The 61,299-nt window shown below is 44.7% G+C and overlaps 5 protein-coding genes and 1 long non-coding RNA gene across 15 annotated transcripts; 3 read left to right on the forward strand and 3 right to left on the reverse strand.

Moving 5' to 3' along the window:
* The first annotated feature begins 11,640 nt into the window (after nucleotides 1-11,640).
* On the forward strand, nucleotides 11,641-23,678 carry LOC120706435 (peroxidase 72-like). 2 transcript variants are annotated; one of them, XM_039991092.1, is made up of 4 exons: nucleotides 11,641-11,765; nucleotides 12,618-12,724; nucleotides 13,593-13,640; nucleotides 14,121-14,975. In XM_039991092.1, the coding sequence occupies exons 1-4, from the start codon at nucleotides 11,675-11,677 to the stop codon at nucleotides 14,844-14,846; spliced, it is 972 nt and encodes a 323-aa protein (XP_039847026.1). In that variant the 5' UTR covers nucleotides 11,641-11,674; the 3' UTR covers nucleotides 14,847-14,975. The 2 variants fall into 2 exon arrangements, with proteins under 2 accessions (XP_039847026.1, XP_039847027.1); XM_039991093.1 differs by lacking the exons at nucleotides 11,641-11,765; nucleotides 12,618-12,724; nucleotides 13,593-13,640 and adding an exon at nucleotides 22,889-23,678 and having other exon boundaries at nucleotides 14,031-14,213.
* Nucleotides 23,679-29,356: 5,678 nt separating this feature from the next.
* LOC120706437 lies at nucleotides 29,357-30,825 on the reverse strand. The gene is made up of 2 exons (XR_005688298.1): nucleotides 30,026-30,825; nucleotides 29,357-29,851 (listed from the first exon to the last, which is right to left on the reverse strand). It is a non-coding gene; the product is annotated as an uncharacterized LOC120706437 (long non-coding RNA).
* A 141-nt stretch (nucleotides 30,826-30,966) lies between these two features.
* On the forward strand, nucleotides 30,967-33,059 carry LOC120706434 (peroxidase 72-like). The gene is made up of 4 exons (XM_039991091.1): nucleotides 30,967-31,281; nucleotides 31,885-32,076; nucleotides 32,197-32,362; nucleotides 32,468-33,059. The coding sequence occupies exons 1-4, from the start codon at nucleotides 31,057-31,059 to the stop codon at nucleotides 32,884-32,886; spliced, it is 1,002 nt and encodes a 333-aa protein (XP_039847025.1). The 5' UTR covers nucleotides 30,967-31,056; the 3' UTR covers nucleotides 32,887-33,059.
* Nucleotides 31,113-37,489, reverse strand: LOC120706433 (pentatricopeptide repeat-containing protein At5g57250, mitochondrial-like). 9 transcript variants are annotated; one of them, XM_039991088.1, is made up of 5 exons: nucleotides 34,121-37,489; nucleotides 33,812-33,909; nucleotides 33,563-33,688; nucleotides 33,080-33,206; nucleotides 31,113-31,357 (listed from the first exon to the last, which is right to left on the reverse strand). In XM_039991088.1, the coding sequence occupies exon 1, from the start codon at nucleotides 37,472-37,474 to the stop codon at nucleotides 34,199-34,201; it is 3,276 nt and encodes a 1,091-aa protein (XP_039847022.1). In that variant the 5' UTR covers nucleotides 37,475-37,489; the 3' UTR covers nucleotides 31,113-31,357; nucleotides 33,080-33,206; nucleotides 33,563-33,688; nucleotides 33,812-33,909; nucleotides 34,121-34,198. The 9 variants fall into 9 exon arrangements, with proteins under 9 accessions (XP_039847022.1, XP_039847020.1, XP_039847019.1 ...); XM_039991086.1 differs by having other exon boundaries at nucleotides 33,782-33,909; XM_039991085.1 differs by having other exon boundaries at nucleotides 33,782-33,944.
* A 677-nt stretch (nucleotides 37,490-38,166) lies between these two features.
* LOC120706438 (mediator of RNA polymerase II transcription subunit 27-like) lies at nucleotides 38,167-42,495 on the forward strand. The gene is made up of 7 exons (XM_039991094.1): nucleotides 38,167-38,491; nucleotides 39,795-39,956; nucleotides 40,806-41,259; nucleotides 41,497-41,556; nucleotides 41,655-41,723; nucleotides 41,921-41,964; nucleotides 42,051-42,495. The coding sequence occupies exons 1-7, from the start codon at nucleotides 38,178-38,180 to the stop codon at nucleotides 42,190-42,192; spliced, it is 1,245 nt and encodes a 414-aa protein (XP_039847028.1). The 5' UTR covers nucleotides 38,167-38,177; the 3' UTR covers nucleotides 42,193-42,495.
* Nucleotides 42,496-42,694: 199 nt separating this feature from the next.
* On the reverse strand, nucleotides 42,695-46,178 carry LOC120706439 (cyclic dof factor 3-like). The gene is made up of 2 exons (XM_039991095.1): nucleotides 45,838-46,178; nucleotides 42,695-44,650 (listed from the first exon to the last, which is right to left on the reverse strand). Exons 1-2 carry the CDS (start codon nucleotides 45,991-45,993, stop codon nucleotides 43,055-43,057), a joined length of 1,752 nt encoding a protein of 583 aa, XP_039847029.1. The 5' UTR covers nucleotides 45,994-46,178; the 3' UTR covers nucleotides 42,695-43,054.
* Between the last annotated feature and the right edge of the window lie 15,121 nt (nucleotides 46,179-61,299).

Consider the following 61,299-nt stretch of genomic DNA (forward strand, 5'->3'; position numbering starts at 1 on the left):
TTCTGCTGGTGCTAGTGGGGGAACGTGTCGACCTCTGCCGGCATTGACTTGGGATTGCACCAGTTGCCTTATCAATTCCGTTTGCTCGTTGCGATCCGTGATAAGAGCCGCAACAGCTTGAGCCAAAGAGGGAGGTTGCTGGGGTAGTGCTTCGTGATTGTCATTGTCATGATTATCACCCATCTGCAAAATAATCATTCCCCTGGTTAGCCATTTCGCTATCAGGACTAATTCATGCAATTTAAAGAATGTGCATATATAATATGAACACACAGCATGAATCCTTCCCCTCGCAATATGGTTCGCCAAGGGAAGATAAACTAACTTGCTTTGGTTGAAACCGCCTAAACAAGATTTCAACATCAAAGACAACCAAAACACAGCTCATCGGTGAAATCTCATACCACCGGAATTAACAAACTAAGGCAGTAACCAGAAAGATCATTAACATAAGCAATTTATACTATGCATCCACACTGCTTGCTTTGAAACAAGGTTCAGTACAATACCAAGCCGTGCTACGGCAACAAACTAACATTGGAGAAGGGTTCACAAACGACCCGAGAACACACCACTACTAAAAGAAGGGTCTTGCACGACCCGGCTACACACCATACTAGCGAGGGGTTATCCTACATGACTCGAACTACCGAGCCACAAAAGAATTCTCAACCCAAGGTTAGCCTAGAGCACTATGTTGGTCATCCTACCCAACTATCCTACGGTTAGGCTACACTGCAAGAGGAGAATCAACACAATCCAGCTACATCCTCATGGAGTCCCAGGTCCCGACTCGACTCCAGACACTCCCTCGATCTCCTCAGGGTCCTCTTCTTCTTCTTCCTCTTCCTCTGGCTCCTCTACTGCATTAGCCTCCATCTCTGCTGCTGCCTGCACCTGAGCCTGGGCGTCCTCAATCCACTCCTGGGCCTGCTGAAGCTGCCCCTCAAGGTGCTGCACCATCTGAGTCCTGTTCTCCAGCTCCTCCTGCAACTCCTGAATCCTTATCTTCCTCGCTCTGGACTTGGCCTTCAGGGTCTTGATCTTGTCTTGAGTACCGATCATGTGCTGCTCATGGAGGTGAGCCTCTCGAGCCTTGCTCCTGCATATCGCATTTTCCTCGCGCAGCTGCTCATACATGTTGACCAAAGCTGAAGAGTAGCTGAACGAGAGGGCTGTCCTGACGTTGTAGTCGGGCATCATGTAGTTCATGTTACGGTTCACCCAATCTGCATAGGCCTGAGTGGTCTCATCCTTCAGAGGAAACACACTGTAAGGAGTATCTATGATCTCAGCACTGTGCTTCTCTGAGAACTCCTTAATGGCCTTCCTAGCTGCAATCTCCCAGGAGTCTGCCAGCTTCCTACCATAGACAGTGAGCTGCCACGAGTCCCATTCCAAGCGAGTGGGGCAAGCAGGAATCTTCACTATCATCTGACATCGCTCGGTGCCCAGCAAGCTAGACTTGTGTCCTAAGTACTGTGGGGCTCAGTGTAGTCAAACGCCCTGAGCATCTGCCACAACAGACGAGGAAAGTGGCCGGTGTGGAGGGCATTGGAGTGCGCCCAACCCTCAGCGTCCACGATCACGTGCGTGAAGCTAGCCATCTGTAAGAACACATAGCGCTAACGTAAGTGGCAGATTTTCAAAAGAACAGATTTAAACTGGCAACACAACACAAATAAATTTTCAAGAACACATAGTAAAAACATGGTGATCCGAATAAATTTTTGTGAAGCGTAACCGAAAGCAACAAAACAAACAACAACTCAGGAAAGCAAGATGCAAGATGCATGCACGTTCTAGCGTTTCTCACCCAAACAAATACCAAATATGGTATACGAGGACAATCGGTGGCACATTTACGTACTCTCCCTATATATATAGACTAGTCGTTCCTACGATCAAGGATTTTATAACGCGCTTACGTGGTTAGTTTCCTGCAGAAGAACACAGAGACAGATATATTATCCATTTCTGGACCCTTCGTGCCAGCACACACGAACGGCCCCATGTGTCCTATGCCACACGGGTAACGCATATGCAGTTTCCCACATATTCACATATACATTACCATCCACTATAGAGATGGCACCCAGACGCTCGACGCTGAATGGGCAGCGCTGCATACGTCATAACAACGTATTCACTTCCCGTACACTCGCCTTACGGGACATCAAAGGGTAGACGTGTCCCAAGGGTCACGGTCATGGCCAACCGCATGACAGGTTTACATCTCGTAACATTGCCTTACGAAATGGCCGTGATCACAATCACACGGCAAGAAATCCGCACTCCATATCAGGCGGCAGATAGCGACAGGCTCATTTGAATTAAGCCTTATCACCTCCTCGTATGCTCATCATACGGGACCCGCGCACGTATGAAACATGTGGGCTATTCTAAGGACTACCAGAATGCTTACCTTGCTTACCTCAGCGTAGGTGCGTCGGTACAGAAGTAAGGTTTAACAAAAAGTAAAAGCTGGAAGTGCTGGAATAAAATAGATACTTAGATGCCACCTAACTTATGTAACATATTTAGGGCATACGAACTATCTATTCTATTCCTTAGCGCATCTAGCGTCAACTTTTCGAAAAACCCGAAATCGTTGCAAGTTAATCACCCCAATGCAATTTAGAGCTCTGATGCCAGCTGTAGCAGCACCGTCCAAATTAAACCGGCTTAAATGCACTAACCATCATCTTAATACTTAACCCAGTTACTATGCACTTAAAACGGTGTAACCTGACAGGTTGTCGGGTAAAATCCCGATTAAACTACGGTACTCCAGGATCACAATTGCACTTAGACCCGTACGAAGACGAGCACAGGTGTTACCAGCATACATAAATCTTCAAATTAATTTACAACACAGGTTTTACATAAAAGTCTTAATACAAACGACAGAGTTTAAAACACAGCGGAAGTTTAAAACTGAGTTCGAAATACAATACGATAACTACGACGACGATAAAAGGTGAGCTCCACATCCTGCCCACCGATGTGACGCCAACCTGCCCAACCTTCACGGGGAAGACGGGGCCCACTCGACGGTCCAACCCGGAGGAAGCGGCTGTCCAATCCAGGACGCACAGACCTCCTCGAAGTCAGCGGGGACGCAACCTGCTAAAAAGGGTACAACAACAACCCTGAGTATACTAATACTCAGCAAGGCTTACCCGACTTTGGGTATACATAGCCCATTACCTAGACATGCAAAGCTTTTTGGCTCTGGAGTTCTTTTGCTGAAAGGCTGCTAGAAGTGAATCCTTACTTTCAATATTTTAGCTCCATTTAGTATACCAAGTATTAACTAAATTCGCCTAATCATCTAGAGCACACATAGTAGTTCAGATTAAAGTCTTCAAAACAACAGGTCCAACATTTCATCGCTACCTTCAATACTTATTCCACTTCTTACTACGATGTGACGCAGTGACCAAGGTTCTCTTAACCGAGAGAGACGGCGAATCGATCCGATTTAACCTTGCAAGGTGGACCTAACTCACACGACACATGTAAACCCCGTCGGGTCACGCGCGTCAACTGTTTCCATCATTACCACGGCATCTGAACTACGCCTGCTAAAACCCAGGTGATGGGCCCCTCGCGGTGAACTCCCGGAGAACCCGGAGGCGGCATCCTATCCAACACCCGCCAACTCCCACGCCCAGCGTAGCATGACGGAATTCAAATCACCGCTGTAAAGTGGTACACAGCTCACCGGTTTCGACTACCTCCTACTTCCGGTATGTGGTTAGTACTGTTCAAACTCGGTCATCAGGGCCAACAACGGTACGGTCCTCAATCGACAAAGGCGGAAGTTCATTTTATCATCTATTCCAACTCATTCCCGCCCAGTCTCCAATTCTTTTTACTCATCAACGCATTTCCAGGCCAAAGCTAAGGGATCAAGATCCTAAACTCGCGAGTGACAGCAATCACTCGACTTCTACTGAAATCCTATTTAGCAAAGCATTTCTATCGACACCTGCATACTAGTATAGACCCACGGTACCTAGGGAAAACATGCATACTATGGTTCCATTCAACTCCTAGAACATAAATGCACAATACTTAAATAAACATTGAATAATTTAAATTATGGTTATGCTCCGGGGCTTGCCTTGCAGGTCAGCGGGGTTAACGAAAACCTCTGGAGCGGGCTCAACGGCGTCCTTCTGCGGCTCTTCTGCTCGTGGCTCCTGGACCGGCTCAGCGATCAGCTCGTGGACAGCTTCATTCGTGGCGTCTACACGAATAAAAAAAATATGCCATGCACAATTAGAACACAGTGCAATGCATGAGCACCTAATGCGATGAAAAGATTAACTCAAATTAGCCTGAAGTGTTTCCTTCCAAGAACAACTACTAACAACTTTCTATAAAGAAAAGAGCATGGCTAGGGCAAACTATAAGCAAAACCCTAACTTGCATACACGATCTAGCAACACCAGGTACCAGCTCAACGTGAAAGCAATACGGCATGACACCCAAACCTTCCCAAAATTTAAAGCTGCTAACAAAACATTGAATTAGCCCTAGCAAGGTAAACGAAGTATAAATAGATCTACCCAAAAGTGCATAGCAACAGGTCATGAAACTTTTACAGTGGACTATACATGAAATGAGTAAGCCACTGCGAATTTTTCATAATTTTTAGAACCCTAGAACAACCGGTAATAAATAAACTAGGTTTAACGCAAACCGAATTTTCAGCAGAGCAAAATTGATAAAATGCATGCTTAAGGATTTTTCCTCTGAAGATCATGATTTCAGAAACCTAACAAAATTAGGTTTGAATTTTTAGGAATTTCCTGCGAATTTCTATAGATTTTCAAAGCTGCAGCCAAAATAAGAAAAAGGAAAAACATTAAAAGGGGGCTGACAGCCGGGCCCCACAAGTCAGGGAGCCAGGCCCGCCCCCTCCCCTGCTTTTGCCCGCACGCGATCGCCAGGGCGCCGGTCGGCGAGGCCGCGGCGCAGCCGCCAGCCCGCGGCTCGCCGGCAGCGGGGTCCAGCCCGGCCGCGGCCAGGGCATCCCGGCGGCGGGGCCGGCGCCGAGCGGAGCAAGGGTGGCGCAGGGGGCTAGAGCGGCGGCTCGCTGCGGCGCAAGCGGGCAGGAGCGGTGGCGCGGCGTCGGCGGCGGCGTTCCGCCGGTGCGGAGCCATTTGGCGGGGCCAGGCGCACGGGGCACGACCAGCGGAGGCCGGCGGCTGCGGGGCTCGCGGCGGTGGCCCACGAGCTGGCGCCTGGCAGCCCCGCGGCGTGCGCGCGGGGCGCGCAGGAAGTTCGCGGCGGCGCGGCAGCGAACGGCCGGCGGTGGCGTGGGATTCGGCCGGGGAAAGGGTCGGGAAGGGAGAGGAGAGCGAGGTGGAGCTCACCAAGGGCTCGATTTGGGCGGAGATGGGCCGGAGGTGAGGGCTCGACGGAGAGGGCGGAGGTCCAGGGAAAACGGCGATGGTGAGCGGTGGCGGGAGCTCAATTTCGGCCGGGTTTGGGCACGGCTGAGGTTGAGGAGAGGTTGAGGAGGGTCGGGGCGAGGTTGCGCAGCTCAGGACGTGAAGGGTTCGAGCGGGGTGGCGAGCTAGGGCCGGGAGGGCGAATGGCGGCGAGCTCTGCTCGAGCTCGGCGTGCACTGAGGAAGGAGAGGAACGGGATGGGACGGGAAGGTTCCAGGGTGCTCGCGACGATAAGGACGGCGCTCGGACGACGAGGATCGCCGGGGCGCGATCGCCGACGCATGGACGAGCTCGTCGATGGCCAGCACGTCGGTATAGGCATCGGCGCCCACACAGTGCTGAACAGGGCGAAACCGTAACGAAATCTAATGATTTGACTCGGTTTTGACCCTCCAATTCTCAAATTTTGATATAGGAACTTGAAATTTGGCCAAAGTAGAAGTTGTAGAGGAAGAGAAAATCTACAACTTTTATTTTGGGCGAAAGTTGATTCGAAGCTCCGATCAGGGGCAAAAACACGATCGAAAACGCTTAAAAGATGTTTACTAACGGACTCGATTATTGCTAATGACGGTGATTAGCCTTAATTGACAATTAAACACGCCATTAGCGTCAAAATAACACCAGGGTGTTACAAGAACCGCCCAAATTAAACCGGCTTAAGTGCACTAACTATCATCTTAATGGTTAATCAAGTTACCACACACTTAAAACGGTGTAATCTGGTCGTCTGTCGGGTTAAGGATCGAAAAAACACTAGAAGTCTCGTACGAAGATGAGCACAGATGATTACAAGCAGATAAAAGTTCTCAAATTTAATTTACAATGTGGAGTTTTACAAACAAGTTTATCTAAAATATCAGAGTTCAAAAATGCAGCGGAATTTAAATAGAAGTTTGATTTAAAAATCACGATATTATGAAGATGTGAGGATGTCACATCGAGCCCACTGGTGTGAATCCTGGTAGCTCCAACCAGCAACAAACTCCTGAAAACAGGATAACAACAAACCCTGAGTATACTAATACTCAGCAAGGCTTACCCGACTATGGGTATACTTAGCCCACTATCTAGACATACCCAGCTTTTTGGCTCTGGATTTTATTTTGCAGAAAAGGCTACTAACAATGGATCCTTACTTTCAAATTTTAGCTTAGATTTAGTATAAACCGTACCAACTAGGTTTGCCTGAATTTCTAGAGCACACATGGTAGAACAGAGAAATCCTCTGGTAACATCACAATCCAGTTCTCTTCATTCCATTCTCATTTCAAGTTCTTACTACGATGTGACAAAGAGATCAAGTCTCTCATAACCGCGAGTCACGGCGAATCGATCCGATTTAACCTTGCAAGGTGGACCTAACTCACACGACACATGCAAACCACGCCGGACCACACGTGTCAGCTGTTCCCATCATTACCACGACATCTGAACTACGCCTGCTAAAACCCAGGTGAAGGGCCTCTCACGGTGAACTCCCGGAGAACCCAGAGGCGACATCCAATCCAACACCCGCCATCATCCCACGCCCAGCGTAGCAGGACGGAATTCAAAGTATCGTCGTAAAGCGGTACACAGTTTACCGGTTTTGACTACCTCCTACTTCCGGTATGTGGTTAGTACTGTTCAATCCTCGATCAACACTGCCAACAATGGTACGGTCCTCAATCGACACAGGCGGAGGCTTACTTCCCATCCATTTCATATCTATAATCAATTTCGTCTCTACCTGATCTCCATTTCTCTTTCCTCATTGATTCATTCTCAAGCCACCTTGCCATAAGTAACAAGGTCCTATATCTCGCAAGTGATATGAATCACTCGATTTTTACCGAATCCTAATTAAGCATGGCAATACTAACGACCTACACATACTAGTAGATACTCATAGGTACCTAGGGTGAAACATGCATACTAGGGTTCCATACAACTCCTAGAAATATAAATGCACAAATACTTAAATAAACATTGAATACTCAAATTAGGGGTTATGCTCCGGGGCTTGCCTGGGATTAACACTAAGTCAGTGTTAGCATTAACAAGGCCTTGGGCCCTTCCGACCTTAGGCCGGGTCTTCGGTTGCTCCAGTTGGTCCTTCCTTCTTCGGGATGTGTTCACCAAACACCATCTTGTGGATCAGTCCCGTCAGCACGTGCTCCACGTCCACACGTTGTACGTCTAGCGTACCTAAATGATATGCAACGATGCGAGTGCATGAACATAAGGAAAACAACGCATGAGGCATTTAAAGGCATACATGGGAAGCATAGGGTCACATGAAAAGATACAAGCACCTAGAGTTGGCAAGCTAGACATCCCACAAGCGTACCATAAAAAGATAGCAAGCACATCAAGCATGGCACACAGATTCAATTGCTTAATCTACTACAAGACATTAAATTTTCAAGAACTAATTAGCTCAACACCCCACAGCCAGCAGGTGGCATATATAAATAAAGTATTTCATTTCCAAAAGCATTACTAAACTTATTTAGAAAAGCCAAGCAACGCTATAACGCAATAACTATTAACTAGAGACTTTGTTCAACTAGCAAGCAAGCATAAGCAAGTTAAATAAAAAAACGATATTCTAACCAGGTTAACATGATTTACATATGATCAACACAAATTGCTGAAATTAACCATGCAGAAAAGAACTATTTAGCAATAAACATAAAAGGAAAAGCTAGAGCTAGTAGCTAAACAAATGCAAAAACTAGACATGCATCTATAACCTGGTAGCTAAACTTTACCAGCAGGTTAAGGCATTGATAAATCATGCAACAGAAATTTACCAATATTTATTGATAACAGGAAGCATTTAATTTAGCCCTAGCAAGACAAATAGAACAAAAACAGATTTAAAAACATGCACATAGCTTCTGGGCACTAAATTTTTACAGTGAACTAAGCATGCAAAGAGTAAGCTACTGCATAAATTTCATGATTTTTGGACATCCAGAACTACAAAAAATTAAATAAACAAGCTAAAACAAGCATTAACCAGGATTAAATCAATACATCATAAAAATATTATACAAACAGTAGGTTCAATATTTTTCCTAAGTACTACATGTCAAAACAAGGATAACCAAACTAGTTTTATATTTTTCTCATACTCCTAACTCTATTTATGCATTTAACAAGCTAAAAAGGCATTTATCTAGCATAATTAAAACTGCACCCAAAATGTTGTCTATCTTATAAAGCATAAAAAGATGAATCTAATAAAATTAATTTTGCATTTTTAGCATTTTCCTACTATTTTCTACGGATTTTCAAAGTTTCAATCGATTTGGTCCTAAAACACTATTCCTATGAGTCTATGACATTGCAGAAAACCCCCTACACTTGCTTGAATTGTTGCACAAGGTCCTTCACGCGAATTTGGTGCACAGGAGGCGCTCAGGAGCTCGATTTTTGGCAAGAGAAAGCCATGCCGACTGCAGGGGTGTGGTGGGGAAGCACAAGGGGCTCACCTAGGACCGATTTGATGCAAGAGCTGGGGTCGGAGGTGGTCGGGAGGGTGCCGACGGCGGTGCAGCAGCTCGAGCCATGATGGCGAGCTCGTTCCTATGAGGGGGTGGCCAGTGAAGGTCGATGAATGGGCTAGGGAGGTCGAGGGGGATGTGGGGGAACTCACCATTATCTAAAAAAACTCTATGTTGCTTTCCCCCTCGTTAATTGGACTAGGAATGACAAAATTAAAGGATACAACTGTTACCACTTTCTGTCTAGCTACTATATACATTTCCATTTCCCTCAAATAAGTTCAGCATGACAAAGGCCGTGTTTAGTTCGAGCGCAAAAAAATTTTGCGTTCGAATCTTACTAATTTGAAGTACTAAATGAAGTCTATTTACAAAACTTTTTGCACAGATGGGTTGTAAATCGCGAGACGAATCTAATTATGCTAATTAATCCATGATTAATCAATAATTAGCGGATAGTTACTGTAGCACCACTGTTGCAAATCATGGATTCAGTAGGCTCATTAGATTGGTCTCGCGATTTACAGCCCATTTATGAAAAAGTTATATAAATAGACTTCATCTAGTACTCTATACATGTGTCGAAATATTCAATGTGACGGTTTTTTTGAAAGATCTAAACAGGGCCAAACTGCCTATGTGCAGATGCATGCACCTTTGAAGTCTTCTGACAGCAGCAACCGGTCAAGCGGGTCGGTTGTTTTCTTGAAGAAACGGCCACCGGTGCGCGTTCTCCGCTCTCCGGGGAGAGAGAGACTGCTCTCTACGAGTGCCAGTGTGGAAGCTTTCAAACAGTCGGTCGCTACTTCCAGGAACCTGGTTGTGATGACGGCATGAATGTAAGACAAGCAATCATCATGATCCGTTTGATCAGAGTTGGTACATCACACATCACCTTTGACCTGACAGGAAATCAGAAGTCCATGTCTGCCCAGTCAGTCCCCTGCTATTGGACCACAGAAGGCACAATTTCAAATCGACGTACATGTTCATATATACTGATCACTACATATTGGCGCAATTATAAGGCAGGATAATACGACAATGCTTGTCTAGAAAACATATCTTAGGCGTTGCCTTTTGTAATCTGAATGCGGGGGGGGGGGGGGGGGGGGCATGGCATGGCATGTACTGCAGCACAATACCACAGAGACCAGGATAATATCAATGTTACATGTATGATCACTGTCGAATGCCAAATTTGGCATTCAACGAGGCCGACCGGTCGGGCTGACCGGTCAGACCAGTCTAAGCTTGTAGTCCAAGTAGATTTAGAATTAGAGATAAAATTTCTTTTGTAAATCAACTCGTGAAGGGGTATGTCTTCCCCAGCCTATATATACGAAGACTAAGGCCGATTGAGGTTATTCCAAATCGAATCAAATACAATCGCATTACTTTTTTACCTCTCAAACCCAAGCTTCTTCCAAACCCTAACTTGTAGCCTGCTGATCTCAGAGCAACCCTAGTTCCACGACCTCTGACGGGTCCCTCCCGAGCTCACCGCTCTATAGGTCTACGCGAGGTCCCTACTTGCACCAGTCGGACTGCTCGGCACAACCAGTCAGACCGGTTCGGCCCAGCGTTTCGCTGGTGTTGATCGTTTCGACGGTCGTTGCGCGTTCTAGCGCATCCAAATGTGTTTGACGCGATTCTGTGTCAACAATCACCAACCATTAAAAATCAAAATAAAAACTCCACGGGGACACTCATCATGCGTATGGTCGTCACTCGTCATGAAAATTACAGTCCAACCTGTAATAACGACACTTCGCATGACAAAAGTATGTATATACATACATGTAGCTGGATTAATTGGTAAGCAAAACCATGCTTTTGACTATAATTAAGCTCGTGTGCGCTTTGGTTGCTTGGTTTCACACATTGTAGGAAACTAGGAATATATGCTTCTATTGTCATGTGCTAAGAGAGCTAAAATATGTCGTCAGGATGACTACATTGATGCTAGCTACATACAGTATTCATCATGCCCTCGTATATACATCTAGCCGGAAGAGGCTCGCAGATCCAGAAGAAAGTGTTGCACAATGCGATCAGTAATTCATTATTACACAAACACATTTTTCGATAAAGCTGAACTGTCGTTGTACTGTTTGAGTATGCTGTATCATGCGCATGCATGCCTATACTTCAGCAGCATAATCAGCCACTCATATAAATAATAGCATCTTGGTCTTCTCAGTTCAACACAGTCTGCTGCTCGGTAAAGAATGTCTTGCATCATAAAACACCTCTCCTTTTCAGAGAGCAAGGCAGCAACTGACACCAGTTTAATCTAGGACAATAGGTTCCGTCTCTCCTTGGAGCTTATTAATGTGAGGTGAAAGCCTGAAACTGAGGCCCCGAACAGAAACTGCGGCCTTTCACTCCCAATCCTAGCAGAATCACTGCATCAGTTGCCGCTGGACGCGCACCGTGCCGCGCTGACCTCGATCTCTCTCACTTCACCTGCACGCAACGCATCGCCCCCCACCCTGCCGCACACCCGATCCCACCGTCTCCTGCTTCGAACCACCCCGCTTTCTCCCCTTGCTTCCATGGACTTGCACCACCCACGCCACCACCTTCCTGCAGGCCGCAGCTACTATATATAGCACCCCCATTCATCCAACCATCCTGATCGATCGCAAGAAGAGATCGAGGCCGGAACAACTAATAAGGTTACACACCTGCATCGATCGGCACTGCTTTTCCATGGCGGCTTCTGCAATGGGCGGTCGCCTCGTCCTGCTCCCCTGCCTAGTCGTCGCCCCGCTCCTCCTCGCCGGCGCCGCCCGCGGGCACCGGGCGGCCTGTGTAACGACCCGGCTCGAGATAACGGTTAAGATCTATTTAACACTATGAGTAAACCACACCTGGGGCGACTTGTGTAACGAACCGGCCCGAGATAACGGTTAAGATCTACTCTATACTTTGAGTAAACCACACTTGCTAAATAACTCTTTTGCGCTTTCGTCCTCGCTTCGCGCAAAAGAATTGATCCGGAGTTATAGCTTCTCGCGACCGGCTATTTAACTTGGTCTGCCTCTCGTTCCGTTTCCGGTATGGGACTAACTGGGAAGTACTGTGCCGCTGCTACAGTACCCCCCCCCCCCCCGTTGAGGACTCGACATCCTCGTCGAGACATCGAACCAGTTTACCCATACGGGACAAAGGAGCAGGATCACCTCTCTTGGGCCACGTCCCATACGTCTAGTGCTAACGATCTCATGTGCCACGTCCGTGGGTTCACTGCCAGCAGCCCATGTGTGTCCGTCCACATGCTGTTGGCATCTGTGTTTCCACGCGCCGACGTGCTCATGTACGCGCACTTCTGCCCGTACGTGGCGTGAAACCGCGAGAGTATGGCTCTGATACCCCTGTAACGACCCGGCCCGAGATAACGGTTAAGATTTACTCTACACTTTGAGTAAACCACACCTGCTAAATAACTCTCTTGCGTTTTCGTCCTCTCTTCGCGCAAAATGATGATCCGGAGTTACTAACTTCTCGCGACCGGCTATTTAACTTGATCTGCCTCTCGTTCCGTTTTGGGTAAGAGACTAACTGGGAAGTACTGTGCCGCTGCTACAGTACCCGCGATGCTACCGTAGTTTTTGCTACAGTATCACGTATTCGGTCCGGCCCAAACGGGCCACGGGCTGTGACAGCCTGTTCCCGCAGTTCTACGACCACTCGTGCCCCAGGGCCAAGGAGATCGTGAGGTCCGTCGTGGCACGGGCCGTCGCCCGGGAGACCAGGATGGCAGCGAATTTCCTATCTATCTTCCACAAGAAAAATACTTACGAATCTTCCATTGTTGGAGATTCGTGCGACGGCCTGATAGCGCTAATCGCATGCGCACGGAAGGTATGTCGCGTGCACGCGGGAGCAGAGCGGAAGCAGATCCGGGTGGGAGGGAAGGTGAGCTGTCAACATGTGATTAGCTGAGGTGGGTCGAGATCTTAGTTTGGATCTCAAATTTCAATTGAACTTTTCTCACAAACTGCTAATCTATTTTCGAAACCATTTTTACTATAGTGTTATTTAGAATTAATGCAAAAGAATAAGATCCAATATCAATATATTTTGATTAGTTTTAGAAAATCAACAGTTTTCAACATTGAAGTTTGCTGTAATCAACATTTTCAATTTACTATTTCAACAATTTTTAGAAAAATGTTGAACTAGTTTATCTAAAGTGTTGAATCTAATATTTGAAAATATTGAACTAGTTTCTCTAAAGTGTTGAGATACATTTCAACATCACTAGCTTCACATTTATTTTATATTCGTTCTGAAGAAAAAGTTACTATACCAGCTTTATGAATACAACAGTGCTGAGAAAAAAAAATATAGGAAAACTTTGCCAACATGCTTAAGTGATAATGGACAGTTCAGTTTGATGAGCTCCTCATGCAGCCATGCACGTGGTTAACGATAGCTTTTTTTAAAAAAAAAAAGCAAACGACGCTTCAATAGACAACGGCTGGCTGCTTGTAACATGTGGGCCGTTAAAGAGAGGAAAAGATCAAATGCTTATTATGGGCCTTAAGTGGATATATACTGGGCTGTTATTGGATCAAAGATACACAAGCTATCTATCTACCAGAAGATAGATAGGAGCCCCCAGATGGCAGCGTCGCTGGTCAGGCTGCATTTCCATGACTGCTTCGTCAAGGTGCGTCAACTCTGCTGTAATCTTCGCTACGTTCATTTATGTGCTTCAATTTGGCGCAGCTCTGAATGCTTCTAAGCACATAGCTCCAAATGCACTCCAAACAAAAATGCACAGTGCACAACTGCAACTTTTGCTGAATAAAAGGTAGCACGCATGGTTGAATCTGTAAAAAAAAATTGCTAGCCTTTTAATTTTACCAACGACAAAGATGGCCTACCAACATCGCCCATGCCAAGTTGCCACCACTACTTCTGCTTTATGTCCTTGTGGTATTATGCCTTGGTGCCCTGGCGATGATTGATTAATTCCTTTTTTCCCCTTTGCTAAAAAGAAAATGATTGCTTATATTAATTCAAACTCACAATAATTGGCTGATGCAATAATATTTTGGGCATCCACTCAATGCATGTGCCTTGGGTCTACCACCATTGTCATGGTACACCACCAACATCTTACAACACTTCTCTGTTCTGTGTGCAGGGCTGCGACGCTTCAGTGCTTCTGGACAACAGCACCGGCATCGTGAGCGAGAAAGGGTCCAACCCCAACAGCAACTCCGCCAGAGGGTTCGAGGTGATCGACGAGATCAAGGCCGCCCTCGAGACCGCCTGCCCCGGCACCGTCTCCTGCGCCGACATCCTCGCCCTCGCCGACCGCGACTCCACCGTCCTCGTCGGCGGGCCGTACTGGGACGTGCCGCTGGGGCGGCGGGACTCGCTGGGCGCCAGCATCCAGGGCTCCAACAACGACATCCCGGCACCCAACAACACGCTCCCCACCATCATCACCAAGTTCAGGCGCCAGGGCCTCGACGTCGCCGACGTCGTCGCGCTCTCCGGCGCCCACACCATCGGCCTCTCCCGCTGCACCAGCTTCCGGCAGCGGCTGTACAACCAGACGGACAACGGCATGGCGGATGCCACGCTGGAGGCGTCCTACGCGGCGCGGCTCAGGCAGGGGTGCCCGCGCTCCGGCGGCGACGGCAACCTCTTCCCGCTGGACCTCGCCACCCCGGCCAGGTTCGACAACCTCTACTTCAAGAACCTCCTCGTCGGCAAGGGCCTCCTCAGCTCCGACGAGGTGCTGCTGACCAAGAGCGCCGAGACGGTGGCGCTCGTCAAGGCCTACGCCGACGACGTCGACCTCTTCTTCCAGCACTTCGCGCAGTCGATGGTGAAGATGGGCAACATCTCGCGAGTGATATGAATCACTCGATTTTTACCGAATCCTAATTAAGCATGGCAATACTAACGACCTACACATACTAGTAGATACTCATAGGTACCTAGGGTGAAATATGCATACTAGGGTTCCATACAACTCCTAGAAATGTAAATGCACAAATACTTAAATAAACATTGAATACTCAAATTAGGGATTATGCTCCGGGGCTTGTCTGGGATTAACACTAAGTCAGTGTTAGCATTAACAAGGCATTGGGCCCTTCCGATCTTAGGCCGGGTCTTCGGTTGCTCCAGTTGGTCCTTCCCTCTTCGGGATGCGTTCACCAAACACCATCTTGTGGATCAGTCCCGTCAGTACGTGCTCCATGTCCACACGTTGTACGTCTAGCATACCTAAATAATATGCAACGATGCGAGTGCATGAACATAAGGAAAACAATGCATGAGGCATTTAAAGGCATACATGGCAAGCATAGGGTCACATGAAAAGATACAAGCACCTAGAGTTGGCAAGCTAGACATCCCACAAGCGTACCATAAAAAGATAGCAAGCACATCAAGCATAGCACACAGATTCAATTGCTTAATCTACTACAAGACATTAAATTTTCAAGAACTAATTAGCTCAACACCCCACAGCCAGTAGGTGGCATATATAATAAAGTGTTTCATTTCCAAAAGCATTACTAAACTTATGTAGAAAAGCCAAGCAACGCTATAAAGCAATAACTATTAACTAGAGACTTTGTTCAACTAGCAAGCAAGCATAAGCAAGTTAAATAAAAAGAACCATATTCTAACCAGGTTAACATGATTTACATATGATCAACACAAATTGCTGAAATTAACCATGCAGAAAAGAACTATTTAGCAATAAACATAAAAGGAAAAGCTAGCGCTAGTAGCTAAACAAATGCAAAAACTAGACATGCATCTATAACCTGGTAGCTAAACTTTACCAGCAGGTTAAGGCATTGATAAATCATGCAACAGACATTTACCAATATTTATTGATAAAAAGAAGCATTTAATTTAGCCCTAGCAAGACAAATAGAACAAAAACAGATTTAAAAACATGCACATAGCTTCTGGGCACTAAATTTTTACAGTGAACTAAGCATGCAAAGAGTAAGCTACTGCATAAATTTCATGATTTTTGGACATCCAGAACTACAAAAAATAAATAAACAAGCTAAAACAAGCATTAACCAGGATTAAATCAATACATCATAAAAATATTATACAAACAGTAGGTTCAATATTTTTCCTAAGTACTACATGTCAAAACAAGGATAACCAATCTGGTTTTATATTTTTCTCATACTCCTAACTCCATTTATGCATTTAACAAGCTAAAAAGGCATTTATCTAGCATAATTAAAACTGCACCCAAAATGTTGTCTATCTTATAAAGCATAAAAAGATGAATCTAACAAAATTAATTTTGCATTTTTAGCATTTTCGTACTATTTTATACGGATTTTCAAAGTTTCAATCGATTTGGTCCCTAAAACACTATTCCTATGAGTCTATGACATTGTAGAAAACCCCCTACACTTGCTTGAATTGTTGCACAAGGTCCTTCATGCGAATTTGGTGCACAGGAGGCGCTCAGGAGCTCGATTTTTGGCAAGAGAAAGCCATGCCGACTGCAGGGGTGTGGTGGGGAAGCACAAGGGGCTCACCTAGGACCGATTTGATGCAAGAGCCGGGGTCGGGAGGTGGTCGGGAGGGTGCCGGCGGCGGTGCAGCAGCTCGAGCCATGATGGCGAGCTCGTTCCTATGAGGGGGGGGGGCAGTGAAGGTCGATGAAGGGGCTAGGGTGGTCGAGGGGATGTGGGGGAGCTCACCATGGGCTCAAATCGGGTGGAGGAGGACCGGAAGGAGGGGCTCGACGTTGGGGCGGAGCATGGAGCGGAGCAGCAGCTCCAGCGGCTCGGAGTTGGCCGATTCCGGTCGGGGTTAGGCTCAGCCGAGCCTGAGGAGGGGCGAGGGAGGTGGATGACAAGATAGGGCAGGTACTGGCGTGCGGAATCGAAAGGAACTGCCGCAGGGGAGGGCCGGCAGCGGCTCTGCTCGGTTCGACTCGAGGAGGGAGAAGGAAGGGGAACAGGGCGCCGGCGACTCGAGGAGGTAAGGCGCACCAGTAGGGCTTGGGGAGGATAAGGCCGAGGATGGCTAGCATGGGTGGCATAGGGCGACGGCGAGCACGCGCTTGCCGCGCGTCGAGTGGCCATGGGTGCTGGACGAACGAAGGTGAAGATATGTTTTACTCCTTTTGACTCAAATTAGACTCAACTTTGACTAGCCACAACTCAAAATTCCGTATTAAAACTTGAATTTCGGCAAAAAAGAAAGTTGTAGAGGTTGAAAAGTTCTACAACATTGATGTTGGACAAAAGTTGATTCGAGTCTTGGATTTGGGAGAAAACAGTGGTCAAAGCTCAGTCAAGATTTGAAATTTAACTAAGCATACATGATTAATACTAATGACCATGCTTAAGTGATGATCAGCGACTAATGCACAAAATTAACACCTAGGGTGTTACACTTCCTCTCGGGTCAAGCCGCACCAAAAACTGAGGCCGGAATTGCTGTAAGGATCGATGGACCAAGAGGGGGGTGAATTGGGACTTTTTCAAATTTATAAAACAAGGTAAAACAACCTTAACCTATGCAATACTAGTAAGGCTCAATTCACCAACCGGCTAGCTAAGCAAACTACACAAGCTTACAAAGATACAACTAGATAAGAAACTAAGCAAGGTAGAGCTAAGCTATGATCTCTAAGGTCAAGCACATGAATAATTGCATGAAAGTAAGTGCTTGAAAGTAAAGAGAGGGCAAGAGACAACCGGATTTTTTCCCGTGGTGTCGATGTGTTGGCACACACCCCTAATCCACGTTGTGACACTCACTAAGAGTCTTGTCACCTCCCAAGTCACCGAGACGAGGGCGCTCACTAAGAGTCTCCGTTCACCATCCCGGCGTGGTGGAGCTCAAGCCACGTACAAACTTCTTCGGGCTCCCCACAATCGTTGGCAAGCTCCGGAAGAAACACCTTCAATCACCAAGATCGCCTAGGTGCTGCCAATCACCAAGAGTAACGAGCTAAGGCCTTCACTTGAGCAAGAACCGATCACCAAGAATGGATGCACACAAGCTTCTCTCTACTCAAGTCCTTAATCTTGCTTCTTGATTGATTGGATGAACAAGTATGTGAAAGATGAAGCTCAAGGTGGCTCTCAACAATGTATGAGTATATGAATGTAGCCTGGTGTTAAGAGAGTGCAAAATGACCCATTGGAGGGGTATATATAGGCAGCTCACACGAATAGAGCCGTTGGAGAAAAGCTGCCAGAAAACTGCGTAGCACCGGTTAATCCGACGATCCTCCAATAGCCAGCGTCTGTTTAACCGATGAATGTAAACTACCCCTTCTGAAAACTAGCCGTTACAACTTGGGCAGATTAACCGACGTATCATCGGTTTAACCGGTGAGTGTAGTTGTCCACTGATCAACTGAAAAACCAAGTCTCTGGACAATTGCACCGACGTTAACTCAAAATCATCATCGGTTTAACCGGTGAGTACAACTTCAGAAATCTCTGGAAAAACCATCTCACTGGTCAATTGCACCGACGTCTCAATTCAAACAGCGTCGGTTTAACCGGTGTATAGAACTTAAATCACCCTGGAAAAAACCAACTCTGGACTAATGCACCGACGTTAAATTCAAACACGTCGGTTTAACCGGTGTATTGACTTGTCCAGACTCTGCTGACTTCGTTTAACCGACGTATAGAAAAATGAAAGCGTCGGTTAAACCGGTGTTAAAAACTTTTTTTGATTTTTCTTTTTCTGATTTGAGTCTTGAATGAAATCCAAATATTCTTGAGATATAGGTTGAAAACTACTTATTTGAACTTCTAGGAACCTGAGTGACCATATTGTGCATCCATATAGCAGTTAACAAATGTAGCATGTAGCATATAGCATGCTTAAATAAAGGTATATTTAATTTTAGTGCAATAGTGCAACAGTGCATATCACAGTTAACAAATCATAAATTCCTGACAAATAAAACATATTGTTAAAATGAAATGAATCATGTCTTTCTTTCTTTTTTGCGGGTAAAATGAATCATGTCTTTGAAGCCAAGGGCACTCTCCAATAGCTTGCAAAGCAGTGAGTTGGGGTTGTTTTCTCCTATGTAATCAACTAAGTACAGCTAGCATCACAATCATAAACAGTACAAGTCTAACACATTACCGGTTGCTCAAGGATGCTCTACACTCGCAAAGCTATACTCGATCACCATAAGGTCAAAAGTCTTCCCTTCGCGCACGCTCTAAGTTGTAACCCGGTAGAATGGCGAAATGGGGCAATATAATCCAACATCAAGCTAGAGTTTTTTTTACCACACATAATAATTCAAGGATATTTGCCTGATCATCAAGCAAGGATATTTAATCTATGCTTATTGCTTCTCAAAAACTACAAGCAAAATTTATGCTTGATCATACACAAAATGTCACGATTATCACGTCAGGGTTGGCAGATCAAAATAACACGTAATTGTGATATTTAATCATTCATACATGCACTGACTTATCATTGAAAAAATATTTTCCAAATGCCCTAGAAAATAGTGTTGCCTAACTTCTAAGACATGTGTGACCTATTCAATCTTTGGTTTCCTTCGCAGAAAGCATGATTGTTGATAGTCTTAAGTGTGGATTATAGGAGTAAAATAAGAATGGGAGTGACGGAAGACAATATATCGATCAGGAGCCTAACACACAACAGAAGTCAAATAATGAGCTGGTAGCCCTGGTATAACCTCTACCCATGCCACTTTTCTTTGGTCTACTGGTTGTGATGACAGCATGAATGTAAGACAAGCAATCATCATGATCCGTTTGATCAGAGTTGGTACATCACACATCACCTTTGACCTGACAGGAAATCAGAAGTCCATGTCTGCCCAGTCAGTCCTCTGCTATTGGACCACAGAAGGCACAATTTCAAATCGACGTACATGTTCATATATACTGATCACTACATATTGGCGCAATTATAAGGCAGGATAATACGACAATGCTTGTCTAGAAAACATATCTTAGGCGTTGCCTTTTGTAATCTGAATGCGGGGGGGGGGGGGGGGGCGGGGGGGGGGGGGGTGCATGGCATGGCATGTACTGCAGCACAATACCACAGAGACCAGGATAATATCCATGTTACATGTATGATCACTGTTGAATGCCAAATTTGGCATTCAACGAGGCCGACCGGTCGGGTTGACCGGTCAGACCGGTCTAAGCCTGTAGTCTAAATAGATTTAGAATTAGAGATAAAATTTCTTTTGTAAATCAACTCGTGAAGGGGTATGTCTTCCCCAGCCTATATATACGAAGACTAAGGCCGATTGAGGTTATTCCAAATCGAATCAAATACAATCGCATTACTTTTTTACCTCTCAAACCCTAGCCTCTTCCAAACCCTAACTTGTTGTTCTTCCTGCGTCTCGACGACGTTTGAAGGCGTTCTGAGTAGCCTGCCGATCTCAGAGCAACCCTAGTTCCACGACCTCTGACGGGTCCCTCCCGAGCTCACCGCTCTATAGGTCTACGCGAGGTCCCTACTTGCACCAGTTGGACTGCTCGGCACAACCAGTCAGACCGGTTCGGCCCAGGGTTTCGCTGGTGTTGATCGTTTCGACGGTCGTTGCGCGTTCTAGCGCATCCAAATGTGTTTGACGCGATTCTGTGTCAACAATCACCAACCATTAAAAATCAAAATAAAAACTCCACGGGGACACTCATCATGTGTATGGTCGTCACTCGTCATGAAAATTACAGTCCAACCTGTAATAACGACGCTTCGCATGACAAAAGTATGTATATACATACATGTAGCTGGATTAATTGGTAAGCAAAACCATGCTTTTGACTATAATTAAGCTCGTGTGCGCTTTGGTTGCTTGGTTTCACACATTGTAGGAAACTAGGAATGCTTCAATTTGGCGCAGCTCTGAATGCTTCTAAGCACATAGCTCCAAATGCACTCCAAACAAAAATGCACAGTGCACAACTGCGACTTTTGCTGAATAAAAGGTAGCACGCATGGTTGAATCTGTAAAAAAATTGCTAGCCTTTTAATTTTACCAACGACAAAGATGGCCTACCAACATTGCCCATGCCAAGTTGCCACCACTACTTCTGCTTTATGTCCTTGTGGTATTATGCCTTGGTGCCCTGGCGATGATTGATTAATTCCTTTTTTCCCCTTTGCTGAAAAAGAAAATGATTGCTTATATTAATTCAAACTCACAATAATTGGCTCACGTTCTTGATGATGCAATAATATTTTGGGCATCCACTCAATGCGTGTGCCTTGGGTCTACCACCATTGTCATGGTACACCACCAACATCTTACAACACTTCTCTGTTCTGTGTGCAGGGCTGCGACGCTTCAGTGCTTCTGGACAACAGCACCGGCATCGTGAGCGAGAAAGGGTCCAACCCCAACAGCGAGATTGAAACGAACATGGAACTATTTATGTCATTTCGAGTGATTTTAGTGATCGAATGACAACACAACACTTGAACTAATATGATTTTTAAGATGACCATTCTTAGGCTTTTAGATTCAAGTGATGACAAAAAAAAAGAGAAGATAGGCGTAGCAAGGCCCGAAGGACCGCCCCTACGGGGGGTTCCGCCCTGAAAGCTCTTCGGTCCAAAGGACAAGAATTGAAGAGACCGTGAAGAAATCCAAGTCAAAAAAATCAAGACAGAGATACTTCAGTAGCACCGGAAGAACCGATGCTATAGGCATCGGTGCATCCGATGATTGTCGGATGATCCGATGGCCTGGCTTTTGATGCAAGTCCGTGAGGCACCGGTTGAACCGACGGATCCACGAAAGGCATCGGTGCATTGGGCATACCTTATTCCATAGACGATGTCAAGCGCACAGGAGAAAATCCTTCAGCACCGGTTGAACCGGTGATGCATCAGTGCATGCCATCGGTGTAATGACGTCAGCAGAAGTATTGAGTACTGTGAGTGACCGGTTTAACCAATGGCTAAGCATCGGATGAACCGGTGGTCACTGTGTCAGCTGACAGAAGCTCAACGGCTACTACGGGTCTGAGAGTGACCGGATGAACCGACGCTACCCCAGGCAGAGGCATCGGTTCATCCGGTGATACGCAGATTTTCTGCTGACCGTTGGAGCAACGGCTACAAGACTTGGTGGCCTATATATACGTCTCACCCCGGCCATTTGAAGATTGCTAGAGTTGCTGGACATCACACACACACCCAAGAACATCTCCAAGCCATACAAAAGCATCAAGATCATATCCTTAGCCTTTAGCACACTTTGAAAGTGTTGTGTAAAAGATTAGCTCTTAGTGAGGGAGTTTGAAAGGCCTTGAGTCTTTGTGCTGTGGTTCTCTAGTAAACTAAAACAAGAGCTTGGTGCGCCGGCACCTTAGAGCTTTGAAGCTCGCCGGCAACATCATCGACCCTCCGACTTGGTGTGGAGAGGCGACAACACTTTGTGCGGGAGACGTGGAGACCCCCATCCTTTGTGGAGAAGCTCCTTAGTGGAACCCGGGGTCAATGTGACCGTGATTGTGTTCACGGAAGAGACTTGGTGGCCGAGTAGCAATACTCTTAGTGAGTGCTACAACAACGTGGATGTAGGAGTGCTTTTGTGGCTAACCGAACCACGGGATAAACACCCGCGTCAAGAGTTTGCTATCTCCTATCCCGCTCTTTAAGTTTCCGCATTTCATACTAGCAATTTGTATGCCTTTACTTTCATAGAGTAGTTTCTTGATAGGAAAGACTATAGATTGCTAAATTCTTTTGGGATAGGGGTTTCACACTAGAACAACCTAGTTGCACATCTAGATAGCATGTTTTAATTTAAGTTTTGTGCAAACTAGTTGGAGCCATAGGTCTAAGTTTTTATTAGTGCCTAATTCACCCCTCCCCTCCCCTCTCTTACCCTAGAGCACCGATCACTTTCACTCTGCCAGAGGGTTCAAGGTGATCGACGAGATCAAGGCCGCCCTCGAGACCGCCTGCCCCGGCACCGTCTCCTGCGCCGACATCCTCGCCCTCGCCGCCCGCGACTCCACCGTCCTCGTCGGCGGGCCGTACTGGGACGTGCCGCTGGGGCGGCGGGACTCGCTGGGCGCCAGCATCCAGGGCTCCAACAACGACATCCCGGCGCCCAACAACACGCTCCCCACCATCATCACCAAGTTCAGGCGCCAGGGCCTCGACGTCGTCGCGCTCTCCGGCGCCCACACCATCGGCCTCTCCCGCTGCACCAGCTTCCGGCAGCGGCTGTACAACCAGACGGGCAACGGCATGGCGGACGCCACGCTGGAGGCGTCCTACGCGGCGCGGCTCAGGCAGGGGTGCCCGCGCTCCGGCGGCGACGGCAACCTCTTCCCGCTGGACCTCGCCACCCCGGCCAGGTTCGCCAACCTCTACTTCAAGAACGTCCTGGCCGGCAGGGGCCTGCTCAGCTCCGACGAGGTGCTGCTGACCAAGAGCGCCGAGACGGCGGCGCTCGTCAAGGCGTACGCCGACGACGTCGACCTCTTCTTCCGGCACTTCGCGCAGTCGTTGGTGATGATGGGCAACATCTCGCCGCTGACCGGGGCGCAGGGGGAGATCAGGAAGAACTGCAGGAGGCTCAACGGCAACCACTAATGATGAGGAGCTAGATTGTTGGGTTGTGCGCTCATGGCTCTCATGAGCAATAATTGTGTACGTGATGGTTGTGACAATATTTGGTTAAAATAAACAAGAACGGTTTAACACTGAATGTGTAATAACCTTGCACTAGCAGTGCGTTGTTACGGACCGCGGGTAATATAAATTTTACCTGGATCTACCTGCAAGGCTGCGACTATCCACTTTGTGCACTTTCACTCTATGTAAGCCATGCCATGACCGCGTGAGGCATTGATTGTCCAGATTCCGATTGGAATTTTGATTGATTTGTTTGGGTTCCTATTAGGATTTCGATTAATTTGTTCGTGTTCCGATTAACGGACTAAATAATCATTATTCCTTGCATTGCTTTAGTAATAGTAGAGATAGAGATTATTACTATGGGACAATATTCAAATACTTTCTGATCCTCTGTCACGAAATCTTGGATAAATGAGAGATGTAAATTAACCGTCTCTATGACATGCAGGTCCATCTGAATCACTAAAAGTAAGTCAGTTGACTTTCCGGGTATTGGCATTCAATCTTTTCCATGAACTGCTCGATCTAAAGGGTCGCCATTCGCACAAACACTCTTTATTTCAATTAGTAATACTAGTAAGACACTAAGACCCACATCTAATTTATTTCTGAGTGCAACGGACGTGTTCATGCATGCTCTATGGATCTAGAAACATAGCGCTTGTTTGGCAGAGTTTCAACCCTAGAATCCGATCCATGTAGGATTTACAGTTGAGAAAGTATGTTTTACCTTCAGAATTCATCACCAAATCTGAAAACCAACCCGAACTCAAGAACCAGAAATCTTGCATACCTCAACTTTCAATACCGGTCAAATTACCCCCCCCCCCCCCATCGTTTTGCTTATCTAGCAATAAGGCCCACATATATATCCCAGTCCACCTCATTGAACATGTGGCAGTGGACCCTACTTGTTAGGAATTAATTCCATCATCTTCCTCTCTCTCCTCCCTCCCCACTCTATCTGCTACCTCCGAGACAACGCCCGTCGTGGTGGAGCGCTCCTAGGCGACACCAACAGAAAACAGGTGAAATCGACGGGAAGCAAGTAAAATCGACCATGAATTGGCGTCCGGCCACCCTAGCTATGATTGAGCATGTCGCCGGGGCTTTTCATGCCGCTGGGGGGAGGGGGCAGTGGTTGTGCTTGTGGAGGCGGAGTGGTCATCGACATATCGGAGGTGAGGCCGAGATTGCAGAGGCGGCGGACTAGGTGGGGATGGGGCGAGCTGAGACAAAGGTTAGAGGGCTGACATGTGGGTCTTATTGCTACATAACCAAAACCGCCATAGAATCTGCTTTGAAATGGTCAAGGAGGGTAATTTGAATGGTATTGGAAGTTTTGGTATGCGAGATTTCTGGTTTTTTGAGTTCGGGGTTGTTTTTCAGATTCGATGTGACAAGGGCAGGGAGTAAAACAAACTTTTCTCTTTACAATTGGTAGTGTAATATATAATAAAATAAAGTAGTTTAACTAGACATTTTTAGTTCAGAACAAGACCAAGAGGGCTCATCCAGCCCACATCTCCAACCCCAAAAAAGATCTATATATGGCTAAAATAACTAGCCCTTGGAATTATTGGAGTTCAAACTCTGCCATGTAGGCCTAGAATAAAGTCTATTATATATAGGATGTAAATGTTTTATAAGCTATCAGTATGGTCACATGCACTTTACACAATCAACTTTTTCTTTTTTACAAAACCATATATATATAATAGTTCGGAGCCTCGGGAACAATAGAATATACTAGAGTGTCTGCATGCATGTCAGGGGTAGAGAGAAGAAAAAGATAAATGATCTTAGCACATGCATGCATACATGAGGAGCAGGAAGAGAATGGATAGGTGTGTGTATGCACAGAACTTCAAACATAAAAAAACATTGTAGTTTCGAAATCAAGCGTCCAAATCAAAATCTGGTGACATGGTTGCACTCATTTCAATAAAAGCTTCAAAAGAAGATCCTACATCACTATGTTTCAATGATATATCTTTTCACATAAGAAAATACCTTGTAGTGTATTCTAATTTGCTTATGACTTTTGCAAAAGTTGCTTATAGCTTTACAAAATGTTGCTTGACTCGCTTGAGTCCAGTTAAGTGGATATTGATATATGTTGATACTGAGAAGATAGATTGGATGGTGTGATTAGAGGATGATGGGAAATAATTATGTTGTGGTAGATGGATATTTATTGCACAATCAGTAATAGAAAACTTTAGCAAGTCAATTGAGCATTTTTACTAGCTTATGTTGGTATTTTATATTCTATATAAACAATTTATGTGTTTTTAAAAATATTGTCGAAACATAAGCAAGTGACATCTTATTTTGAAGATCTTTTTTGAAAAAACACAGTGTGCGATTAGAATTTGAATTTGATAGCTGGTTCAAGAGCTACAACTTTTTTAAGTTCTGAAGTTGTTTGCATGTGTTGTTGTGGAAGATAAAATTTCCCCACTTCATTTGAGCCATTACCGCTGAATCAGAATTCAATACGCATGTACCAGACAATTCAACATGGTGTGGTCTAATCTACTTGATGTGTTCGATGCAAAGGGTGGTAGATAGAAATAAAAGTACGGCCGGCTGTAGTGACGTTATTACCTTATATGTATACATGATAATAAGCTAGCTAGAGACATGCATATATATGGTTGAACTCGTGGGCCATTTATCCGGTTATTATTATTAGTAGGGCACCGTACGAGCTCCCAGTCCGTGGAACGGAAAAGGTCAATCATCCAAACTGGGTAAAGTTATTAGTTAGACAGTTAGTTATCGTGCAGGGTCAATCTCGATCACTCATGCCGTGCGTCCCTGTCAAAGAAAGAAAGGTAGTTATGATCGCGTCAAGTCTCTTCATCATTGAGCTTGTTCATAAGCTTAACCTTATCAATCATCATCATTTGAGGCACAAGCAGGCTCTAGCTCCCTCTAGGTCATCATGCTCCTCCAGCTCTTTGCAAAATGCAAACGAAATGATGTGTTCCCTCCCTTCGTTTTACTTGCAAAGCACCTAATTTTTTTTTCATGTATAGTATGATTATAGCCATCGATACGTAGGTCGTTAAGTGGCAAAGAAATGGTCGCATTTTATTTATAAATTTATAGAAAAGAATTAGCATCTATAATATTAAATAAATATACTATCAAGTTATATATGGATGATTTAGTAAAATAACTAATTTGATGTTTTTGGTGTTAATTTAGGTTAGAGAAGTTTAATTTACTTAAAACAAAACTAAAATATCTTACTAGAACCCGCGGAGTAGTGACAATTTTGTTCCAAAGGAAATGAAAGTGCAACGTTTAACCTTTAGAGAGTGTTAAATCATCACCCCACCTTTGCAGGTTATATGATCTTTATTTAATGTATAGGCGAGAAACTACATGGTGCTGATTTAGAGGAAAAAGAAAGTTTTAGGAAAGGCACTGCACAATACCTACTGGGCTACTAACCAACCGTTCAGCTAGTGTTTGGTTCATGGGTATATTTGTAATGGACGTTATATTAACAAGCAAGATGGTGACTTACTACGTTTTCCCTTCATAAAACTCCAAACTTATCTTTCTCGCAAAAAGTAATTAACTTTCTCAAGCCAATCAACAAAAGGTGAGATTAGCACTATATTAATAATTATGGAAGAGCTGAAGAAGATAAACCCTTGTCCTAAGATCAGATGAGATATAGGTCCTTCCAGTAATAATGCCTAGCTAATAAGTAGCTATAGATCCTATGTGAAAATATGATTGACGCCCATCTCAGGAGTCAAAGTGGTCTCCCCAGATTCCACGGCGAGTGTGCCCATCAGTGGCCGGTGGAGCAGGTAAAAAGACCAGTACAGGTACAGCCAGATGGAAGCAGACGATTGCAAGAGTTGGTTACGATAGGCAGGCCCCATGTGGCCATGTAGTTGGTACACTGGTGCCTGTAGCACCCTCTGTGCTTACATGATTGTGTACTTTAGTTTACATTTAATTATCATGCATTTAGGGCTATGAAAATTTTAGATTGTATATGTGGAGTAGCTAGATCCTGATGCGATTTTTCTAAATGATTTAGGGCTATGAAAAGGCTTTGTTGATGTTGAGTCGTCCAACTTCTTTCCGTGGCTCAATGTGTTTGAGTTCGCTTTGCCTTCTTTTTTGAGTTTTAGAAAGTTGGAGTTGGGGTGGAGTCGTGTAGTTATATGATCAATTTATTAAACTGCTTGATGAATATTCGCGATGCTTTTTTGCAATATATATGAAAGCTTGATTTATCTTAATTTGTTTTTTTTACTATTTATAAGCTGGGACCAGCCGCCTTTCTTCTCCGTCCACATTTATTTAACTAATATTGACCCACGTAAAAAAGTATATCCCATGTAAGACGTATAACTTGCTTAAACTTCAAAATTGCTATTACAAGGGCACAAGGCTAACCAAGCCTTTTTATATTGCTATATTCACTCGCTGCAACCTAGTCTTCTTTGTAAATTCTTCATCCAATGGCAAGCTTGCCAGCACAGTTTCATATGTTCAGCGCACGCGCGTGATAGCGTAAAGTGCTGTTAAATTTCCAGAAGCGGAGAACGAAGCAAGTTTTTCTGACCATACCTTGAGCGAACAGTTTCCCATCCCATTACATCTCTTGGAAGCCAAGGGCGGCAGTCTCCAACAGTCAACAAATTAAAGTAGTGGTCCTCTTCATGTTCTCTCTTCTGATCTACGATCGACTAATTGCAACTGTGGCATCATAACAATATGTCTCATCCATCATTGTTAGCTTAACCTTTCCAGCCTTCTATGCCAAGGGAGCTCATTACATTAATACACACAGTAATTCTGTTCGTAATAACTAAATAAGGTGGCGTCGAAAGTCTTCTATGCGTGCATGCTCTAATCATCAAGTGTATTATTTAGGGGTGGTAAAGGGTCTTGAATGTTAGCCTAGATAATCTAAGGGTCGGGTTTAAAATGTCCGGGCTCTTATTTTATTCAATTTTGAACTAAATATATATAAGGATCAAGTTGGATTGTGAAAAGAGCAGTATACCACTCCTATGTAATCACCGAGAGGAAAAAAAATGCTAAGCTCAAATTGGACCTTATAAAAAAGTGAAATGAGCCCAAAAGCGTTATCGAATACACATAGTAATTCAAAGATATATACTATTTTTGCCTACTGATTCTTTCCTAATTTGATGCTTGCTTGCAAATTGCAAGCAAATCCATGTGTGGGACACACGAAATCTGACTACCACACATCAGGGTTGGTAAAACGAACATCAGAATAATACATGAACCAGCTCTGTGATAAGCTAAATAATTGTCTTTAATTATTAATGCAAAACTACTCTCACTGACTCGCGGAGATCATTGACAAATTATTTCCAGGTGTTCTGAAAATAAAACAGTGTTGATTAACTTTGAAGTAGTGTGGGGGGGGGGGGGGCTATTCAAACTTTGGCGTCTCTTGCACAAAACACATGATTGCTGTGTGGTTTATGTGTGAGTCATAGGAGTAGATGATAAGGGCGGGAACAATACACAAATAATGAATCAGGAGCCTCACACAGCAAAAGTCAAATGCATTTATGCATGTCACTTATTTGTCAGCAGTATGGATGCTAAGTTCGTGGACTGTTTGAAGGCGGCACGTGACATGCTCTTACTAGTTGCTTGAGCTTTTTTCTTTACACATTTATGCAAACAAATTATGTTTGATCGAAGTATGCAAATGTTAATGAGCAATCAGTCTGCTTAATATATGCATCGTGCAAAATCAAGAGGCAAATCGTTGTTGCAAAAGCACTAGTTCACATTCTCCATGAATTTTCTCTGTTGCTACTTGCTACTTCCTACTATGTTAATTATGTTAGGGCAACGCCATCGCATGAATAGCAACTTTTTCTGATTTCCTCCTTATTTTTCACACAACCTTTTAGATTTATTATATTGTAGTCCCATTGAAATAACTGACAGTAGCAACCAATGCAGATGTTTCCTTTAAGGAACGGCCACTACTGGTACGTGCTGAGCAGAAGAACAAAGGTTCTCTACCGCTACCAGTGTGAAAGCTTTCCCCAACAGTCCCAAGTCCTTCCAGGAACCTGCTCGTGACATGAATGTAGGCCACGCAAGCACCTAACACGAATCATCACGTACCGTGTACCCGGAGTTGGTACATCACACATCGCGTTTGACCTGATCCTGATGGACACGCATGTGTTCGCTGGGAAATCAGCCAGTCCCCTGCATTGGGCAACAGAAAGAAGGCAACCATGTTAGGCACGCATGTGCTCCCGCCGTATCATGAACCATCTGATCTTTCACATGGATCACCACACTGACATAGCAAAAGTACCTTAACTCCGTAGTACAGTTTGGTTGAAAACACGACATGACCGATAAATCTTGAGATGTTACCTCTTGATACGAAGCTTGTGCCAAAAAAGGCATGCTGCTGTAGCATCATACTACTTTTGTCCCCAAAGACAGGATTACGGATCCATGTTCGATGATCGCCACCCATAAAGTGCCCTTCCTGGGTACAATCTTGCATTTCATTAATAAATATACCATCCAACCTGTAACAACACTTGCATATAACAAAAGTAGTTGGATTATTTGGGAAGCAAAACCTCGCTTCTCGCTGAGCTTTTTGTACTTTGGTTGCTTGAATTCACACAGTGTTGCTATATTGTCATGTGTTGTTTAAGGTTCAATATAGCTCGATGAATATATTACTAGTAGTACTTTTTAGGGGTGGCCGGGTGGGCCCACCCTGAACTTGATACAATTAGGATAAAGTTAGAGCAATGACTGATCTACTGTAAAGCTACAACTGTCTTATTGAGTTAGTTTAAAGTCCTGGAAGACTAAGATCCAGGAAAGGACAGGATTACTCAATGTGGTTAAGGCATTAACGGAGTTCAAAATAAAACTGCATCATTGTACTGTATAGATAGTTTTGTTTACAAGATCAGTTGTATAATGCATAATCACCAATCAATAATAGCCTCTTCATTTTAGTTTAACACGCTACTCCTGTCCTATGAGAAGATTATTGCAGCAATGTTTTCAATCCACCTACACTTGTCTAGGACAAAACGTTAATCTCCACGTAGCTTTCAGCTAAAACTGAAGCACCAAACAGCAACTAAGAACGTTAGAGCCCACTCAGAACCTGATGGGATTACTGTAGCAGTTGCTGCAGTGCCTGCCTAGCTCGCTTATTCTGTACGCATCCCCCTAACAACCCAGCTGCCTGCTGCAACTGATCCCACCGCCCCCTGTTCCAAAAACCACCCTCCTTTCCTTACATGTACTACGCCCACTTCCTGCAGCTATATATACCACCATATGCCCACCTCATCGAACCATCCACAAGAGAAGAAGAAACAAGCAAGTAGCAATACTCTCTTCTCTTGTAACATAGCGCAGCAAAGGTTACTTACATGGCAACTTCCATGGGTTGCCTCGTCTTGCTCTGCCTTGTTTCTCCCCTCCTTGCCAGTGCCGTCCACGGCCACCCATGGGGCGGCTTGTTCCCTCAGTTCTACGACCATTCATGCCCCAAGGCGAAGGAGATTGTGCAGTCCATTGTAGCACAGGCTGTGGCCAAGGAGACCAGGATGGCGGCATCCTTGGTCAGACTGCATTTCCATGACTGCTTTGTCAAAGTAAACTCTGCGCCCTCTCTTCTATTGTATTATTTACATGCTCTGACACAGCTATGATGCTTGATAAACATTGTTCCTGCAGTGCACTATAGCAAATTAGCCACAAAAGTGTAGTAAGTTTTGAGTTATACATGCTGTAACAATAAGACTAACAAACGTGAAAAGCGAAGATTAATGGATGGGTTTATTTACTAACTTTGGCTGGACAAACACTACTTAGAAATGGGCAGTGCAAAGCTTCAACTCTGTACTATATATGTGCCTAGGTAATTTCTTTATTATTGATAAGAAAGCCTACCTACATCGCCAATGCGAGCACTACTTTAAGTCTTGGTGACACGATTGAGCAAGTACCATGATTGATAACTCTGTTTTTCCCTTTTTTGAGTGAATTTTTTTTTCTGTGAGCCAAATGAGAAGATATTTACTCAACTCTAGTGCACAATGATTGAAGCTCTCTGTGCCACGTCCGTTATCTTTTATTCAATGCATGTGCCTGATGAATCTACTACCACTACTACTCCGTAGCGTGTGCCTAATTTCTAAACTATTTCACATCTGGCTAATAATTATCAATCTTTTCTGATACTGTTTGATGTGTAGGGCTGTGATGCATCCGTGCTGTTGGACAACAGCAGCAGCATAGTCAGTGAGAAAGGGTCTAACCCCAACCGGAACTCACTCAGGGGGTTTGAGGTGGTCGACCAGATCAAGGCCGCTCTCGAGGCTGCCTGCCCAGGCACTGTCTCCTGCGCCGACATCCTCGCCCTCGCAGCCCGTGACTCAACTGTCCTGGTATGCACCACCATCGGTAATTCTGTCCAACCACAAGTGGAAGACATGAAATTTATATAGCCATAGCTCTGGCGAAGGAAGTGCTACTGGCACGATGATTTTTCTGAATCTAACCTGTAGGTTGGTGGCCCATACTGGGATGTGCCACTTGGCCGGAGGGATTCGCTCGGTGCAAGCATCCAGGGTTCCAACAACGATATCCCAGCCCCCAACAACACCCTCCCAACCATCATTACCAAGTTCAAGCGCCAAGGCCTCAACGTTGTGGATGTCGTCGCCCTCTCTGGTGACTTCTCATGCTATTTCATTATATTTCCTGTCATTTGCTATTTACTAACTTAACGTACACTCATACTATACGACATGGATTCGACACCACATGTATGTACAGGTGGCCACACCATAGGTATGTCTCGGTGCACCAGCTTCCGGCAGAGGCTGTACAACCAAACGGGCAATGGCATGGCTGACAGCACACTGGATGTATCGTACGCGGCACAGTTGAGGCAGGGGTGCCCCCGCTCTGGTGGTGACAATAACCTCTTCCCCTTGGACTTCGTCACCCCAGCCAAGTTTGACAATTTTTACTACAAGAACCTCCTGGCTGGCAAGGGCCTCCTCAGCTCTGATGAGGTTCTGTTGACCAAGAGCGCTGAGACAGCAGCACTCGTGAAGGCATATGCTGCTGATGTCAATCTCTTCTTCCAGCACTTTGCACAGTCTATGGTGAACATGGGCAACATCTCACCACTAACCGGGTCACAGGGTGAGATCCGGAAGAACTGCAGGAGGCTCAACAGCGACCACTGAGGTTACTTTATGTGCTGAAATTGTATCTGATGTTGGTGATATAATTTGTTCAAATAAGCAAGCATGGCTATGATTTTATCAGATGTTTGATCTTATGTTTTTATTTAAACACATTGTAAAATGTGTATCTATTAATAAGTCAATATATAAGATGAGTTGATTTGGTTGTCTAAGATCTGCTTATTTGACTTACCTTACCATGTTTTGAGTTTTGACTCCAAATCCCAACTCAGTGAATTCATGCTATATATGTCAATCACTATCTATTTCTTCGAGAGTTCCTCTAGAATTCCAGCTGCGTCAACTTTGGCATTTGTCACCTGTTGGAATCAAAATATGGACAAAAGTTAGTTCGTAAAGGAAAAACGGTAATCATCATACAAGGATCTAAAGATACATTCATGCAAATCATGCAGTCAAGTGTTGTGCCTAAAAGAAATATTTAGAGCTCTCATGCAAGCATTCAAACTAATGGCTTGACCAAGTTTATATCAATATATGCTATTTCATATGCAAAGCAAGGAAGTACCTGGTTCTGTCATTTCATATCTATATGTACTACTTCAGATGTTTCAGCAGGGTTATTTAAAAAAATATGCATCCGCAATGGGAGATAAATACAGTGTGAAGGATTCATATTTTGAAAAGGAGCTAAAAGCGGGGAAAAGGGTATTACAGCACACGAGTCAGAGAAGGTATATATATCTGCAGGCTGCAGATCCCATAGCTCTATGGGCTTTCTCTCTTCCCTTATTCCTATAGTTCGGCATCTTTTATCAGAGCCCTGTATGCTCAGTCCATGCTGGGAAAATTGAAAACAAAAAGAAATCAATGCTAGTTCATCGAACAGAAAAAATACCTCAAAAACAAAAGAGGCCAATTGAGGGTACTAAACTGGTTGAACTCAACAAGATGTAACCTCAACCTCAAGGATTTTCAGAATCTTGAACAATCATATATATTCACAACCACATGGATGGGTACCATGGGTCAACCAGCATACACTCTCTCAACTGATGGAGCCTGTGCAAAGTCAGGGTTCTGTTTTCATTTGGTGTCTGTTTCTGGCATAAAAGAATTGACAAACAGTTATAACAAAGGTGCACGAGTTTGAATTATGAACCCAAAGCACAGTTGTCTTGCTAGGAACGTTAGACTACATGCAAAAAAGTTAATTCCAACTCATGTTTCATCATCAAGCATCAACTATATCAAAAAAGCATGTTGTACTTACGAGTTTACATGTGTGTTGCAGATGATGCTACTGTGCGTAGAAAAAAAAATCCCCAACATGTTGGAAAGATCACCAAAGTTAACCAGAATTCTGAATCATCACTTCAACTGCCTTGTTGGCCTTATGAACCTCCCCTTTCGAGCAAAGTGAAGCAACAGCAGTATAATATGAGTCGAAGTCATCATTGAAAGACTTCCCAAGCAAATTTTGGTAGTCAATATCAGTATCATCACTTGCTTTTGATAAACTATCATCTCCGTCTATCACCTCAGAGCTCCTATAATGACTATTTCTAGAAACATCAGAAGCTACTAGAGTTACTTTTCCTGAGTCTGAAATGGAATCAAAAGCATCATCAGCCTTCTGTAACTTCTTGAGGTGCCCAAGCGCATTATAGACGCTAGAATCTGAAGAGGATAAAAGCATGTGTCCCACTTCATTTAGGATAGTCACAATCTCATCGATCCTCCCTTGATCACATGCAGAAGATAGGAGATCAACAAGAGACTCTGCTTGAATCTTATCTCCAACACTGTTTATTGACTCCACAACTTCTTTGCACTGAAACATTTCCCTCAAGATGCCCCTGGATTCTTCCATCCTTCCTTTTGCATGGAGTCCTTTGACAAGGCTCATAAAACCAACAAAATCAGGTTCTATGTCCTTATAACGGTATTCATTAAAGAAGCCTAATGCAGCTTCAGTATCACCTTTCAGGCAAAGTCCACTAATAATTGCACCAAGTGTAAAAGAATCTGGGCGTACAAAGAGTTCCTCCAAGTGAGACATAAGCTCAAGTGCCTTTTCAGTTAATCCAAAGTTACAATAACCACTGATCAACAAGTTGTAAACACGGGTCATAGGTCTGATACCCTTGGTGGACATTTTATGAAACAGTTGGTCTGCATCGTCTAACAAACCTTCTCTGCACAAAGCACCAATAAGGATGGCGTAAGTGATCATTGTTGGAAGCATTTTGCTGTTTTCTAAATAGTCAAAGAGCCTGAATGCTTCAGTAAGGCATCCTTGCTGGCACAAACCACTGAGAACTGAGTTATGGATGACAATGTTTGGATGAAGCCCTTCTTTTTTCATGCTTTCACAAAGATCTAGTGCTTTTTCAAGATATCCACCCTTACAAAGTCCATCCACCACTATGGAATACATGGCAATATCTACTGAAAACCCACTTTGTTCAGCTTCCTTCAAAAATTTACACGCATCCAGAACTTCACCTTGCTTCTTGAGAGTATAGACAGCTCCTCTCAGAACACTGACAGGAACACTTCCAGTGTCCATGTAATTAGAAAACCAAATAGCTTCACTAACACTTTTCTTGCTGAGATGACAAGACAGCACATTTATCATTCGAGGTTCATGCAGACCATGAATTTTAATGAACTCACAGAGCAATGGTTGTATGACCTCTTCACTTCCATTTCGATGTAAGCTCTTAAGCAGCCTGTAGCATGATTTACTAGTTACAGAACTGGCTTGCGTTCTGAGTAACTTGTAAGCATCCATTGCTGCTCGACAACAATTCCTGTTGCTTAAGAAAGTAGAAGCATAATTGCAGACAGATGAAAATAAGTCAATATCTAATTCACCAACCTTATAAATAAAATCCAGCACACCATGTTCACCGAGTTCTTTGAAGTTTGCATGAATCAACTTCCTACAGCTAAAGAAATCGGGTCTTAATTTTTTTTGAACAAGATCGTAAAATATTTGGCCAGCCATGTCAACTTTTCCTTGATTACACAGTGCTTTAATGAGGCAGTCATGAACCACTGTGCTGGAGAGTGATGAATGTTTCTTGTATTCATCAAAAAGCTCAAGTGCCTTGTCAATTTCCTCAACTTTACACAGAGCATCTATAATTGTATTGTAGGTGATAGTATTAGGCCTTAAGCCCATCTCAGGCATTTTATGAAACAAACTGCAGGCATCATCCACCTTTTTAACCATAAACAATGCTTTGATAAGAACATTGCATGTGACAACATCCATAGAGATACCACTATTCTCAAGCCTACCCTTTATTGCCATAAGACCTGTTACATCGTCGCTGTTAATGTAACCATGTAACAGTGTGCTATATGTGAAGTTATCAGCAGCAACACCTTCAGAGATTTCAACAGCCTTTTCAGTGTCACCAGCTTTACACAGACCATTTATAACCGTATTGTATGTTACATTGCCAGCCTTTATTCCCTTGTTCTCCATCTCCTCAAGCAAAGAGAAAGCCCTAGCTAAATCTCCCATCTTGCACAAACTGTCAATCAAAATTGAATATACATACTCATCCACCACCGCGCCAGTTTGTTCCAGTTTCCTCACGATAGAGAAGGCATCTTCCAACCTGCCTCTCTTACAGAAGCCACCAACCAGTGATGTATAAGTAATCAAATTTGGCTTAGCGTCATATCGCTCCATTGTATTCAAGAAACCCATTACTTTCTCCACACTGCCTTCTCTGCATAAGCCATCAATAACAGTAGTGTAGTTAACCACGTCGGCTGTGATTCCCTTATCTATCATGGATCGATGCTTCTGTAGACCCTCCATCAAGAACCCACGACTCATGTATCCATGAACCATGCTGCCATAAAACACAGCATCAGCATCCATACCCTTACACTCCATCTCCCGCATCAGCTGTGCCATCTCATCGATTCTCCCCTCCAACCCAAGAGCATGGACAACCGACGTCAACGTCACCAGGCCTGGCTCAAAGCCACTGAACTCACGCCTCACCCTCTCATAGAAATCTAGACCCGCTCCAGCCTTCCCAGCTCTAGAGAACCCAGAAACAATAGAGCTGCAAACGCGATCATCCACCTGACAGCCCCTTCTGGTCATTACGTCGAACACCCTGAGCGCGCCATCCACCTCCCCGCGGGCACACAACCCAACCACCATCACGCGGTACGTGGACTGGGATAGCACCGCGCCTTGATCCTCTACCGCCGCGGAGAGCAGCTCCAGCGCGTGATGTGGGTCTCCTTGTCCCGCGCAGGCTCGTCGGAGCAGTGCGTGCCAGAGGCGGCGGCCACGGTTGGCAGTGCATGAGGCGAGAGCGAGGCGCTGGGCCGCTTCGCGCGGGCGCGCAGAGTCAAGCAGCGCGAAGGCGGCGAGGAGGTGCGTGCGCGGGGTGGGGGCAACTGCGTTGGCGAGCGCCTGGGAAGCGAGCGCGGCGAGGAGGCGGTGCCTGCGGCGACGGAGGAGCGTGGCCAGGAGGCGGTCGACGTGGCGAGCGGTGTCGGCGCCACCGAGCTTGATGAGCGAGGGGAACGGCGGTGGCTGGAGAGGGGGAGGGGGAGGGGGCTCGCCGTTGCCGCCGGGTAGGGGCATGGCCGGCCTGGCGGAGTGGCGGGTGAGTGGAACGTTCGAAACGCCGGGTTCCGGGGGGCAGTCTCGGGACTTCGGGAGCCGGGAGGGGAGCTCAAGGTTTTTGCTGAAGTGCTGGTAAATCAATTGAATTCAACGGCAGTTTGAAATTTTGGATTCACGAATTCGGATTAATACGAATAAATCAAATGTTCCACAAACTGTTGGATGTGCGTACAATTGTTATTTATATCATCGTGCATAAAAAAAAAGCAGACTTCACTGTTTGTATCATTTTTCAATAGTGGGAACACGAAATTACACGTTTCTTCTCACAAATGAACAAGAAATTACGGAGGGTTAATTTCTTTGTAAAAAAAGTGAGTTGATTTTTTATGACTAAATTTAAATGGTGGATGAACCTAAGTCAACTTTCAAACAAATTTCTTCTTCAAGAGCCGCAATAATCAAATTATTCCGATATAATAGTACTTTGAGTGAAAAGAGTATAAATTTTATATAAACAATCAAATTAAAAAATTATTATAGAATTATTTGTTGAAAACCCATGCGGCCAAAAGTTCAGACAATACTAAGGTGAATGAACAGAAGAACTCAATAGGTGTCGCTCATGGGCCTATGACGGCCCACTAGCCTTGTTACTATGGGCTCGGCATTTTGCAAGTAAAACGGCAACAACCGTGGGGCGTGGAGTCGCGGAGCGGAGATGCAGCAGCCTCAGGGGCAGGCGGCGGCGCTCGCGGTGGTGCCGTCGGCGTCGGCGGTGGCCCACCCGAACGATCCGGCAGGGGGAGACGCGCCGCCGAAGCAGGTCGCGCAGGCGATGGAGCGTCTGGGGCGTGCGGGGCGGCTCATCGCGGAAATCCGGCTCGGCGCGGACCGCATCCTCGAGGCCCTCTTCGTCGCCGGCGGCGCGCCCCCTTATAGCGCGCCCCAGCACATCGACAGGACATCGCGCGCTATCGTCCAGGAGGAGGCCGCCATGCGTCGCCACTTCCAGGACCTCCGCGCGCTCGGCAGGTACCAGCCCCTAGCATCTCTGCCCGCCCTAACACCTCCGTTCCCCCTTCTCTCTCGATCCGGGAGGTTATGGATAATTACCTGGGTTTCTATACAGAAAATTTGGTTGCGTTCTACTTGTTGCAGCATTGTCGAGTGTCAAATGTCAAATTTAACCGAAAGCAATTCGGACCCTGTTGCTGATGAGAGATTCAAATAGCATCGTTGATATTTCAAAATAGCACCGATGATATTGTCTAACTAATGTTCAGGAAACTGATGGCTGTGATCCGGAATTGATTTCTGGCTATTTTTGTAGGAAATTTCAGTTTTTATTTCCTCGCTTTACACACTAAATAACCTGGACCTGCAATGTGGTTGTTCTAGTTTTGGAGCTTATGTAGTTTCTGGAGATTATTGCATTGACATCTTTAGCTTAGTTACTTTTTATGAAAAAAGAACTCTTAATCTTCCTGCTGACTTTTTGGACTTGTTGGGATATGCAAATGCTTACAAGATATAGTTTCCAAAATGATTGGCCATACTCTATTTGGTTGGTATTATTTTGCATTTCTGGAACACATGTTACATGTCAACAAAACTGTGAAGTCGTATAAAAGGAAGATGAAATACTAAGGCAATTTAGTTATAGAATTTTTTATTTTAGAGAAACCTGGACTTCTTTTCTGGAACTGGAAGGAGAGTTTCATGTCACTGTATTAAGAAGTAATAAAGGATGGTCCCTACAAAACGAAAAGCCAGGAAAAAACAAAAACAAAGAAACAAGAAAAAGAAAAGGGGTGATCACGGTCCAGCAATCTAGAAAAAACTGGAGTTACTACTCATGGCCAATGCACCATCTTAATCGTGACTTAGGATATTGGAAACCATGAACATATCTGCAACCATATTGAATTTAGTTGAGCACAGGTTTTGAAAGGCATGGGGAAGGGCATGTGTTTCAGATGTCTTCATTTTTCTATTATTCTCCTAGTAAACTTGCTTAAGATGCTGAAGGGCATCATCTTTCAGTTTCACCTTTTGGTCCATGGATAAATTGTAATTTTGAAGTCTTTATCATGCTTTCACTTTTAATTGGTCATTGTTGCCATTGCTCTATTTGTAGGTTCTATGCATTTGTACTAAGAATTTAATTTTCCTTTTTGAAACTTTCATATGAAATGGAAATATTTCTTCATCATTAATCTAGCTAGTCATTTGAATTGCTGAACTTGCCCTAGTTTAAGTGTATACTTAGAAATATCTTGTATTCCTTTTAGCCATTTTTTTTCTGGGAATAATTCCTTCTTTTAATGGTAGGAAGGCAATTAGAGGAGTCTGGAGTTCTTAATGGGGCCCTTAAAGCTCGAGGAAATTCATGGGGCTTGCACATGCCACTTGTTTGTCCAGATGGTGCTGTTGTAGCTTATGCTTGGAAGCGTCAACTGGCAGGTCAGGCTGGTGCATCTGCTGTGGACAGAACTAGGTAAAGTGCATTGCTTGATATCTTTTGTTGTCGTGTTTAGCTACTACTTCAACATGATGTGCTTCTTCTCCCTATTAATTTGATTTGTGAATGACATTAGCACCGGCCTACATTAATGGTATGCAGCTGAGTTCATTTTGAATATCACTATAACTTGCAATAGCATAGGTGCTCTAGTTAATCTATGGCCAATTTATTCCTCCTTTTCTTATTTGTGTATGTGTAATTGTGTTTTTATTTTGGATCTTGCTTTCTCTAATTTCGATAATTTTTTCTCCGTTTGCAAGAATTCATCTACCTCTCGTTCATCTACAACTAGTTTCGTCTTTTCAATCTTGGGAGTATTCCACTTAGTGTGCTGAACAGAACGTTTTTTTTTCTTTCCTTCAAAAAAAGAACGTTCTTTTTCCAATGCACCCATATTTTCTTACTTAGAATCATTGGAAACATCGTAATTTTGATATTCATAAGCATGTTTAGATGTTAGTACCTTTCATCGTGCTTGCCGATCATCCACCAGTCTTTGTAGAAAGAGGCCCAGGAGTTTGGCACAAATTTGTTCTTTAACTGTTATTCCATTTTGGGGTAAGGAATAGGTCCAACTTACGTCTCTTGATTTTCAGAGGGAATTGTCATAGTGTCCTAATTAGACGGCTCTCTGGTCTTAATCATGGCCTCCAAGCATCCCTGTTTGTTGCCATGACTAGTGGAGGTATTTGTGATGATTATGGATGGCACCCAATCATCTCCAGCTACTTCTAGTGGGGAAATGAATGCTTTGTTTTGCACTAATCATTTATAATCATTCAGATTGTTGATGTTTTTGAGCTTACCCTGTGCTGTTTTCAGGTTAGCTTTAAAGGCCTTCACTGACCAGAAAAGAAGATTCTTTCCTCATCTAGAAGATGAAGTCCTTAGCCATCTCCATGATGGTGAGCCTGGTGTCACCAAAAAGCCAAGGTTGTCTACCAGTAATGGAGAACTTGGGGAAGAATCTTTATCTGAAATACTGAAAAATCTGGAAAATGAAGTGCCTAACATGAAAATATTCACATACCGGCATCTGGATTGGTCTAAAAGAGCTTCGTCATTAGCATCTCTGATGGATGATGAGTTTGTGGATCCATCTAAAGAGTTGAACCTGGAAAATTTGGGTAAATTGAGATCCAGTGCTCTGACAACTTCCATTGACCAGGTTGCAGTGATTGAGTTGTTGGTTCCTTCAATATTTCGAGCTATAGTGTCATTGCACCCTGCTGGATCTACTGATCCTGATGCAGTGGCTTTCTTCTCTACCACCGAGGTAATGACTTCTTCCAAAAGATGTCTGTCCAGCTCAGTTATGAGCATCTATGCTGGCATGCACTAGTGTTTCACAGTATATGTCTGACTATAAGTTGAGTATGTACCAAGATCACTTCATTGTTTTAGCATGTTTCCATGATACTTTTAATGGGAAAATTCAGTCACCTTGATGAATGCTGATAAAGTTGGTGAAGAAGATATCCTTTTTGACACATGATTGTGATTATTCCACCAGGGAGGAAGCTACCTTCACGCAAGAGGCACGTCAATGCATCATGTCTTTAAGCATGTAAAGGTAAGTGTGCGCTCTTGTGCCTTTGTATAATTTTGTTTCTCATATGAGACACTAGAAGCGAAAGATGGGTCAGACTAATAGAATATTTGATTATGAAGGAGCATTCTGACAAGGCATTGCAGTACTTTGTCAGTGTGGAGCCCAGTAAAGCACTATCTCTGCTTTTGGTAAGTTACAATAATTTCTAGTCCCTTTTTCATAATAGTAATCTAGTCATTGACATTTTATTTGGGGGAAGCATTTCCAGAGCTTGATGGGCGCTATTCCTAGTTCCTCTTTTTTTTCCTCGAAGGACGCTATTTCTGGTCCAACACTTCGATGTTTGTTATTCATTCTGTTACTAAAAACATTTATTGTCTTGTAGCGTTGGATTGCCAGCTATCAGACTCTGTTTACAAAGGTTTGCAGGTAATACTCCTTGAGGTCTAACTCCATGATCATTTTCTGCTTTTCTGATGTGCTCAGAAGTAATGCTTGGATTGGTATGTATGCAGCAAATGCAGACGGCTTCTGATGATGGACAAATCCTTGGCTTTGCTTTTGCCACCAGTGCACCGCCCATATCACCAGACTTCAAATGTTGGCCCAGATCTTCAGGAGGCGTATCACATTGGATGTTCTTCCTATGAAGGCTAGCTAATGATTCTTACGAACACTCGAGACTCTTTAAGATAGCATAGATTGGTTCCAACGCTGTCACCTAACAAAGCACATGTGCAAGAATCGTTCTATGTACAACAGTGTTTTTTTTTTGGACGTGTAACATATCTGTTGACAACTGAAGGTTGTTGTTGCATAGGTAGTTGGATTTTCTACCTGTAATCTTCACCCCCACAACCCAACCACCACCAAATTGTACTTTGATCGTTTGTGTATCTTGTGGGAAGCTGTTGCAGAAACCTACAGAGTTATGTTGATTCTTCTTGTGTGCCTTAGTTATTTGACGTGCTATTAGCATCAGTGCAGCACGGTTAATGACAATTTTAATTTAAAATAGCGTCGCATTGCCACTCAATTGTGCTCCGCTAAGAAACTGACTAAATCGCATTAACTTTGTATCCTTTCCTGCGCATGTCGTTTGATCATAGACATGAAAATTGAACGTGCCCAAATTTACTTTATGAATACAGTAGAACCGTAGAAGGCAATCGACGATTGAAATGATTTATTTGAGAATATTTGTAGTTCTTCTAGTACTCACTGGAATATTATCAGTTACACTGTTAACTGTTTACAACTTATAAAACCAATATACTTGGAGAGCCAACCCAGGTGAGTCTTCCTGCGTCCTGACTTGAGACTAAATATACACAACCAGTTTGTCAAGTATTTACAATACATACATATCTCCAAAGGGGTTCTCATGAAAGCTCTTTGCAAGTTCCACCAAGTTAGTGGGTATACAAGAAGCTCTGCTGATCTTTTCACGTACTGCAAAACTCTTCTAGTATGTAAATATTACAGTACCAAAACTATAAGATAGACTTAAGGCATGGAATCAAGAGCTCTCCTGGAACGATTGTGAGCGTGATAATGCTGCTGGATTTGCCTGCAAAACCTGAGCAGTATCTGATTTCTGGCCCTTGCTCTCGACCTTGGACTGAAAAGGCTTGAAGCTGCCAGGGTCTCCGGGTTTGATGCCAAGGGTGGCCCATATTGAACTCTTTGCAGCCTCATCAGGATCATCAATCCGGAGTGTCTTAGGAACCCACAATGATTTCTCTTTCTTCTCGTCTTTCAACGGATTAGAGTCCCTGGAATGTTTACCAAGAGTAGGAGACCCATTACCTGAGCAGCTGCTGTTGCTTGATGACGATGGGGACACACAACCGTTTGTTCTGATCCATGGTATGTTCCACGTCGTGGCTGGCCATCCAGACAAACAACCCCAAAGCGGTGGCACAAGAGGGTATGGAAATGCTGGTCCAGGAAGTCTCGAGGCCGGCATCATGGGAGAGGTCATCAATGGAGCTGAACTAGTACTGCAGCTCTCTGAAGCAGAAGCAGAAGCAGATTCAGGCATATTTTTACCTGGCACCATCACAGGGAGATTGTTCCATCCTACACTCCAAGGGTACATAAAAGGGGTTCCAAGATAATACTGAGGCAATGAGGCAACTCCATTACAGTAAACGGGTGCTCCATTCTTATCGACGTGAACCATGTTTTCAGGCAGCCCATTGTATGATGTAACAGATGATGCACAAGAGTTGTCTTCCCTATTTTCTCCTCTTGGCGCTGATCCAGAGTTATTTACATTCTGTTCATCAATGTTAAGTGCTGATGCCATTGATTCACAAAGTGGCACCTCAGGCCCAAATTTGAGAACTGTTTCATTGCGACTGGTTGGCTGTATCGAGGCAGAAGGTGGGGACACAAGAGCTTCAGGGAGCACTGATTTCGACATGTCCACTCTAGAACCCAGCATACAATCAGGGGCCATCAGTAATTGGCGGTAGTGCAACGATGCATTCTTACTTCTGCGACGCCCAGCACCAACAGGTACATTCCTCATAGTGCCCCCTGCAGTCCAGTACCGCTGGCAATTCTTGCAGAAGTGCCTAGGTTGATTAACATTGTAGTTGTTGTAATAGCAGAACTTTGTGTCCATGCTGTTGCACCGAGGACAAGGTAGAATCTTATCTGGCTTCTTAAGTGTCTTGTCCTGACCTGATTCTTCATTGGATGTCTTCTCAATCTCCCCCTTTGGGTCTGATGCAGCTTTATCTTCAGTACTGTTCACCTGGCCCAAATCTGCTTTGTTATGGTCTGAGGTAGGTAAAGTGCCTGGTTGTATATTTACTGTCATTGGTGATGCACCGACATTCATTTGCTCATCCTTTTTCTCTTGTTGTGCATCAACCTTCATTTCACCATCATGTTCCTTTTGTGATGCATCAAACTTCATTTCAGTACCCTTCTCCTCTTGTGGCATGTCAACCTTCATTTCATTACCCTTCACTTGTGGTGTGTCAATCTTCATTTCATCACCCTTCTCTTGTGGCGTGTCAACCTTCATTTCATTAGCTTTCTCTTGTGGCATGTCAACCTTCATTTCACTATCTTCTTTATCTTCTTCTTCGATGTGTTGATCCTGCAAGATTATAGCAAGAAACTCTTTAACAAAAAGAAAAGTAAACCTTCACTGTACAGTTCAACATATAGATGGACTAGCGATACTTGGATCAGTCACATTATTCAGCTTCATTTGTTCTTTTGATAAAGTTTATGAAATATGTAATTTTGTTAATCCAGGAATAGAAAGCATGGAAGCATTAATTCAGCAGTTAATCTTCAAGAGCAGATCATGCATGTTCAAATTAGGTCATATTGGGTAGAGAAATCAGCATAAATCTATTGGATTCAAGCATGGCAGCTAAGACATAAATTTGATCAGCTTTATGCAATGGTACATGAAGAGAAAGATGCACAACGCCCAAACACTACTGAGACAAGGGATGATAAAAAGCCCCTCTCTCCTATTCCTTTTTCTCACACACTCCCGCAGCCTCACCTTAGTATCACTTTCTATGATCTGTTACACAAATTACACCCATCCTGGGTTAATTAAATAGACACTCTTTTCCCCGGATGAAAGAGAAGCGCCTAACTGCCCACTCTTGGGCAAATGAAAGTTACAAGACCATGGTCCATGGACGGGAAGGACCACCACAAGTTACGAAGCTAGATGATGCACTGATTCCTTGCTTTGGACTCCTCAGCAATAACCATTTTCAAGGAAGCGAGAATGACAGCACCCTACTAATACCTACTGCCCATATGCCGCCCCATCTGCACCACCAGGAACCCAGTCTTTTGTGGCAGCTTATTTGGATTTCGGACACCAACAGCTTGAGTTCAAACTGAGACTGGGATCAAAGCCCCTGATCTGGAACAGGGGAACTTTTTCTTGGCTTCTAAAGGAGCTAAATGCTACCTACTCAATTCATGTAGTCCATTCACCTCCAAGGAATAAAAAAACATGTGATCCAGGATTCCAGACCCCAAATTGTGCATGCACGTTATTCTTTCTTAACACACTATACGGACGGTAATTCGAATCCAAATCCTTTCCACCTTGGGTCTATCTATCCAAATCCAAATCCAGTTTCGCGCTGACCTTGATAGGCCTGTACATCGTAGCCCTCATACACAAACCATGAATTCACCCTGTCCTTAGCTTTGAAAAAATAAACTTGACAAGAAAATAAGGAAAATTGAAAAGAAAAAAAAAAGTCTCACAAAAAGTTGAGTAGCAACAACGTGTAAGATCATACTAACCTCATCCGCCGCCGCCGCCGCCTCCTCCTCCTCCTCCAGCGCCCGTGGCAGCAGCTCTTCCGGCGGCTGGTCGTGGTCCGTGGTCCCCAGCGCTGGCTCAGGGGCCAGCGGGATCACCCGGCCGAAGAGCTTGATCCCAGGGTCCTGATCCGACATCCTCGTCCGGCCCGCGGGGGCCGACAGGAACGCAGGCCGCTGCTGCTTCCGCGCTCTCGAAGCGGCGAGAGAGCACCGGAACTGTGTGTGCGTGGGAGAGAGCAATGGATATAGGCTATAGCCTCCTGCTCTACATGGGGGAATGGGATGTTGCGGAATTGGGGAAAAAACAGAGGAATTTGAGATGGGGCCTCGCTATTAAAAGTGTGTCATCCAAACCAAAAGTTTGTCAAGAGTTGCAAGAACATCCCCAAGGAATGCAAAAAACGAAATATGTGTCCGTTGATACAGACGAGCGCAAGTGATAGTGGGATTCAGGACAGTCGGAGTTCTGGATTTAAAGTACTTTAGACCACCTCAAGCAAACTCTCTAAATAAGTTCTCGTTTTAAATTTGGAGGATGGAACAAAAATATCACAGTCCAACAGACTTTCTACTAAAGCCTCTATTTTAAATAGACCTCCAAATCTCTTGTTCCATCCTCTATTCTTGGAGATTCTCTAAGAGCAACTATAGCAAGATCTCTACTTGAATCTCTACTTAAAAAATAGGGGTCGATGACAAAAGAAAAAATCACTCTAGCAGGACTCCTACTTAGGTCTCTAGAGTAGTGAGGCCCCTGAATTCACCCTCCCATTCCCTTTCACCCACGGGTGGCTGGGGATGCCCCTACTCGGTGTCTTCTCCTTTCTTCCGCTCCCCCGCTTGTGTCATTTTTCGCGTGTCGGTCTGACCATGCCACCACCGTGCTCGCTGTGCTGCCGCCGGCCCAACCTCACCGCACCCCCACAAGCCAGACCTAGCCACGTCACCGGCCCGACGCCAGGAAGGTCACCTGCCATGGACAGCACCAAAGGGCACAGGTGGCCCCGATGCCGATGCCCACTCTTCTTCCCCGCACCTGATCCCCCCTCACCCGCCCCTGCACGTCGGCAGATCTGCCACCACCATAGCTCTTTTCCTTCCCCTGGCACCCTGCTATAGCCCGCCAAGAGCTCTAGCACCTTTACTGGCCCGAGCTACAGCACCCCGCCACCGGCCTCAAGCTCGAGCAGATCCACCAACAGACCGAGCCCCCAACCACCCCTTGCGCGCCAGATCCGCCCTGGACATCTACACCCCCAATGGCAACGCCTCATTCTTGCTGCTACAGCAAACAAGCAGTCGGGACAGCGGAGTGGTGGTGTTGGGGCGTGAGGCAGCACAGGGGCGGAGGATATGGGCGGGCGGCAAGAGGATGGAGAAGACGACAAAAATGAAAGAGAGAAACACGAAAATAAACCAGAGCCGACAGGCGGGTCTCACGTGTCATGTGGGAATTAGGGACTGAGAAGTTGGAGCTATTGCTGGAGTTGTGGGTTAATTTTGTTGCCCCCACAAAGTTGGGAGAGCCTTTACTTAGAAAAGTAAGAGTCTCAAATAAAGTCTATTGCTGGAGATGCTCTAAGAGCCCCTATCCACTGACAAATGGATCTTACCTTTTTTATTAAAAGAAGAGGATTAGATTTAGAGGTCACTGGTGCAGTTTAGGTAAAAAAAACCTACTTCAAAAAATAGAGAGAGGGCCCTTACTTAAAAGGTAGAGGATTTGATTTGAGAACCACTGGAGATGCTCTTACAAACCTATCGATTGTCCAATTTTCTTGATTTAAAATACTTTACAAATCTATCTTATTTAACGAGTTTTTTTTAAGAAACCTGCAGAAGCACTGCCAAATTATTTAAGAAAAAGAAGCAGAGTTTTACAGTACAGAAAGCACTCATACTCAACAAGAAACAAAACTAACACTGGAACTACGTGACGCTCGATGCACTCAACCATTTGCCACGGCCCCAAGTCCTTCATGATACAATTGAAGACCAACAGAGCACTCATACTCAACAAGAAACAAAACTAACACTGGAACTACGTGACGCTCGATGCACTCAACCATTTGCCACGGCCCCAAGTCCTTCATGATACAATTGAAGACCAACAGAGCCGTCATTATTTTGCCTTCAAAAACTCTTTTATTCTGTTCCTTCCACATATTTCACGTCGTGTACATGAGTAAGGCTGCTACCTGTCACCGCTGATCTTTGGGTAACGGCTACAAAGAAGACACCCACCAAGTCTCAATGTCCGCACCTCTAACAGGCTGCTTCACTAAGCCATTTGACCAACCATGCATTAAGAACCAAACCTCCAGCGTGAAAACACAATCAAGACAAAGATGAGCTGGAGTTTCTTGCGCTTGATCACACAAAGGGCAAGTTGGAACGAGTTCTAATTGAGCCTAATCCAAAAAAGGCTTGCATCCCCAGTCTTTATAATTAATTTTTTCCCCATAAGAAACACTAGTGAGACGAGATTAAATGGAGCGGCCGATGCCGAACTTTCTCAAAAAATTTGTGAAGTACATAATCTTCTAGGGTGCTCGGCGCAAAAATACGCGGCGCACGATACGGGTTCGCGACCGGGAGAGGAGCCGCCGCCGGCGCGGCAGTGCGGTGCGCGCGGGACAGCTGGCGTCCAGGTCAGCGGCGCGCGGCGGCCGCCAGCCACGAGTTTTCGTGGCTGGGGAGGCCGCGCGGGTGTGACGTCGTCGATGCGAATCTCGCGGAAAGCGGAGCGCGCAAGGGCGGCCACGGCCCCACCACCACCAGCCCCGCTCGCTTTTCGTCTCTCTTTCTCCGCCCTTTTTCCGCCCAGCAGGAGGAGCGCAAGCCTAGCCTGCTAGGAGGGCCCACTGGCCACAGGCCAGCCGCCAGCGCGTGCTGCTGCTCACGTGCGGTGTGGCTCGTCTCCGTCCGGGCCCACCTGTCTGCGAGCCTGTCGGCGGATGCATGGATCAGTGGGACCGGCCGACAGGGCCCCGGGTGTGTGCGGCCGACGTTTGGCAGTGGTTTGGCTCAGGTTCAAAAACCATGGTTTGGCTAAGCAGAAGTACTAGTAAGCAGTTTGGTGCAATTTTTGTCCTCCTGCTCCTGTTGGCGTGTGGAAAAGTGTTTCGTAGATGTGGGGACTGTGAGTGTGAAGTGGTATTTTCTTATCCAAAAGTGGAAGTGCCTTATCTACGATCGTTCATCCGTCTCAAGTTGGGCGCCTTTATATAAATGAAAAATACAATAATCCTTGTGCTATATTGGTAATTTGGAAGCTCATGTCTAGTCATACTTCAATGAACTAGCCGGCTACGTTTGCAATTTTTTTTAATTTGTCCTTGTAATAGTTAATTAGCAGCCCGGTCCATCCGATCCACATGCCCTTTTTACCTCCTTTCGTGTGTCATCTCATTGACTCATTCTCTTTTTTCCCCCCATTTCGTAAGTGTTTTGAAATATAATCAGCTAGCTATCATACAATTTATGTTCATAACAAAGTAACCATTATAGGTTTAGTGGTCAACATGCTAGGACAGCAAGAGTAGCAAGCACACTGATAGAGGTCCACCACGATGGCTAAGGATTAATAATGTGCAATGTGGCTATGTGAGAGTGTGGTCTGAATTCTAAACCTAGTTTAGTAAGACGGTGTGCTTGCTGAGTTAAGAATTCATGTAAAAATTTGTAGGATACGAAAGTGTATTATTGGAAAAACTGCCCGCATATATTGCTGATGCAGGAAATGATGATCAAATTCCACCTAATAACAAAAGAGTCGTCCGAACATGGTAAAGCTTAGTTCTCTAATGCTTTAATCCGGTAATTAGGCTGTGAAAAAACAGCCAGATAGACCGTCAACTTTCAAACGGTTAAGGGCTGCATGCCTGCATGCGTGGACGATGCTAACCCAAAAAGCTCCACAGCCACATACTCCAAGTGGATTCCCACGTATCAAAATCCACTTGCCTAGCTGCGGGTCCCGCCGTCCCTGCACGCCACGTGACACTCCCCAAGTGACCTGGTGCACGGTGATCTTCCTCGTGGCGCAATTCCAGCCACTAGTTTTTCTCCCTCTCGCAAATTCTTCACGCATGCGAGATTAGCTCGCCCCGACCTCCGGATTTGATGAACAGAGACGGGAACGGACCGCGGCTTCTGTGGGACCCATGGCTCGCTTTCATCCACGTGGTACCGTGGGCCCCAAATTAAATGGTGTACTTTTTTGTTTCCTGATGTGATAGAAATGGTGTCTTATTGGAAGCAACTCCTCTACAGTACTGCTCCCTCACTGACGTGTGGGACTCAACTGCAGAGGGCAGTACTGCAGAGGATGCTCCCGGATCTTTTTCTAGTTTACACAGCTCGGACTGGGAAGGCTAAGGCTCTGTTTAGTCGGTGAAAAGTTGTTGATTTTGGTATCGTAGCGCATTTCGTTGTTACTTGATAAATAATGTTTAATTATGGACTAATTGGGTTTAAAAGATTCATCTCGTGATAATCAGTTTGTGAAGCGCCCCGACCCGAAGATCAAGGCTAAACCATGTATTAATTACCGAATAAGGTCTCCGGCATAATACATGTTACATCAAGTGGAGTCCAGAGTCATACAGAGCTTTATTTAACACGTACATGAGGAGTAAAGTGACAACACAAAGCTACACAGAACAACCATAGGATAACAACTAGCATAGCGACATGCAGGACTAGCTCTTCCTCCATCACGGCTCCACTCGATCAGCTTGGGTGCGGACACGATCTACTCGTAGTCTTCTGGCACAAAGTCAGGATCCTCTGGGGAAAAATCAACAGGGGTGAGTACAAAAGTACTCAGCAAGCTCCACCTCACCCTACGGGAGGGGAAATGACATGCACGACGCATAATAAGCACATTCTACTAATAATGCAGCTAATGGTATGCAACTCTTTCCGACACAACACACAGTAGGCAGCTCACTAGTTGTCAGGACCACACCGTAGCCTGTCCATACCATGGACACGGACCATTCGAATGGATTATACACTCTGCAGAGGTTGTACGCTTTACCCACACGCACTTCACCGTCCAGAGACGGCTCCGTCATAGCCGACACCCAGCCGTGGCTCAACCCCGACTAGTCGCCCCCAAACCCTCGGGTCTGGACCATTCCAGGTCTCTCCCCAAAACATATCCACCTCGGACGACTACCAGGTTAGCCAGTGGGATTAGGCTAAGGTTTGCCCATACAAACTCATGTGGTCGTACTGAAAGTAAGCTAGGTGAGATGTCAAAACAACTCGGTCCTTATGGTTCACCAGGGCAACAACCATCCCTCAACATGTCAACTCGAGCCTACCACCACGGTAGCACTCACCTGCCAGTCTACCACCACGGTAGCGCCGGCTCCAGCATACCCAGCTGCCCTGGTCTCAGCCAGATCCCTTCTTATCCTATTCTCAGCTCTGGATATGCATGACTACTCAGATGCATGCATGAGCACACTCAATCACTCAAGTACTAGTATATGTAATCGATCCTAGACCCAGGCTACAGCAAAACGTCCTCACATGGATACAACCGCTCACGTAGGGATCGATGAGACTTGCCTTCGCTTGCGTACGCGTCGTCGGCGGCGGCTTCCTGCTCGTGGTACGGGTCTTCTGGCTCCTTGGCGGGCTCCTCCTCAGTCACTCCGTGATCTATGAGCGAAAATGGCACAACCGGCAAACAAACACAAGCAAGCAATAAGCTCAAATGGAGATGAAAATAGGAGGAATAGATAATATATGATTTGAGGAGAGTTTAGGAAAAAGAGCTACGTAAAAAGGAGTTGATATGAAGGAGATATTGAGTTTTTGGTTGGTAGAATGATTTGGATTAGGTGCTCACGGCTGGTGGGTGTTTTGGGCTTTTGTTGTGGAGTTAATGGTCGGGAGAGCTGCCTGCCATCTCACCTTGGCGCGGAACAGCTCGAGGAAGAGGATCAATTGTTGGAGCCTCGTCTCGTGAGTGAGCTGGGCTCGGAAGGAGTGGTTCAGCTGGTGGAGCGAAGCGGCTCGGTGTGCTTGGGCTGGTGACGGGGCTCGTCACGGCCTTGCTCCTTTTATAGGCGAGGAGAGCAGCAGCGGCGTCGCGCAAGGACGGGCGACGGCGTGGGCTGCGGCAGCTCGTCGTCAACGCGAACAGTGGCAGCGCTGAAGGCGCGAGCGCCGAGGCGGCAAAGCCGGCGAGGGCGCTGCAGCGGCGTGGGCGAGGTAGGGACGCGGGAGTGGGCGGCACGGCATGATGCCGGCGGCAGCGCACGGTCCCGTCGTGGGGCCGGCGTGTCGCGCGTGCGCGAGCGAGAACGAACGGGTGAGGCGGTTCGGCGGAAAAAATCTCGGCCGGCACTGTGCGTGGCGACCCCGATTTTTAGCGAGGTGGGTGCTGCCATGACGGGTCTTTTCAAGGTCAATGGTGTGGGTACTCTGTGGCTTCCAAGGAATGATGAAGTTATGGCAAAGGAGGTAGGCGCTGTCATGATTGTCTGGGAATTATGGCATGGTACGGTGATTTGAGAGGCTTTTATGGAAAGAGACGAGATGATTTTTGTCGTAGGTGCAAGCATGCGTACGCTGGTTACTGGAGGGAACGAATGTACTAACGCAAGGCAAGAGTATAAAATAGTTTACCTAGTAGTTATGTAACACCTCACGTTAGTATTATTTTACGTTACTAGTTTAATTGCAACATAAGTTTTATTTTAGTGATTGCTGGAATTTGAGGTGGCCTTACTAAGTTAAGGGTCTACACCAACTCAATTCAGAGTCGGTCAGCTTCTAGTTACTTAGTGTACCGGGTCCTTTTGACGGCAGAGCCGCCTTTTGCTTCCGGGAGGCAGAGCCTACCAACAGATGAAGCTGGCTTCCGGGTGGCAGAGCCAACCTTCGATGAAGCCCAGACCCTTTTGTGATCCCGGGTGGCAGAGCCAACCTTCGATGGATCACAACTTATACACTAAGTACTTAAACTTAACCGGGAGACTAACACTTATAAAGACACTTACCTTATTGAAGCAACAAAGGAACACACCTAGCACACTCTACCCAAGCTCACTTCTACCATGCCTTTGAATGTGTGTGGGATGGAGTGGAGTTGTATGGCATGGCAAGGGGTGGCACCCTCCTTATATAGGCACCCATACCCTCTTGGATGAGTGACACTTGTCACAATCTAGGAAGCTCCCTACAAATATCTAAGTTCCCTACAAATATCTAATTCTAGAAAATTCTAAATTTTACCATGGCAAGAAAATATCCAAGCTTCTTGTCTTCTTATGATTCTTGTGGAACATTCTAGAACCTTGTCATGGTGAACAAAATTACGCCATGGTTTATTCATATTTTTATAGAACCTTATAGAAGTTTGTATTATAAATTTCAACACTCCCCCCTTAATCGTGATGAGTGGGATGTTACAGTTTGACTGTATAATTAGTTATTTTTTAACTGCATTTAATGCTTCATGTATGTGTCCGAACATTTGATGTAACGAGTATGAAATTTTTTTAAAAACTAAATAGGGCAAACTCTGGCAATGGCAAGGGGTCAAGGGGTTTCGGAGGCTCAGAGCTTCTGCGGCGCATGTATTGACCTTACCCCTCGCATTGGGTGTTGACGAAATACGGGGAGCGCTGGCCTCATCAGCACTGTAATGGAAGGATTGGTGTGCTCGGGGCGAATCCAGCCGCCTAGTCAAAAAGTCAACAAGGGACTCATCTTTTTTCTCTTCTTCTCTTCCTCTTCTCTTCTTCATTCTTTGATCCAAAAATAAAACGAGACTTAGAGGTATCCATTGATCTTAAAAAAGTAGGAGGGCTTAATCCCCCTAATCCTCCATGTACATCGGCCCCTGGGTGTGCTGGTGTTAGATCATAGGCGCTAGCCACCAAGCTTTCCATTTTATTTATAAATTTATAAATGCTGTTTTTGTTAAAACAAACATTTGATGATGAATTACTAGTTCGGTAAATAGTTTTTTAATTAATAAGTAAGAATTTACTTCATTAATATCATATTTGAATAAATTTTTTAAAAGTATTTTTTAAAGATTTATGTTGGACAACACCGCACAAATCTTCATTCTCTCTGTCTAGCTTATCTGGTTTCAATTACTAGCCCAAATCAGACCAGCCGAACACGAAAATTAAAATCTCCGCGGAAGGCGACCTTTTTTTTCATCATCCGGATGAGGACATGCCCACCGCCCGTGCATGCCAGGACGGAAACGAAAGGCTGGCCGTGGGCGGAGACATGAGGGAATTTTTTCATTTTTATATTAAAAAAATAAAATTTCAAAAATATATGCAGAATAGGGAAATTTTCAAAAATGGGTGTCTATCGCCCTCGCCCTCCTAATGGGCGGGCAACAGGGTGACTGTCGCCCATCCAGTGGGCGACAGGACCTAAATATAAAAAAATTTACATTTAAGTCCTGGCGCCCAGAGCGCATTAAACTGTGAACTTGTAAAATCGATATAAAATCGTAGAAAAATAAAAAATACAAACTCAACTGTTCTGGATTCTATGAAACAAGATATACAACTTTTGTTACATAAAGTTTTTCATTTGATCAATGTATCTTGCTCTATTTTAAATACCAGTTTAATGCACTTTTATTTAAATCTCAAGATACATCCTTTGGATGCATGTTATCTTTGGCCACGGTGTTTCATATGGTGAGCATAGGCTTGTACAAAATTGGTAGGGACAGAAAATATTTCTAGAATAATTTTTTAAATTAGATCTTGCAATATGTCTAGTTTAAATGGGTTATTTATCCATGTTGCTATACTGAGTATTAGAAGACATAACTTTTACAGTACCATTATTTTATTTCCTAAGAGCTATAAAAAAAGTTTGGTAAATTTTAGATACGCACAACTAGACCAAATGAATTATTTCAGATTTTTCTAGGTACAAGAACTATTTTTCTTGATTTAGATACATTGATCAAATGAAAAACTTTATGTAACAAAAGTTGTAGATATTATTTCATAAAATCCAGAACAGTTGAGTTTTTATTTTTCTGATTTTTCTACAATTTTATATCGATTTTACAAGTTCACTGTTTAATGCGCCCTGGACGTCAGGACCTAAATGTAATTTTTTTTTATATTTAGATCATGTTGCCCACTGGATGGGCGACAGACACCCTGTCGCCCCACTCATTTTTGAAAATTTCTCTATTCGACATATATTTTTTAAATTTTGTTTTTTTAATATAAAAATGAAAGAATGAGAGCAGCCACTTGTCCCGTCCATGGGTGGTGCCCTTTGGGTATTGATAGTTTACGGTCAACCGTACGGGAGGCTCCCGTACGTCGATTTTCCGACCGTTGCTTTTTTTCTATTTATGTAATTTTTTTTTGTCATTTTCCGATTAAAAAAATACAAAGAAAAAATTTGGAGACCAAAAAAAACATTTCAAGCAAAAATAGAGAGCAGAAAAAAATTTCAAGAAAAAAATTGGAGAGCAGAAAAATTTCAAGAAATTTTTTTTGTATCATTAAAAAAATATTCATCCAAAAAATCAAAAAGGAATTAAAAAAAAATTGTTGAAAAATTTTTGTAAAAAAAACACTGGAGGCGCGAGGCGGCGGCGGATCCACGCTGCCCCGTCGTCCTCCTCACCGTCGGGGTAGCGCGCGGCCCAGGGAAGCGGCGGCCGCCGCACCCCGGGGAGGCGGATCCGGCGGCGGCAGTGCCGGAGGAGCTCGCGGCGGCGCCGGAGCGCGGATCCAGCGGCGCGCGGAGGCGGATCTGGCGTCACGCGCGGCGGTGGAGAGCGGATCCGGCGGCGCGCGGCGGGGGGAGCTCGAATACGGCGGCGGTGGTGCCGGAGGAGCCCGCGACGGCCAAGGGAGGCGGATCCAGCGGCGGCGCCGATGGGGGAGCCCGCGGCGGCCCAGGGAGGAAGGGGAGCGGGGCTCAGGGGAGGGGGGAGCGCGGCTCCGGGGGAGGAAGGAAGGGGGAGCGGCGGCGCGGGCGAGGTGCGCGCGGCTCCAGGGAGGAAGTGGAGCGGGCTCAGGGGGAGGGGAGGGAGCACAGGCTCCGGGGAGGAAGGGGGCGGCGGCATCGGCGGGTAGGGGAGGGAGCGCAGCAGCGCCGGGGAGGAAGAGGGAACGGGGAAGGAGAAAGGTTCGGGGAAGCGGAAAGGAAAAAATCGACCGCTAGAGGCGGAAGTTACGGTCGACCTTAAACTCAGCATCGCGGTGCCCTTTCCGGCCTCCGTGCTGCGAGTGGTACCAATCCACCTGCCAGTATGGGCCATGGGAACTTTTCCTGCATAGGAGGGCCACCTGTCTGTGACTAGGCAACTGGGGAGGGGAGAGTGTGGGTGGGTTTCTGTGGGGGTGTCTATTCGTCATGGGCGCGATTGAGCGAGATCCTATCGCAGGAGGAGTAGCGCTGGAGAAGGAGAAGAAGTGCCGTCACTATTCATTTTCCTCGAGGAGATGAGCGCACTAGCGAGGGGTGGGAGGTGGGGGAGGTCGGCCGGGAGTTGGAGATGGGGGGAGCGGCTGCCAGTGAGATCGCTAGCGGCCGGGGCAGTGGAGGGAGGTGAGAAGGTCAAGGCGCTGTGGTGACGGCGAGGGCGAGGAGGAGGTCGGAGCAGGTGGCGGCGATGACTTGTGGGCGGTCGGCGCGGGGGCGAGAGCCGTCGGCCGGGGCAGAGAACGAGGCCAGTTCTATTTATCGCGCGCGCGAATTGGATTCGACCTATCGCAGACGCAGAAGACTTCCCGATTCCACTCTGGCCACTTCCGAGCTTTTATGCGTGCAGGTTCGATGATAGACCCTATGGACTATGGCCCACGAGGAGTACACGGCGTGCAGCTACTCCAACGCAAGGGGGGCGCGAGAACACATGACCATTTGTTGGTCAGAAAATGGTTTGGAATCCCGATCTTCAACACAAATATCCTTATAGAAAATTTATCTATTTTCGAAAAGTGTTTGCACCATATTATCGTGCGCAATTAATACAAGAAAACAAGATCATACATGAATATATTTTGATTTTTTATGCATTCAGATTTTTTAGTTTACAATAAACCATCAAAATATTTTTTTGTTCTTGGAACATTTTTTGTTGGATATTCTTATTTCATACTTGGAATCATATTCATTCTTTTCATTTATTATTCTTAAGTTTATTTTTCTTCATTGGTTGTTTTCTTTTTTTTCTTTCTTCTTTTGTCTCATTGGCTAGCAGCCATCGACCAATGAAAGTGTTGCATTGATTCTTATGCAAATAAAATTTGAGTAAGCAAACATAGTTCAAAAGATGATTGTCCAAATCAAATTTTGATTACAACGTTGTATTTCTTATGACAAGATCTTCAAAACAAGACTACATTTAATTATAATTCGATAATATTTTTCTATGTCATTATTTGTTCCAAAAAAGTTTATTTTGCTAGGAACATTTTATTTTGTTATTGGAACATTTGTTTTGTTCCAAGAAGAATTTCTATTTTTGCTAAGAACCTTTTGTTTTGTTGGAACATGTGCGTGTCTTCTGAACATTTTAAAAAAGTTCAAAAAAAATTCCTGAACATTTCTGGCAATTATCCAGAACATTGTGAGTTGTTCTCACACATTTTTCACTTCACAATCTAACGGAACATTTTGAAATGTTTTCAAACAGATTCTTCAGGAACATTTTAAAACATTCAAAACTTTTTTCAAACATTTCAAGGAATTACCCAGGACATTGTGAGTTGTTCTCAAACATTTTTCACTACACTTTGAAATGTTTACAAACTTGTTCGGGAACTTTTTGATTGTTTAGGAACATTTTAAAAAGTTCTAATGGAACATTCTGAAATGTTTGCAAACAAATTCTTCATGAACATTTTAAAAAGTTCAAAACTTTTTTCTGAACATTTCTGGCAATAGTGAGTTGTTCTCATACATTTTTCAATTCACACTCTAATGGAACATTCTGAAATGTTTCCAAACAAATTCTTCAGGAACAATTTAAAACGTTCAAACTTTTTTCGAACATTTCTAGCAATTATCCAGAACAATGTGAGTTGTTCTCAAACATTTTCACTACATTTTAAAATGTTTACAAACTTGTTCGTGAACTTTTTGAATGTTTAGGAACATTTTGAAAAGTTCTAATGGAACATTCTGAAGTGTTTCCAAACCAATTCTTTAAAAACATTTTGAAAAGTTCAAAACTTTTTTCGATCATTTCTAGCTATTATCCAAAACATTGTGAGTTGTTTTCAAACATTTTTCACTTGAAGCTTTGAAATGTTCACAAACTTGTTTGGGAACTTTTTGAATGTTCAGGAGCATTTTAAAAAGTTTTGTTTAGGAACACTTTAAAAAGTTCTAAAATTTTCTTTTTCCAACATTTTTAGGAATGCTCATGAACACTCTGAAATGTTATTGAACAAATTTGGAATATTTGACGTACACATTTTTTAAAAGTTTTTTGATAAACAAGCCCAACAGAACAATCTGAAATGTTTCCAAACAAATTTTGAATTTTTAGGAACTTTTAAAAATGTTCGCAAAACCAAATCAAATCTAGAACACTTTTGAAAACATCTTAATGTTCCGGAACATTTCTGAAAACCGTCTTAATGTTCCCGAACACTCTTGAATGTTTCCCAAAACCAAATCAAATATTAATGTTTATGAATATCTCAAAATGTTCCAGAACAAATCTAAATGTTTCGGAACACTCTGAACTGTTTCCAAACAAATATGCAATGTTTAGAAAGTTTCGAACATTTTGAAATGAACATAAATCCAAAATATTTTTGGGAAACTTTTTAGTTACCAATTTCTTCAAACCAATTTGAAAATGTTTTCAAAACTTTGTCACATTGTAAAGTGTTTAACATTTGAAAAAAACTAACGCCTGATGCTTCTGCGATGGAGTTTCTAAAACTTTTTTATAAACAATTTGAATAGTTGGCTGATCATTTTTTGTGAACTTTTTGGGGTAAACATTTTTTTGGAACACTCTGAAATGTTTCCAAACAACAATTCTGGAATGTTTAGGAACATTTTTATGAAGTGCAAAACATTTCTTTGGAACATTTTGGTTATACATTTATTTGGAACACTTACAATTATTCTCAAACAAATTTGGAATTTTTGAAATTTTTTATAAACAATATGAATTTTTGGCTGATAATTTTTTGGGGGTCTTTTTGGGAAAACATTTTGTTCGGAACACTCTGAAATGTTTCAAATAATTCTGCAACATTTTGAAACATTTTTCTGGAATGTTTGCTAACATTTAAAAAGTGCAAAACACTTTTTGTGAGCATTTTGTTTACCATTTTATTGGGAACACTTTGACTGGTTCTCAAAGAAATTTCCTTTGGCTTGGTCAGAAATAAAGAAACAACAAAGAAATAAAGAAATAAACAAAGAATGGCAGGCCTCCAATTAATGTTCGCATGCAACATCGACGCCGTTCTGGAACGTAAAGAAATAAACAATTCTGGAATTAACATTTGCATCCAGTTAGTTTAATGGGCCTCCAGTTCTGCGTCCGTTCGAGCGCACCGGCTCGCGCGCGTCGCGACCACCCTCTCCGTTTCTGCGACGTATTGACTTCAAATCGCAGTGCGCGATAGATAGACGCCCCCGAGAACGAGGGTGGATCGGCTGCCACAACTCCACGTGAAGTCGCGCTGGGAATAGGCGTCCCCGTTTTTATGTAACCAATTTTCTCACGGTGTCATAACCAATTTTCTCAAGGCGCCGCAGTGGAGTGCTGGGGCAGAAATTGGCGATGGGCCTAATGAGCTGGCTAAGCCCATATTCCAGGCCCATTGAGTTTTAAACTTTCTGCAACTTTTTCCTTTACAGAAAAGGGCTCTTCTGTTCCTAAAAAAGGGCTCTTCTTGAACTTTTTTTTCTTTTCTGCAAAGTGGGAAAAGAAAGATACAGATCTACTCTAGGGAGAATGGCCTCTGCACCGATCAAAAAAAAAGAAGAAGAAAAGATAGAATGGCCTCTGCAGGATCCAAAGGCCATCCCTTGCAAAGCCGCGTCAGAACGGACCCTAGGCGCCACTGACGGAAATCTCATGGCGCTTCGATGCGCTCTCTGTCTCTGTCTGCACGTAGTTTTGACTCTTTCCGGACAAAGATGTGGCTCTAATCAGGGGACATGGCTTGTGCCGCATCAGATTATAATAAAAGCAATTGGAAACGGGCCAGCTACGACTACGAGATTACCGAGCTTGCATTGTGATGTCATGGCGCCACAGTTTGATGTCATGGTCTCATGGAGAAGGTCGTACTCCGTAGCTACTACTAGCATTGAGCTAGTCATCAAACCTAGGCTTCGAACGTGGCTCGCACGTGCTCTCCATCGCCTTTCGTGGCCGGCTGCTAGCTGTAACACCCCATGTATTAATCACCTATAATCAAAATTAATCAAAGGCTTAACTAGTTAATTAGAGATCTAATCCTTCGGGTACAAATCGAGTCACCAAAATCGACTCAAGTTCAGTCCAAAATTCTGGAGCCAGAGGAACCCGGATACTCCGGGTATGAAACCGGAAATTCTGGATTTACTCGGATACTCCGGATATTCTTCCGGATACTCCGGACTTGGAACTTTATATTTCTTGTTTTGGTCCTTTTACTGTCTCCAAACGTTATAAACTCTCTCTCACTCTCTCCCTCTCGTTTCCTCCTCCTCCTCGACTCAAGCTGAGCCGAGCTCGCTCACGTCGGCGCCCCGGCCATCTCCGGCTGCCGTTCATCGATCCCTTCCATGAGAGCCCTCCCAACCACACCTCGCACCTTCTCCACACCTCCATGAGCCTTGCCCGAGCTTTTCCCGGCCGGAATCGGCCCTCCACCGTCGACCTCCGTGGGAGCACCGTCCGAGCTCCACCCTTTTTCGTCGATCCGCTTCCTCGGTCCTCCTCCGCCCAAATCGACCGCACAAATGGGTTCGTGGTGAGTTCCTCCATCTTCCCCACCCTTTCCCCGTCCCTTTTTCCCTGCCGTGCGTCGCTCGCGTCGCCAGCCACCATGGCGTGCACAGTCGTTAGCCTTTTATCTAGGTTTGCCCGGAAACTGTGGATATAAATCCGGAATCTCCGGATTAGGGGTTCCGGAAACTCCGGATGAGCGTCCGGAAATTCCGGACATTGTGTCCGGAGAATCTGGGGTAAAACCCGGAGTCTCCGGTGGTTGTTTTATTTTTTATTTTTATTATTTCAGCGAAAACTTACAGGTTGACTAATAAATCAAGGAAAAATGGTAAAAATACAAAGTTAGTTTGGTTAGATTGGTTACGTCTGTATCTACAAGGGAAAAATGTTTGTTCTTGCAAAATGTCCTTTTTGCCCATAGTAGAGTTTAAGTGGTGTTTAGACTCATTTAATTAGTTTCAGCAAAATCTATTAGTCCAAAAATGATGAAACCGAGGTAG

This window comes from Panicum virgatum, chromosome 5K, assembly GCF_016808335.1.
Source record: "Panicum virgatum strain AP13 chromosome 5K, P.virgatum_v5, whole genome shotgun sequence".
Classification (NCBI taxonomy): domain Eukaryota; kingdom Viridiplantae; phylum Streptophyta; class Magnoliopsida; order Poales; family Poaceae; genus Panicum; species Panicum virgatum.

Bases quoted from the DNA above. Each gene is read 5' to 3' on its own strand.
- LOC120706435 (XM_039991092.1), top strand. From the start codon at position 11,675: ATGGCGGCTTCTGCAATGGGCGGTCGCCTCGTCCTGCTCCCCTGCCTA. The intron at 11,766-12,617 runs GGGCGGCCTGTG...CCAAACGGGCCA, and splicing joins CGGCGCCGCCCGCGGGCACC to CGGGCTGTGACAGCCTGTTC. The intron at 13,641-14,120 runs GTGCGTCAACTC...TTCTGTGTGCAG, and splicing joins TCCATGACTGCTTCGTCAAG to GGCTGCGACGCTTCAGTGCT.
- LOC120706434 (XM_039991091.1), top strand. From the start codon at position 31,057: ATGGCAACTTCCATGGGTTGCCTCGTCTTGCTCTGCCTTGTTTCTCCC. The intron at 31,282-31,884 runs GTAAACTCTGCG...TTTGATGTGTAG, and splicing joins TCCATGACTGCTTTGTCAAA to GGCTGTGATGCATCCGTGCT. The intron at 32,363-32,467 runs GTGACTTCTCAT...ATGTATGTACAG, and splicing joins GGATGTCGTCGCCCTCTCTG to GTGGCCACACCATAGGTATG.
- LOC120706433 (XM_039991090.1), bottom strand. From the start codon at position 37,474: ATGCCCCTACCCGGCGGCAACGGCGAGCCCCCTCCCCCTCCCCCTCTC.
- LOC120706438 (XM_039991094.1), top strand. From the start codon at position 38,178: ATGCAGCAGCCTCAGGGGCAGGCGGCGGCGCTCGCGGTGGTGCCGTCG. The intron at 38,492-39,794 runs GTACCAGCCCCT...AATGGTAGGAAG, and splicing joins GACCTCCGCGCGCTCGGCAG to GCAATTAGAGGAGTCTGGAG. The intron at 41,260-41,496 runs GTAATGACTTCT...TTATTCCACCAG, and splicing joins CTTTCTTCTCTACCACCGAG to GGAGGAAGCTACCTTCACGC.
- LOC120706439 (XM_039991095.1), bottom strand. From the start codon at position 45,993: ATGTCGGATCAGGACCCTGGGATCAAGCTCTTCGGCCGGGTGATCCCG. The intron at 44,651-45,837 runs GTTAGTATGATC...ATAATCTTGCAG, and splicing joins CGGCGGCGGCGGCGGATGAG to GATCAACACATCGAAGAAGA.